Source organism: Tachyglossus aculeatus, chromosome 12 (assembly GCF_015852505.1).
Source record: "Tachyglossus aculeatus isolate mTacAcu1 chromosome 12, mTacAcu1.pri, whole genome shotgun sequence".
NCBI lineage: Eukaryota > Metazoa > Chordata > Mammalia > Monotremata > Tachyglossidae > Tachyglossus > Tachyglossus aculeatus.
In genome coordinates this window covers 39,188,082-39,260,170 of record NC_052077.1, presented here as the reverse complement: position 1 = coordinate 39,260,170, position 72,089 = coordinate 39,188,082, and the positions used below count along the sequence as shown (strand labels likewise).

Here is a 72,089-nt window from a genome sequence, read left to right as displayed (position 1 = left end):
CCTGTTGTCAGAATAATCAATGGGAATATACTGAGAGAGAGGAGAGAACAATTAGAGAGGAGTAACAGAGTCCCTGAGAGTTCAGCTCTGCCCTTAAAAGTATGCTGGTGTTCATATTTGGGCATCTGGGAAAATCAGTTCACGCATCATGGCTATATGTGCAGTAGTTGACAAGACAAAGACAAAGAGACCTGTGAGTAAAGAAATTAGAGTTTAGCAATCACAGACCGTTAGAAATGGGGAGGGACACTCCCACGAATATGGATAATAAAATAAAATCATAACAATGAATGTGACATTTGGTAAGCACTTACTATGTGCGTCCATCACTTTTCTAAGCACTGGAGAAGATACAAGATCATTTGGGTCCACAAGGGACTCACATAAGTAGGAGGAAGGATGGGTATTGAATTCCCATTTTGCAGATGAAGGAACGGAGGCACGGAGAAGCCAGGTGACTCACCTAAATCACACAGTAGGTACATGGTGGAGTCAGGAGTAGAACCCAGGTCCTCTCACTCCCAAGCCTGGGCTCTATCCACTAGGCCTCACTGGTTCCCATGCATTCATTCATTCAATCATATTTATTGAGCACTTACTGTGTGTAGAGCACTGTACTAAGCACTTGGGAAGTACAAGTTGGCAACATATAGAGATGGTCCCTACCAAACAACGGGCTCACAGTCTAGAAGGGGGAGACAGACAATAAAACAAAACACGTGGACAGGTGTCATTAGAACAGATAGAATTAAAGCTGGATGCACATCATTAATAAAATAAATAGAATAGTAAATATGTACAAATAAGATAAATAGAGTAGTAAATCTGCACAAACATATATAAAGGTGCTGTGGGGAGGGAAAGGAAGTAGGGCAGGGAGGATGGGGAGTAGGAGAGGAAAAAGGGGGCTCAGTGTGGGAAGGCCTCTTGGAGGAGGTGAGCTCTCAGTAGGGCTTTGAAAAGAGGAAGAGAGCTAACTTGGTGGATGTGCAGAGGGAGGGCGTTCCGGGCCAGGGGGAGGACATGGGCCGGGGGTTGATGGCGGGACAGGCGAGAATGAGGTACGGTGAGGAGGTGAGCGGCAGAGGAGTGGATGGTACCGGCTGGGCTGGAGAAGGAGAGAAGGGAGATGAGGTAGGAGAGGGTGAGGTGGTGGACAGCCTATTGAGAAGCAGCATGGCTCAGTGGAAAGAGCCTGGGCTTTGGAGTCAGAGGTCAGGGGTTCAAATCCCGGCTCAGCCAATTGTCAGCTGTGTGACTTTGGGCAAGTCACTTCACTTCCCTGGGCCTCAGTTACCTCATCTGTAAAATGGGGATTAAGACTGTGAGCCCCCTGTGGGAAAACCTGATCACCTCGTAACCTCCCCAGCGCTTAGAACAGTGCTTTGTACTTAGTAAGCGCTTAAAAAATGCCATTATTATTATTATTATTGAAGCTGAGAGTGAGGAGTTTTTGTTTTGTTTTTACTTAGTTTTACCAGTGCCTAAGGGAGGGACACATGCACCCACTCACTCACGTCACCACCCAAGGGTCTGATACCGGTCTGTGGTCCCAGACTCCATGCCCTTAGGGGACTATAGAGAAAAATCTTCCGAGAGGTCCTCATCGTAATCAGAGAGGAGGGAAGGGAAAGAGAAAGGTAGGCCTTTCTGAAAGACAGAAGAGAAAAACTAATCCAAGGAGTCGGACCGAAAGTAAGTTTGTCCGGCTCTTGAAGTCACCCGGAATGTACCAGGTGGTCCTTTGGAAGGTGGGAGCCCAGCCAAGCACCTCAAACACGAGAGAGGATGAAAGAAGCCACCATTAGGGCCTGCCACGTGCAGAGAGGTTCGCTCCTCTGGAAGGCCGAGGCCCGTCCCCTTACCTGAGATCGGACCTGGGTCACTTCTCCCCCGATTCGTCACGAGCCGAGGTCAAAGGCCGAGAGAGCTCACTTTCGTGTCTGTCTCCCGCTGCCACTCGGACTGCCAGAGCCAGCGGGAGGCCCCAAATGAAAGACGCCACCTTAAAGAAGCGCTGTGCCACGGTGTCATTTGAAAACGGACAGCTTTGTTGCAGTCCCCGTTTCTGAGGGAAAAGGGAGCTTTCTTCTCTGCCTCCCACTGGCGCTTTGACGGAGAAAGATCCATGTTCCTTGGCAGCAGGGTGAGAAGAGGGATGGTCAGAGGGAGTATTTGTGTGGTCGGGGTTGGGGGACTTCCCCGTTAAGGGAGATGAGTGCTGAGGGGTGAAGGAACTATTGAGAGCTCACCTCCTCCAAGAGGCCTTCCCAGACTGAACCCCCTTTTTCCTCTCCTCCTCCCCATCCCCCCCGCCCTACCTCCTTCCCCTCCCCACAGCACCTGTATATATGTTTGTACAGATTTATTACTCTATTTATTTTACTTGTACATATTTACTATTCTATTTATTTTGCTAATGATGTGCATTTAGCTTTAATTCTATTTGTTCTGATGACTTGACACCAGTCCACATGTTTTGTTCTGTTGTCTGTCTCCCCCTTCTAGACTGTGAGCCCGTTGTTGGGTAGTGACCATCTCTATATGTTGCCAACTTGTACTTTCCAAGCGCTAGTGCAGTGCTCTGCACACAGTAAGCGCTAAATAAATACGATTGAATGAATGAATGAATTTAGCTTTAATTCTATGTGTTCTGATGACTTGACACCTGTCCACGTATTTTGTTCTGTTGTCTGTCTCCCCCTTCTAGACTGTGAGCCTGTTGTTGGGTAGGGACCGTCTCTATATGTTGCCAACTTGTACTTCCCAAGCGCTTAGTACAGTGCTCTGCACACCGTAAGTGCTCAATAAATACGATTGAATGAATGAATGAATGAATAAATGGAAGAAACCCCATCCCGGAGGAAAGAAAAATAATATGTTTGTGTCTGATTTTTCTCTAACAAAGAGAGGGTCTGCTTTGGGAGAGAAGATGGCAAGAAGCAGATTAAACGATAAAGTGAAGATTGGATTTTAGTTAATAGGAAAGGAAAAGGGTGTGAAGGGGAAGGTATTCAGCCTGCATTTGCGGACAATGGAGGCAATTAAGAAAGTAGAAGCAGGAGAAAGCCAGGATTTTGAAAGGGCTAGGAGGGATCAAGACCTTCTGTGGTAGAGATAAACATTAAAAAAAAAAGACTCCTAAGGCTTTAGAATTAAGACAGAAGAAAAGGAGACTGCATCACTACTTTCCTCAGGGAGAATTTAGACAAAAATGTTGGGAAAGCAGAATGCTCATGATAATGAGCCTTCCCAAACTGAGCCCCCTCCTTCCTCTCCCCCTCCTCACCCCATCTCCCCCACCTTACCTCCTTCCCCTCCCCACAGCACCTGTATATATGTATATGTGTTTGTACGCATTTATTACTCTACTTATTTATTTGTACATATTTATTCTATTTATTTTATTTTGTTAATATGTTTGGTTTTGTTCCCTGTCTCCCCCTTCTAGACTGTGAGCCCACTGTTGGGTAGGGACCATCTCTATATATTGCCAACTTGCACTTCCCAAGCGCTTAGTACAGTGCTCTGCACCCAGTAAGCGCTCAATAAATACGATTGAATGAATGAACGAAGAATGAAGAAGCTTAGGGAAAAATAAGTTCTGGGAGCATAGTAATTTAGGGAAGAGAAAAAGAAAATGCTCAGTTCTTTCATTCGGGGCTCGATGATTTGCTCCGCTTTCTTCCGGGATGCGTGTTTCAACTCTGGTTTGGGGAAAGAACACCAAGGGTGAAATAGGGAATAATGTTCTTCCAATAACGCTCATCTTCCTGGTTACGGCGTGGTGCGGGGGGAGAGAAATAGTAACTCGAGTGTACATGACATCAGATATCAGTCAGTGGCATGCAAGGCGTTCTTACTGTACGCAAAGCCCTGTATCAATCAATCAATCAATCGCATTTATTGAGCGCTTACTATGTGCAGAGCACTGTACTAAGCCCTTGCGAGAGTACTACAGAGTTAGTAGACTGGAGCCCCGTTATCAGTGGACTTAAACTCTAGACAGGAATATTATCTATTACAAAGAGAAGTAGCATGGCCTAACGGATAAAACACCTGCCCGGGAGTCGGAGGACCCGCCTCCTAATCCCAGCTCTGCCGCTTCCGTGCTGTGGGACCTTGGGAAAGTGATTTAACTTCTCTGTGCCTTGGTTCCCTCGACTGCAAAATAGAGGTGCATTACCTGTTCTCAGATTACTAGGACTCTTCTCCATTGTTCTATTCCAGTTGGAAGTTATGCAGAAAACCGTGAGGAGAGACGGTTAGCAACAGGAAGAAAATCCATAAATCTTTCTCACAGTTGCCCGACCTTCTACAAAGTATCCTCAAAGAACTTTAATGAAAGATATATGAGGAAAAAAAAGATCATTTTCTCTAATGTTGCCTTTTGCTAGAGGAAGGATCCGGCAGACTTCAAGTTGGTCCAGGTTCAGTTGTACCAGCTTTTCATTATTCTATTGTTTTATAGAGTGACAGCGTGAATCCTTGGTAGGAAACTACAGTAAATTCCAGAGCTTTGTTCTGCGGATGCTTGACCGCTGAAATCCTCGTTGATTATTTCAAGTCTTCTGAGGTTTCTGTTACTGGGTCTTCAAGGTGTCATCTCCCCAGTTTCCTTGAGGTTTTCAAGAGCAAAGCCAATCTCTTCTTGGGTTGTTTTTTTTGTTTGTTTTATGTGTTGATTTATATTTTTGATTTCTGACTGATCATCCCTTGACAGCTCTTTTGGCACTTGGATATTGCTATTTTTTTTTTAAATAGGCAAGGCTAAGGGTTTCTATTCAGGAACTAATTCATGGGAGAAGCAGCGTGGCTCAGTGGAAAGAGCTCGGGCTTTGGAGTCAGAGGTCATGGGTTCGAATCCCAGCTCCACCCCATGTTTGCTGTGTGACCTTGGGCAAGTCACTTAACTTCTCTGAGCCTCAGTTACCTCATCTGTAAAATGGGGATTAAGAATGTGAGCCCCACATGGGACAACCTGATCACCTTGTATCCCCCCCAGCGCTTAGAACAGTGCTTTGCACATAGTAAGCGCTTAATAAATGCCATCATTATTATTATTATTATTATTGCTTTGTGAGTCAAATAAGGTAAGAAATGTATTGTCAGTCAGTAAATCATATTTATTAATCATAATAATAATAATAATAGTGGTATTTGTTAATCACTTACTATGTGCCAGGCATTGTTCTAAGCACTGAGGCAGATATGAGCTAATCAGGTTGGACACTCTCCATGTCCCACATGAGGTTCACAGTCTTCACCTCCATTTTACAGGAAAGATCACTGAGGCACAGAGAAGTTGAGTGACTTGCCCAAAGTCACAGAGCAGACAAGTGGTGGAGCTGGGACTAGAACCCAGGACTGTCTGATTCCCAGCCCCGTGTTCTAGCCACGCTGCTTCTCTACATGTTTTGTTTTGTTGTCTGTCTCCCCCTTCTAGACTGTGAGCCCGTTGTTGGGTAGGAACCGTCTCTATATGCTGCTGACTTGTACTTCCCAAGCGCTTAGTACAGTGCTCTGCACACAGTAAGCACTCAATAAATATGATTAAATGAATGAATGAATGAATACTGAGTGCTTACTCTGTGCAGAGCACTGTACTAAGCACTTGGAAAAGCACAATATAACAGACATTCATTCATTCATTCAAACGTATTTATTGAGCGCTTACTGTGTGCAGGGCACTGTACTAAGCGCTTGGGAAGTACAAGTTGGCAATATAGAGAGACGGTCCCTACCCAGCAGCGGGCTCACAGTCTAGAAGGGCAGACAACAAAATAAAACATATTAACAAAATAAAATAAATAGAATAAATATGTACAAATAAATAAATAAATAGAGTAATAAATCCGTACAAACATATATACATATATACAGGTGCTGTGGGGAGGGAAAGGAGGTAAGGTGGGGGGATGCAGAGGGGGAAGAGAGGGAGAGGAAGGAGGGGGCTCAGTGTTACAGTCTAGAGTTTACTGTATTATGGAAAAGAAGATTTTTAATCCTTAGAGATGCTTCTCAAATCAACATTAACCCCAACATCCTCATGATCAACCTATTAGTCAAGGTTATTTATTGAGTGCTTAAGAACAATGTATTGAGCACTTGGAAGATCATAGTCACATCAAGTTGGTAGACAGGATCCCTGCCCTCTAGGAGTTTACAAACTACTCAGGAAGACGGACACTAAAATAAACTCATTCAATCGTATTTATTGAGCGCTTACTGTGTGCAGAGCACTGGACTAAGCACTTGGGAAGTACAAGTCGGCAACATATACCACCAAACCCTTTCCTGCTCGACATCACCTTCTAAATTCAAGTTGCTTCATTTGGTTTTACCCTTGCAGACATTTCCAAAACACAGATGAATTTGCTAATCCATTGTGGGCAGGGAATGTGTCTCTTAACTCTGTTATACCACACATCCAAGCACTTAGTACAGTGTTCCATGCACAGTAAGTGCTCAATAGATATGATCGGTTGACTCACTGATTAAATGATTGACAGGCTACTTGGTATGCAGCTAAAACAATTGTGGTGCGGGTAAATCACTTAATCAATCAACATTATTTATTGAGCACCCTCAATAAATAGCTCTCTTCCTCCCTTCAAAGCCCTACTGAGAACTCACCTCTTCCAGGAGGCCTTCCCAGACTGAACACTCTCCTTTCTCTCCCCCTCCCCATCCCCCCACCTTACCTCCTTCTCCTCCCCACAGCACCTGTATATATGTATATATGTTTGTACGTCTTTATTACCCTATTTATTTATTTAATTTGTACATATTAATTCTATTTATTTTATTTTGTTAATATGTTTTGTTGTCTGTTTCCCCCTTCTAGACTGTGAGCCCGCTGTTGGGTAGGGACCATCTCTATATGTTGCCAACTTGTACTTCCCAAGTGCTTAGTACAGTGCTCTGCACACAGTAAGCGCTCAATAAATACGATTGAATGAATGAATGAATGAATGAGCACCCAAGGTGTGAGGGACCATCTCTATATGTTGCCAACTTGTACTTCCCAAGAGCTTAGTACAGTGCTCTGCACACAGTAAGCGCTCAATAAATATGATTGAATGAATGAACGCTGAGCTCCATACTAAGTGATTGGGAGACTGGAGTCGAGGGAGAAAACATGATCTCTGCTCTCCAAGAGCGGATAATCTAGTGGGGGAGACAGACACTTAAATAAATGGCAGATAAGAACTACCACTCGGAATTTCTCTTAGATACATACAATAGTCTCTTTTATTTCTTCATGGCTTGACAACAGTACTCTTCAATCAATCAGTCAAACTGGACATTTCCATTAGTAAATCCAGAAATTCCACAGTGGAAATGTGTGATGAATTGGAAGAAAAAGAATAAGATTCAGGGGGGTCAGAAGAGACCAGAAACTCGGCAAGAATTAATCATGCCCTGAAGGCAAATTGAAGTTGGGAGAAACGTGAACGGAGCAGTTTCTAAGTACAAGATAAATTCTACGAGGGCACAATCTAACCCGCAAACAGAAGGGAGAGATGGTGATTTGGCATAACTCAGAATGCCGGCCTCCTCCTTTAGACTTCAGGCTTGTTGTGGGCAGGGAATGTGTCTAGCATCTCTGTTATACTGTACTAACCCAAGCACTTAATAAGGTGCTTGGCAGATAGTAAGTGCCAAAAGAAGCAGCATGGCTTAGTTGCAAGAACACAGTCTTGGGAGTCAGAGGATGTGGGTTCTAATCCTGGCTCTGCCACTTGTCTGTTGTGTGACCCTGGGCAAGTCACTTCACTTCTCAGTTCCCTCACCTGTAAAATGGGGATTAAGACTGTAAGCCCCACGTGGGACAACCTGATCACCTTGTATTCCCCCAGCACTTAGAACAGTGCTTTGCACATAGTAAGCGCTAAATAAATACCATTATTTAAGAGAACAGGCTTGGGAGTCAGAGAACGTGGGTTCTAATTCCAGCTCTGCCACTTGTCTGCTGTGTGACGCTGGGCAAGTCACTTCACTTCTCTGTGCCTCAGTTCCCTCATCTGTAAAATGGGGATTAAGACTGTGAGCCCCACGTGGGACAACCTGATCACCTTGTATCCCGCCAGCACTTAGAACAGTGCTTTGCACACAGTAAGTGCTAAACAAATACCATTATTTAAGAGCACAGGCTTCGGAGTCAGAGAATGTGGGTTCTAATCCCGCTCCGCCACTTGTCTGCTGTGTGACCCTGGGCAAGTCACTTCACTTCTCTGTGCCTCAGTTCCCTCATCTGTAAAATGGGGATTAAAATTGTGAGCTCCAAGTGGGACAACCTGATAGCCTTGTATCCCGCCAGCACTTAGAACAGTGCTTTGTACATAGTAAGTGCTAAACAAATACCATTATTTAAGAGCACAGGCTTGGGAGTCAGAGAATGTGGGTTCTAATCTCGCTCCGCCACTTGTCTGCTGTGTGACCCTGGGCAAGTCACTTCACTTCTCTGTGCCTCAGTTCCCTCATCTGTAAAATGGGGATTAAGACTGTGAGCCCCACATGGAACAACCTGATCACCTTGTATCTACCTCAGTGCTGAGAACGGTGCTTGGCACATAGCAAGCGCTTAACAAATACCATCATTATTTATAGTAAGTGCTCAATAAACACCACTGATGTTGATGATGATTAAGGGCAACTAGATTCAATCTGTAGCCTGAAACCACACACCCCATGTTCTAGATGAAGGGGAAAAGGATCAAAAAGAAAACCAATGTGGAAACCTAGACTGTGCTCTGGTATCTGGAAAAAAAAATGAAGACTTTGGCTAAAATTGGGATAAGCTCTGTGTTCTCCAAACTAGCTGTCTCATGTAGGACAGGAACACTGTCTGAGCTGACTAATTCTATCTATCTCGGTGCTTAGCACAAAGTAGGTGCTTAATAAATATCATAACTACGACAAGGATTCTGGGGTGTAGAGCTGGATTTCTGCTGCTATGAGAAGCAGCGTGGCTCAGTGGAAAGAGCACGGCCTTTGGAGTCAGAGGTCATGGGTTCAAATCCCAGCTCCACCAATTGTCAGCTGGGTGACTTTGGGCAAGTCACATCACATCTCTGTGCCTCAGTTCCCTCATCTGCAAAACGGGGATTAAGACTGTGAGCCCCCGTGGGACAACCTGATCACCTTGTAACCTCCCCAGTGCTTAGAACAGTGCTATGCACATAGTAAGTGCTTAATAAATGCCTTCATTATTATTATTACTGCTGAAATAGAGGCCCATTTATACCCACAGATAAGATACTCTTTCTCTAAGTAGCCCAGGACCTTTCTAGCAGGTAACTTTGAAAATAGAAAATATATGTATCTCACACTGGTCCCATGGATGTGCTTTTCCTTAGGCTAATAGATTTAAAAAAAAAACACCAAGGGGGTATAAAAGTAAGTTGATGCATAGTTCATCTGCTATCTTTCAGTGGCTGAAAGCTAGAGAGAAACAAAGGTAACATTGTCAATGTTTTATGATTTTAACTCAGCTGGGGACCCTCTCTGGTAGAGTTCCAACCGCTGGGCTGCATTTGATGAAAATCTTAAAAGCAATTGAGTGGTATAAACTGTTGACTTTTATCCAGCCCTATCAGGAGTGGCTTATTCTTTGAAGGATCTTTACCTGAGAAGCTTTGAACTTCCATTGTCATGCTAAAACTCCGGCATCAGAGATAAAACATGGAACTTTTCAAGGACACGCGGTGGTCTGGAAAGCAGGAAAGTTATTTAACGGCTTTAGTTCCGAGAATTCATCAGGCCTCTTCCAACATACCGTATTATGGATTTTTTTGTCTTTTCATGATATCCTGCCTATATGGGTGACTCCATATGTAAATTTTCTGCACCTTAGATTATCTGAGCTGCTTCTTTGCGGGATTATTTTGTTTTCATTGTCAATCCAGAAACTTGATGGGTCTTTCCTGAGGTTGTGGCTTTGGATTTGGTGTGTCTCCACCTGAACGGAAGCTGCTTGCTTTCTGTCACTTTCTGGGTGCTGTGGACAGATACCGTCCTCCTGTGTGTCTGCCGGTGACCTGCATTTTAGTTACTCACCGAGACCCGCTGGATGGATATGATCTGGGAGAGCTGAACCTCCCTGATCCTGTGGATCCCAAAAGTTTATTAGTATTTATCAAGCCACTGCAGTGTGCGGAGCACTGGACTGAGTGCTGGGGAGAGTACAATAAGGATCACAAGAATACAAGAGAAATTGGAGGCCTTTCAGAAGTGGACCCACATTCTATTACCAAAGCTCCCTGTGGGCGGGGAATGTGTCTACTTATTGTGGTGTATTGTAATCAATCAATCAATCAATCGTATTTATTGAGTGCTTACTGTGTGCAGAGCACTGTACTAAGCGCTTGGGAAGTACAAGTTGGCAACATATAAAGACAGTCCCTACTCAACAGTGGGCTCACAGTCTAAGAGGGGGAGACAGAGAACAAAACCAAACATACTAACAAAATAAAATAAATAGAATAGATATGTACAAGGAAAATAAATAAATAAATAAATAGAGTAATAAATATGTACAAACATATATACATATATACAGGTGCTGTGGGGAAGGGAAGGAGGTAAGATGGAGGGGATGGAGAGGGGGACGAGAGGGAGAGGAAGGAAGGGGCTCCTAAGCTTTTAGTACAGTGCTCTCCTCACAGTAAGTGCTCATGAATTACCGCTGATTGACTGAACAACTGAAGGGGAGGTCAGAGTTCTTCGACTGAGTTCTGAAGTCTAAAACAAGCTCCTCTTCACTCCAGATTATTGTTGTCTTATGCTGTCGAGTTGTGTCCAACACATAATGACGCAATGGACAAATCTTTCCAACAGTGCCCCACCTCCATCTGTAATCATTCTGGTAGTGGCTCCAGAGAGTTTTCTTTGTAAAAATATGGAAGTGGTTTACCACTGCTTCCTTCCCTGCAGTAAACCTGAGTTTCCCCTCTCAACTCTCTCCCAAGCCACTGCTGCCCAGCACGGGTGAGTTTTGACTTGTAGCAGATGGCCTTCCACTCACTAGCCACTTGCCAAGCTAGGAATGGAGTGGGTAGGCCTCTGCTGAACTCTCCCTGCCATAGTCGAGGCTGGTAGTGGACTGGAAACTCTCCAGGTGCAACCCTGAGAGGGCTTTCTCCAGATACCTTATGAGAGTTTTATTAGTATCCAGCTCTTCTCCTTCACTAGATACTCCTGAGGCCTTTTGGAAGGTGATAGAGAGGCCAGTGAAATCAGCTCTGTTCACATAATACATCAGTGTCTCTATTGCTGTTCTGATATTTGTTAAGTGCTTACTTTGTGCCAGGCACTGTTCTACATGGTGAGGTAAATACAAGCTAATCAGGTTGGACACCATACCTGTCCCGAATGGGGCTCACAGTCTTGATCCCCATTTTACCCAGGTAATCAAGGCCTGGAAAAATGAATCAATCAATCAATCAATCAATCGTATTTATTGAGCGCTTACTGTGTGCAGAGCACTGTACTAAGCACCTGGGAAGTACAAGTTGGCAACATATAGAGACGGTTCCTACCCAACAGTGGGCTCACAGTCTAAAAGGGGAAGTAAGTGTCCAATAATAATAATAATAATAATAATAATAATAATAATAATGGTATTTGTTAAGCGCTTACTGTGTGCAAAGCACTGTTCTAAGCGCTGGGGAGGTTGCGAGGTGATCAGGTTGTCCCATGGGGGCTCACAGTTTTAATCCCCATTTTACAGATGACATAACTGAGGCCCAGAAAAGTTAGGTGACTTGCCCCAAGTCACACAGCTGACAGTTGGCAGAGCCGGGATTTGAACCCATGACCTCTGACTCCAAAGCCCGGGCTCTTTCCACTGAGCCACGCTGATAGTCAGAAGGTAATAGAGGCCCAGAGAAGTGAAGTGACCTGCCCAAGATCGCACAGCAGACACATGACAGAGCTGGGATTAGAACCCACGTCTTGGTCCTCCCAGGCCTGGCCACACTGCTTCTCAAAGATCCTTCAGCATCTTTGTTTCGACGCCATTTCCAAATGTCAGAGATACGATCTCTGTTCCTTAGACATTCGCCTCCTCTGCGGAAACTGTATTAACCTCTCTTGCCTTTATCTCATCCCATCACTCAACATGTTTCCTTAATGACACCGAAAAAGAGAAGCTAACGACATGTGGAAGTAGTGTATAAGGGCAGTTAGTGGAGAGCTATTAAGCTCCCTTCAGCAAAAGTAGAAAGCTGTCTCATTTGGAAATGCCGGACCCAACCGTCGCCCATCTCCCTGGTTGTATCCTGACCCCGGAGATCATGAGAATTCATTCGTTCGATTCTATGTATTAAGCACTTATTGTTTGCAGAGCAATGTGCTAAGCCCTTGGGAGAGTACAATACAACAATAAGTAGACACATTCCCTGCCCACAATGAGCTAACAGTCTAGGGAGGGGAAACAGACATAAAAACAAATCAATAAGTTTCAGATTTGAACCCAAAATATCCGGGGATGAAGAAACTGGGCGGCAAATGTCTGTCACCGTTAGAAGACCCCTTCAGTGAAAAGGGCATAAGAGATAATAGTACAGTGCTTGCATATGGTAAGGGCTTAACAGATACCACAGTTATTATTACTATTATCAATAATAATGATAATAATAATAATAATGGCATTTGTTAAGCACTTACTATGTGCAAAGCACTGTTCTAAGCACTGGGGAGGCTACAACATGATCAGATTGTCCCACGGGGGCTCACAGTCAATATCCATTTTACAGATGAGGTCACTGAGGCACAGAGAAGTGAAGTGACTTGCCCAAAGTCACACAGCTGACAATTGGCGGAGCTGGGATTTGAACCCATGACCACTGATTCCAAAGCCCGTGCTGTTTCCGCTGAGCCACGCTGCTTCTCTATTTTGTCTATTTACTTCTCTGTGCCTCAATTACCTCATCTGTAAATAGTATTATTTAATAGCATTGGAAACGTCTCCCTTGAAACAGGAGTGGATAATCGTTTGTTCAATCATATTTATTGAGCCATTACTGTGTGCACTAAGCACTTGGGAGAGTACAGTGCTCTGCCCACAGTAAACGCTCAATAAATACGATTGAATGAATGAATTCAAAATAACAATAGATACATTCCCTACCCACAACGAGCTTACAGTCTGGAGGACAAGCTTATAGAGTAGATGGTGAAGTTGATAGATCACATATCTCCACTTAACTGGAATATTAATTCCAAATAGACAAAACTCTTTTTGTTTTTCTGATGGTAATTTTAAGGGCTTACTGTGTGCCAGGCACAGTATAAAGCACAGGGTTAAGATCAGCTCACTGTGAGAAGGGAATGTATCTGATAACTCTGTTGTATTATACTCTCCCAGGTGCTTTGTATAGTATTCTGTACATACAAAGCATTCAAATACCATTGATTAATGCAAAATTCACTCATTCATTCATTCATTCAATTGTATTTATTGAGCGCTTACTGTGTGCAGAGCACTGTACTAAGCGCTTAGTTCAAAATAATCAGATTGGACACAGTCCCTGTCCCACAGGAGGCTCACTATCTTAATCCCCATTTGATAGGGGATTGTACTTGTACTTCCCAAGCGCTTAGTACAGTGCTCTGTACACAGTAAGCACTCAATAAATATGATTGAATGAATGAATGAATGAATGATAGAGGAGGTAACAGGCACAGAGAAATGAAGTGACTTGCCCAGTGTCACACAGCAGATAAGTGGCAGTACTGGGATTAGAACCCAGGTCCTTCTGACTCCCAGCCACTCAGCCATGTTGCTTCCCTCAGGAATAATAATAATAATAATAATAATAATGACGGCATTTGTTAAGCACTTACTATGTGCAAAGCACTGTTCTAAGCCCTGGGGAGGATACACGGTGATCAGGTTGTCCCATGTGGGACTCACAGTCTTAATCCCCATTTTCCAGATGAGGTCACTGAGGCACAGAGAAGTTAAGTGACTTGCCCAAAGTCACACAGCTGACAAGTGGCAGAGCCGGGATTCGAACCCATGAACTCTGACTCCCAAGCCCGGGCTCCTGCCACTAAGCCATTCTGCTTCTCAGCATGGCTATATTCTTCTCAGGAAGAATATAGGATGTCAGGATGCTACCTCTCCTCCCTCTGGTCCCACTGTTGGGTAGGGACTGTCTCTATATGTTGCCAACTTGTACTTCCCAAGCGTTTAGTACAGTGCTCTGTACACAGTAAGGGCTCAATAAATATGATTGATTGATTGATTGGTCATTACCATGAGGCAACCGCGATCACGCCAACCATTGGACTTACCTGACTAAGCCCTCCTTTCCTCTTCTCCCCCTCCCTTCTGCATTGCCCTGACTTGCTCCCTTTATCCATTCCCCCCTCCCAGCATCACACCACTTTTGGACATACCTGTAATTTTATTTATTTAGATTAACGTCTATCACCCCCTCTAAACCGTAAACTCATTGTGGGCAGGGAATGTGTCTGTTATATTGTTATATTGTACTCTCCCAAGAATTTAGTACAGTGCTCTGCACACAGTAAGTGCCCAATAAATGCAACTGAATGAACGATGGATGAACTGGGAAAAACTCTCAACTGAAAAAAAAATATGCATAATGGCATTTATTACCTCTGTGCCAAGCCTGTGCTAAGCACTGTGGGTCATGTGAGCTTAGAACAGTGCTTTGCACATAGTAAGCACTTAGCACTTCTAGACTGTAAGCCCACTGTTGGGTAGGGACCATCTCTATATGTTGCCAACTTGTACTTCCCAAGCGCTTAGTACAGTGCTCTGCACACAGTAAGCGCTCAATAAATACGATTGAAAGAACAAATGTCATCATTATTATTATCATAATTATCATATGAGAAAATCAATTAGGACAAGGTCCCTGTCCCACAGGAGTTCACTAAGTCTCAGTCTAAGGGAGAGTGGGTATTCTATTCCCATTTTACAGATGAGAAACCTGAGGCACAAAGGAGAGTACAGTGAGTTTCCCAAGGTCACTATGTACACATTGCAAGAGGCATGTTGAACAAACACATCTAACCACTTTTCCTTAGCTTTGGGAGAATATTTAACTTGCAAATATTTAACTTGCAAATAGGCCTCTCAACACCAAACATATTGTTTAAACCAGCTAAAAACTCTTGGCTGCTTGAATGAAAACCCATCCTTTCTGAAAATAAAAAGTCTCACCCTTGAAAATGTGCTCCTTCTCCCTGTTCCTCGGAGAGAAAAAAAAAATCTAATCCAATAATAATAGTTGTATTTGTTAAGTGCTTACTATGTGCCAAGAATAACTGTGATAGACTATGAGCCCACTACTGGGTAGGGACTGCCTCTATATGTTGCCAACTTGTACTTCCCAAGCGCTTAGTACAGTGCTCTGCACACAGTAAGCGCTCAATAAATACAATTGAATGAATGAATTTGTTAAGTGCTTACTATGTGCACTGTAATATAGTCTATCCTCACTCAATCAGTGGTACCTATTGAATGCCCCCTACGCTGCAGGCTATGAAGGTGGCGAGACTGGTGCTCTGGAATACACGGAGGGAGACAGAGTTCCATTCATTTATCCATTCACTCATTCATTCAATTGTATTTATTGAGCACTTACTGTGTGCAGAGCACTGTACTAAGCACTTGGGAAGTACAAGTTGGCAATATATAGAGACAGTCCCTACCCAACAACGGGCTCACAGTCTAGAGGGGGGAGACAGACAATGAAACAAAACATGTGGACAGCTGTCAAGTCATCAGAATAAATAGAAGTAAAGCTAGATGCACATCATTAACAAAATAAATAGAATAGTAAATAGGTACAAGTAAAAAAAAATAGAGTAATAAATCTGTACAAACATATACAGGTGCTGTGGGGAGGGGAAGGAGGTAAGGCGGGGAGGATGGGGAGGGGGAGAGGAAAGAGGGGGCTCAGGGTGGGAAGGCCTCCTGGAGGAGGTGAGCTCTCAGTAGGGCTTTGAAGGGAGGATGAGGATGTGGGAAAGGGTTGGGTTGTGAGATAGACAAGATTGAGGCCCGGTGAGTAAACTGGCATTCGTTAATAATACTGATGGTATTTGGTAAGCGCTTACACTTACCAAAGTGTACTGTTCTAAGCCATGACTAAGGTCAAGGCCAAAGTGGCTGTTGTATCCTTTTTTTTTTTTAATATTTGTTAAGCTCTTACTATGTGTCAGGCACTTTTCTAAGCACTGGGGTTGATACAAGGTAATCAGGTTGTCCCACACGGGGCTCACAGTCTTAATGTTAATGTACCCCAGCGCTTAGAACAGTGCCTGACACATAGTAAGAGCTTAACAAATATTAAAAAAATAAAAGGAGACAACAGCCACTTTGGCCTTGACAGTAGTCACGGGGGGAGAGGCAGCCTGTGCCAGGAATGTCTTCTTTAGTAGCTTCTTCCCCAGCTGCGAGCCAAACGGCAGGACCCCGAGATTCACACAGCTCTTTTGGAACCAATGGAAACTCGATGCTCTTATCGGGGAACAAATTGGAGCCGGGCAATGGGGAACCGAAAACTCATTTGGATCCACGCGGTGTTTAAAAGCACATCATCGGGGTATTTGACAAAAATCAATCCGGCCCCTAACTGGCAGCCGGCCCCGAAACCCCCCCGGAGAAGGGAAACTATGGCTAGCCTCCCGCTACTTCCCAGACGGGGGCTCTGAGCGAGAACTTCAAACAGGGAATTATAGTAATCCCAAATGGATGTCACAAAAGTGTGAATTAAAGTTTCAACCTCTGCCTGTGACATTGCTTTCAAACTCTCTCTCTTTCTAAGCTGATTATAGGTGAGTTTTCTGCCCCAAACTGCACGTAATCCATAAAGAACAGCTCTCAATTAAAGTTTACACCCAGGTGGATGTTCTTCGTCTGGTCACACAGAACCCCTAGGTCTCCGGACCCGGGAATAGATGAAAATCTTCCGTCTCTCTGCCTTACAAGATTTATGAAGCGTCTTTTCTTGTATTATCTGGACTCTGTCCTGGGACTTTAGGGGCAGGCAAAGCAAATCACCGTGAGGGGTAGTTGACCCCCTGAACCTGGAGGGAGACGAACTCAGTATCGTACCAAAGTCAACCACCACAATTCTTCTGCCCTTATTCTATTCCAAGACCTTATTATCTGGCTCTTCCTATTTAATGCTCCACTGTAGACCTGGCCATTTACACTGCAAAGAGGTTAAAAAAAATTAAAAAAAAAAACCCCTTTCTCCTCTTTCCAAGTTCAGTTTGTAAAGAGATTAAAAGGAGCTAAATTGGATGAGGGGCTCCAAGCAACAATCCCAGCTGGAAAATGAGGGTGATTTCCTCCTCCCCTTCCCCATACTCCTGACCTTAGACAGCTTAATATTGTGCAGGGACTTCCAAGCCCTGCTGTCTGGTCCAAAGAGGTGTCAGAGTTGTTTGGCTGGATTCTGAGATCCAGAGCAGAGCTTCTGATTTCACCCCTCGTAACTGATGAGAATTCAATAGTTGGCGATTTGTCCCCTTCATTAAAAGACTCACACCTCATTCTGGAATAATAATAATAATAACAATGACATTTATTAAGCACTTACTATGGGCAAAGCACTGTTCTAAGCGCTGGGGAGGGTACATGGTGATCAGGTTGTCCCACATGGGGCTCATAGTGTTAATCTCCATTTTACAGATGAGGGAACTGAAGCAAAGAGAAGTGAAGTGACTTGCCCAAAGTCACACAGCTGACAAGTGGCGGAGGTGGGATTAGAACCCATGACCTCTGACTCCTAAGCCCGGGGTCTTTCCACTGAGCCACGCTGCTTCCCTAATATGGCAGAGGAGAAATCACCGAGTCTCTAAATATGAAGTTGGATGAGGGGAGATTTATGAATTTATCGCACAGAGTTCTTTGCTCTCCCTCGGTCAATAAATCAGTGGCATTTATTGAGTGCTTACTGTGCGCAGAACATTGTGCTAAGTGATTGCACAGAATCGGTGGTGCCTGTAGGCTGTAGTTGGTATCTACTGATCTGGCACATGGGACTCACAGTCCAAGTAGGAGGGAGAACAGGTATTGAGTCTCCAATTCCGCAGATGAGGGAGCTTGCTAAAATCACATCTCCTCCAGGAGGTCTTCTCTGATTAAATCTTTTTTTCTCTTTCCTCCTTTCCCTCCTGAATCACCTGTGGACTTGGATCTGTTGCCTTTAAACCCTTGATATTCACCCCACCCTCCCAACACAACAGCACTTACGTCCACATCTGCAATTTACTTGTTTGTATTGATGTCTGTCTCCCGCTCTAGCCTCATTGTGAGCTCATTGTGGACAAGGAAGGTGTCTTCCTACTCCGCTGTATTGGACTCTCCCAAGAGCATAGTACAGTGCTCTGCATGTCGTAAGCACCACGCCCGGTGTGGGCAGGGAATGTCTCTCTTTATTGCTGAATTGTCATAATAATAATCATAATGATGGTATTTGTTAAGCATATACTATGTGCGAAGCACTGTTCTAAGCGCTGGGGGGATACAAGGTGATCAGGTTGTCCCATGTGGGGCTCACAGTCTTAATCCCCAGTTTACAGATGAGGTCACTGAGGCACAGAGAAGTGAAGTGACTTGCCCAAAGTCACAGAGCTGACAAGTGGCGGAGCCGGGATTCGAACCCATGACCCCTGACTCCCAAGCCCGGGCTCTTTCCACTGAGGCACGCTGGTTCTACACATGCACAGAGAATCACAGGAACATATACGCAGAGATGGAGAGCGCTTAGTACAGCACAATGCATACAGTAAGCGCTCACTAAATACAATTAAATGAATGATGGATTGATTCATGAAGCCTCCAGATTATAATAGGAGTATCTGATCGACATGAGCGTGTCTAAGACACGACCTTCATCGATCGATGGTATTTATTGGGTGTAGAGCACCGTACTAAGTTCTGCACACAGGGGAGTTGTTAAGACCAATCACGCAATGGAAAAATCACATTTTACCTTCTCATGGTGGCCTATTCTCAGTTCCCTAGGGGGTGTGGATGCCTGGCAAGAGGAATTACCTTTTGGAAAAGTTTAAGTCTTCAGCCTAATTTCCTCTCATTAGACCTTCTTTTCAACCAGCCGGACTCACTAGCATATGTTGCTTTAACGGTCTATTCTTCCCCAGATTAATTCATAACTACATCGCACTGATTACCTGGCAGGAACTCTACGGTGCTGCTCCAGTGAAATATAAAAATGCAAATTAATGCACGTTAAGGTCAGGGAAATACTGTTTTACGACTGGTTATGGTTATTTTATCCTTCCAGGCTCATCTCTGGGTCGCTGAAAGCTCATAGTCAAATATCATGGAAATTTCCAGTGGAAAAATGGGTGTCCAACACTCTAAATATAAGCTAGGGAAAGACCAATTTGTATCGATAGCTACTGCTTTGCTCAGGCCGTTTTGACACTAAAGATAAGGTTAGCATTTAAATCAGGATATTTTCCCCAGCTAGAAAAGTATCACTGTAAGTCTTTTAAATAGCCCAACTTCAAACTCCTGAAATCTTGCTGATTTCCTTTAGGGATCACCTTCATTATTTTAGGTGGATTTTGCTTCTTGTTTTTTTCCTAGGCCAGAAACACTCACCTGCTGGCACAGAATCTTTCCGTTTTATGCAAAATATGATTTAGCAGCTGTTACCAACAGTCTTTTGTAGGAGAAAAAAAAAATGAGACCCATGTGGCCTGGGAAATGAGCCCAATCGGATTATCTGGCATCTACCCCAAGGCTTAGCATACAATAAGTGCTTAACAGATATCAAGATTACCATTGTTGTTATTATTATAATTACTAATACCACTTGACAGGGGAAAAGTCTGCTTCTGAGGTAGAATTATTCAGCTAATATAATTGCACCTGAACTAAAAACCAGGCTGAAGTTAAACCATAATTTAAACACAAAATGTAATTACATCTGAAACGAGATTCTGATCTCTGTTGAACCTGAACTATAACCCAACAGAGTAAAAAGAAGAAGAAAAACAAGTAATTCTAACACTGCATAAAGCTGAGCTGAACTGAAAAATGTACTGGCACGGCTTTCTCTATGCCTGACAGTAACTTGAACATTTTTTGTTTAAGTAACCTTAGAAAATCTCCGGGACATATATCCAGGTTAATTTCCACTCCCCCTAGTCATTTCTTGTAAGCTCCTTGAGGGCAGGGATCATGGACTAGCCCCCCATGGGACAACCTGATCACCTTGTAACCTCCCCAGTGCTTAGAACAATGCTTTTCCCAACAGAGTAAAAAGAAGAAGAAAAAAAAAGTAATTCTAACACTGCATAAAAGCTGAACTGAACTGAAAAATGTACTGGCACGGCTTTCTCTATGCCTGACAGTAACTTGAGCATTTTTTGTTTAAGAGCATTTTTTGTTTTTGTTTGGTTAATTTCCACTCCCCCTAGTCATTTCTTGTAAGCTCCTTGAGGGCAGGGATCATGGACTAGCCCCCCATGGGACAACCTGATCACCTTGTAACCTCTCCAGTGCTTAGAACAGTGCTTTGCACATAGTAAGCACTTAATAAATGCCATTATTATTATTATTATTATTATTATGGACTGTAATAATAATAATAATAATAATAATAATGGTATGTTCTAAGCGTTGAGGACAGAGAAGTCAAGTGACTTGCCCTAAGTCACACAGCAGACTAGTGATAGAGCCGGGATTAGAACCCAGGACCTCCGACTCTCAAGCCCAGGCTCTTTCCACTAAGCCATGCTGCTTCAAGTACTCTACCAAGTTCTCAGTACAGTGCTCCGCACATAGTACTTCCCAAGTGCTTAGTACAGTGCTCTGCACACAGTAAGTGCTCAATAAATACGATTGAATGAATGAATGAATGAATGAATGAATAGTAGACACCCAGGAATACCATTGATTGATTTCATTCCATCAGCGAGCCTTACCTCATCAATTTGCATGCTTCTCTCATTCTCACTCCTTTCTGAACTACCTATGCATGTCTACCTAAAGAAGCAGCGTGGCTCAATGGAAAGAGCTCAGGCTTTGGAGTCAGAGGTCATGGGTTCAAACCCCGGCTCCTCCAATTGTCAGCTGGGTGACTTTGGGCAAGTCACTTCACTTCTCTGGGCCTCAGTTCCCTCATCTGTAAAATGGGGATTAAGACTGTGAGCTCCCCGTGGGACAACCTGATCACCTTGTCACCTCCCCAGCGCTTAGAACAGTGTTTGCACATAGTAAGCGCTTAATAAATGCCATCACCATTATTATTACCTAAGAATGTCTCCATCACTCTACTATATTTTTCTCTCTCAGCTCACATACATTGATTTATTTTGTTTTAATTATAAGTGCTAAGCACTTACTATGTGTCAGGCACTGTCCTAAGCCCCCGGGTCATTCAAACTAATCAGGTTGGACACAGTCCCTGTCTCACATTAAGCTTACAGTCTTAATTCCCATGTTACAGATAACTGAGGCTCAGAGAAGCTAAGTGACTTTCCCAAGATTCACAAAACAGACAAATGTCAGAACCAGTAATAATAATAATAATAATAATAATAATAATAATAATAATAATAATAATAATGGCATGTATTAAGTGCTTACACTGTGAGCCCACTTTTAGACAGCCCTTTTAGACTGTGAGCCCACTGTTGGGTAGGGACTCTCTCAATATGTTGCCAACTTGTACTTCCCAAGCGCTTAGTACAGTGCTCTGCACACAGTAAGAGCTCAATAAATATGATTGATTAATTGATTGATTACACAGTGCAAAGCACTGTTCTAAGCGCTGGGGAGGTTACAAAGTGATCAGGTTGTCCCACGGGGGGCTCACAATCTTAATCCCCACTTTACAGATGAGGTAACTGAGGCCCAGAGAAGTTAAGTGACTTGCCCGAAGTCACACAGCTGACAAGTGGGGAGTTGGGATTTGAACCCATGACCTCTGACTCCAAAGCCCGTGCTCTTTCAACCCAGGTCATTCTGAGGCCCAAGTTCATACTGTATCCTGTTAGCCACTCTGCCCCTAGTTGAATGATTGATTCATGCTTTCCCAGATGCTTCAAGTATTTGTAAATCATTTGATTTCCGCCTGCCCCTCCCTTTAGATTGTAAATTCCTCGAGAGTAGTAACTGGTCATTTACTCTGGTGACCCTCTCCCAAGCACTTAGGACAGCAATCTGTACGTAGTAGGTGCCCAATAAATATAACTGATTGATTTCCCTGTCTCAAGTATAGCTACCTATCTGTAGCTACCTATATACATTGATAGATTTCTTAAATCTTATTTAAAATGCAGAGACAGAGTGAGGGATCTGAGCTAGATTTGTGGCAGGGGACGGGGAGAGGGATGGGTGTGGTGGTGTGTGTGTGTGTGTCTTAATTCCAGATTAAACCTCCTATTGTCCAAGCTAGCTCTCTTCCTCCCTTCAAGGCCTTACTGAGAGCTCATCTCCTCCAGGAGGCCTTCCCAGACTGAGCCCCTTCCTTCCTCTCCCCCTCGTCCCCCTCTCCATCCCCCCCATCTTACCTCCTTCCCTTCCCCACAGCACCTGTATATATGTTTGTACATATTTATTACTCTATTTATTTATTTATTTTTCTTGTACATATCTATTCTATTTTATTTTGTTAGTATGGTTGGTTTTGTTCTCTGTCTCCCCCTTTTAGACTGTGAGCCCACTGTTGGGTAGGGACTGTCTCTATATGTTGCCAGCTTGTACTTCCCAAGCGCTTAGTACAGTGCTCTGCACACAGTAAGCGCTCAATAAATATGATTGATTGATTGATTGATTGATTGATTGATTGATTAATTCAAGCCAGGTCAACTTTATGCACTGTTTCTTCCTTCCCTCTCTCCCTTCTTTCCTTCCTTCCTCGTCCTTCCTTTCTTTCCCTCCCTTCTTTCCTCCTTCTCTTCATCCCTCACTTGATGATGATGATGATGATGATGGCATTTATTAAGCGCTTACTATGTGCAAAGCAATGTTTTAAGCGCTGGGGAGGTTACAAGGCGATCAGGTTGTCCCACGGGGGGCTCATGGTCTTCTTTTCTTCCTTCTTTCCTCTCTTTTCCTCCTTCCCTCTTTTCTTTCCTCTCCCCCCCTTCCTTTCATTCTGTCTTCATTCCTTTCTCTCTCTCTCTCTTCTCCTTCTTCCTCTCTCCCTTTCTCCCTCCCTCTTTCTCACGTGTCAAAATCATCAGAACAAATAGAATTATAGCTATAAGCGCAGCATTAACAAAATAAATAGAGGGGTAAAATGAATAGCGTAGTAAATCTGTACAAATATATACAAGTGCTGTGGGGAGGGGAAGGAGGTAGGGCAGAGGCAGATGGGGAGGAAATGCTTGGTATAAATTTCTTGCTGTTTTAATAATTATAGTGGTATTTGTTCATTCATTAATTCATTTAATTTTATTTATTGAATGCTTACTGTATGCACAGCACTGTACTAAGTGCTTGGGAGAATACAATACAATCAATCAATCGCATTTATTGAGCGCTTACTGTGTGCAGAGCACTGTACTAAGCGCTTGGGAAGTACAAGTTGGCAACATATAGAGACAGTCCCTGCCCAACAGTGGACACTTATTATGTATCAAGCACTATACAAAGTTCTGAGGTGGATACAAGTTATTAATAATAATGATAATTATGGTACTTGTTAAATGCTTACTGTGTGCCAGGCACCGTACTAAGCGCTGGAGTGGTTACAAGCCAATAAGGTTGGACACAGTCCGTGTCCCACGTGGGGCTCACAGTCTCAACCCTCATTTTACAGATGAGGGAACTGAGGCCCAGAGAAGTGAAATGACTTGTCCAAGGTCACACAGCAGACAAGTGGTGGAACCAGGATTAGACTGTATGACTTTTTGATTCCCAGGCCAGTGCTCTAGCCACTATGCCATGTTGCATCCCCTGCTGCAACCTGAGTTCAGCTTGGACAAAGTCCCTGTCCTACTTGGGGTTCACAGACTAAGTAGAGCGAGTAAGATTTAATGCCCACTCTACTGATGAGGAAACTGAGGAATGGATAAGTTAGGTAATAACAACAATAATAATGGCATTTATTAAGCACTTACTATGTGCAAAGCTGTTCTAAGTGCTGGTGGGGAGACAAGGTGATCAGGTTGTCCTCTGAGGGGCTCACAGTCTTCAATTCCATTTTCCAGATGAGGGAACTGAGGCTCAGAGAAGTTAAGTGACTTGCCCAAGGTCACACAGCAGACTTGTGGCGGATTCAGGATTAGAACCCATGACCTCTGACTCCCAAGCCCGGGCTCTTTCCGCTGAGCCATGCTGCTTCCCTGTTTGAAGGTAACTTCAAACAGTCAACAAGTGGTATTGCTGAGCATTTACTGCGCACAGAAAGCAGTACTAAGCGCTTGGAAGAGTATAATGCAACAGAGTTGGTAGACACGTTCCCTGCCCTCAATGGGCTTACAGTCTACAGGTCTAGAGACCGAGAGACTTGCCCAAGGTCACACAGCAGACAGGTGGAGGAGCAGGGATTCGAACCCAGGTCCTCTGATTTCCAGGCTCGTGCTCTGTCTATTACACCATGCTGCTTTCCAGCCTCACGTTCCATTCTCGATCCCACCTGGACTTTCTGACATTTTATCTAATAATAACAAGAATAACGATTGTATCTGTTAAGCGCTTACTGTGTGCCAGGCACTGTCCTAAGCGCCGGGGCAGATACAAGCAAATCAAGTTGGACACAGTCCCTGTCCCATGTGATCACAGACTCAATCCCTATTTTACATGTAGATAACTGGGGCCCAGAGAAGTGAAGTGACTTGGCCAAGGTCACACAGCAGAGAAGTGGCAGAGCCGGGATTAGAACCCATGATCTTCTGATTCCCAGGTCTATGCTGTAGCCACTAGGCCATGCTGCTCCTTCTCTTCTCCCCTTCCTCAGATCATCGATCCCCTCACATCTTCTTGGGCAGCATCTTAAAAGTCTGGCTTTTCTGTGCTCTTTCTTCTCCCACCTCCTCTTTCTCATATTCTATCATTGATCATCTCCTCCAAGAAGCCTTCCCCACTGACAAATGTTCATCCTCCTCCTCCTCATTGTATTTATTGAACAGTTGCTATGCACAGAACACCGTACTAAGCAGTCAGTCACATTTACTGAGCGTTGATTGTGTGCAGAGCACTGTATACAGAGCAGCAGCGTTAGAAGCATTGAGAAGCATCATCTGCTGTGTGACCTTGGGCAAGTCACTTCACTTCTCTGTGCCTCAGTTATCTCATCTGTAAAATGAGGTTTGAGACTGTGAGCCCCATGTGGGACGGGGACTGTGTCCAATCTAATTTGCTTGTATCCACCCCAGCACTTAGAACAGTGCCTGGCACATAATAAAAAACGTTAAACAAATACCACAGTTATCATTATTATTATTATTATTATTATTATTATTATTACATCATTATTATCACTAAGCACTTGGAAGACTACAATGTAACACTAAACAGACACACTCATTATTATCACTAAGCACTTGGAAGACTACAATATAACAATAAGCAGACACATTCCCTGCCCACAACGAGCTTACATTCTGCTCTCCCAAGCATTTAATTCAATGCTCTGCATACAGTAAGTTCTCAGTAAACATGATTGACTGACTCTTTTTTATGGTATTTGTTAAGCACTTGGACTGTGTCCAATCTAATTTGCTTGTATCCACCCCAGCACTTAGAACAGTGCCTGGCACATAGTAAAAAACGTTAAACAAATACCACAGTTATCATTATTATTATTATTATTATTACATCATTATTATCACTAAGCACTTGGAAGACTACAATATAACAATAAACAGACACATTCATTTGTCTCACTAAGCACTTGGAAGACTACAATATAACAATAAACAGACACAGTCATTATTCTCACTAAGCACTTGGAAGACTACAATATAACAATAAACAGACACATTCCCTGCCCACCACAAGCTTACATTCTGCTCTCCCAAGCATTTAATTCAATGCTCTGCATACAGTAAGTTCTCAGTAAACATGATTGACTGACTGACTCTTTTTTTATGGTATTTGTTAAGCGCTTATCACATGTCAAACACTGCTCCAAGCACCAAGGTAGGTACAAGTTAGTGTGGTTGAATTCTGTCTGTCCCTGTCCTATTTAGAGCCTACAGTCTAGGTACGAGGATGATCAGGCATCCCCACTTTCCAGATGAGGTAACTGAGGCCCAGAGAAGTGAAACGACTTGCCCAAGGTCACACAGCAGAGAAGCGGCGGAACCGGAATTAGAACCCGTGACCTTCTGATTCCCAGGCTTGGGCTCTGCCCACTAAGCCAAGATGCTTCTAAGAAACTGGATCTCTGACCCTTCCCCACCCTCTGCCTGGATTGGTTTCGGTGCCGTTTCGGAGGGGGAATGTTGGAGAATGAAATAGCGTAAGCCCCCCAAAACCCAGACAATCCTGACAGTCAGGGGATCCGTCTCCCGGCCTATCGGAGCCCTCGGAGACGGCTCCCCGCACGCCGGTCCTCAGGAAGTTTTATCTGTGGGCAGGAAGATGAAACGGAGCCAGAGAACAAAGAGCCAACCAAAGGAATTCTACTGCCCAGGCCCAGATGCCTGGAATTAGAAGATGAGAGAAATGACAAGGAGCAGGAAAAAGCCTGACGGTGGATTTAAAACAAAGGCCTTGTGCAAAACATGTTTCAAGTAACATTTTCCTTTCTTCTCCTATTCCTTCCCCACCCTCTCCAGGCTGGATACCCACGGAGGACTTTGAGTTCCTTCTAAAAATGAGCTTATCGCCTACTCCTTTTAGTCCTGAGAAATCTTTTGGGATAAATCCTTCACTTAAGCCCCGACCTTGACTTCACAAGAGGTTTCTGAGCAGGTATCTGCATTGAAAATCCGGAAGAGAATATGAACCACTAAACGTTATGTTAGCATCTTAGGCAACAGAAGCAGCGTGGCTCAGCGGAAAGAGCCCGGGCTTTGGAGTCAGAGGTCATGGGTTCAAATCCCGGCTCCGCCACCTGTCAGCTGTGTGACTTTGGGCAAATCACTTCACTTCTCTGTGCCTCAGTTACCTCATCTGTAAAATGGGGATTGAGACTGTGAGCCCCCCGTGGGACAACCTGATCACACTGTAAACTCCCCAGCGCTTAGAACAGTGCTTTGCACATAGTAAGTGCTTAATAAATGTCATTAAAAAAAACAGAAACAGAGTTGCTCTTCAAGCACTTACTACAGTGCTCTGCATACAGCAGGTTCTCAGGAAAGACCATTGATTGATTGATTGATTGATCAACCGATTCTTCGGGATCGAGACTGCGGTTCGCCTCAAATATAAATCGCAGTGACATCTTAGATCATACCGTGAATGGGAATTGAGGCCTCCATCAGATCTAGCTGCTTTCTAATAATTCAAGCAATAATAATAATGATAATAATAATGGCATTTGTTAAGTGCTTACTATGTGCCACGCACTGTACTAAGTGCTGGGCACTGTACTAAGCACTGGGCACTGTACTAAGCACTGGATAAGGTTACTGGCAGAAGCGTGGCTCAGTGAAAAGAGCCCGGAGGTCATGGGTTCAAATCCCGGCTCCGCCAATTGTCAGCTGGGTGACTTTGGGCAAGTCATTTAACTTCTCTGTGCCTCAGTGACCTCATCTGTAAAACAGGGATTAAAACTGTGAGCCCCCCGTGGGACAACCTGATCACCCTGTATCCTCCCCAGCGCTTAGAACAGTGCTTTGCACATAGTAAGCGCTTACCAAATGCCGTTATTATTATCATTACCGGAAGATAAACACTTTCCCCAAAAAGACATCCTGCATATTCCAACAGTTGATTCACCTTCGAAGTAATCTCAAACTACCATGTCTTTGTGTCCAAAACCCAGACGTGACTGTGGCTCAGTGGAAAGATCCCGGGCTTTGGAGTCAGAGGTCAATCAATCAATCAATCAATCAATCAATCAATCGTATTTATTGAGCGCTTACTGTGTGCAGAGCACTGTACTTAGCGCTTGGGAAGTACAAGTCAGCAACACATAGATACAGTCCCTACCCAACAGCGGGCTCACAGTCTAGAAGGGGGAGACAGAGAACAAAACCAAAGATACTAACAAAATAAAATAAATAGAATAGATATGTACAAGATAAATAAATAAATAAATAAATAAATAAATAGAGTAATAAATATGTACAAACATATATACATATATACAGGACATGAGTTCAAACCCCAGCTCCGCCAATGGCCAGCTATGTGTGACTTTGAGCCAGTCACTTAACTTCTCTGTGCCTCAGTTACCTCATCTGTAAAATGGAGATTAAGACTGTGAGCCCCCCCGTGGGACAACCTGATCACCTTGTAACCTCTTCAGCGCTTAGAACAGTGCTTTGCACATGGTAAGTGCTTAATAAATGCCACCATTATTATTACTATTATTGGGAAATGGAGTCACAACTCCTACGTCAATCATGATCATCATCATCATCAATCGTATTTATTGAGCGCTTACTGTGTGCAGAGCACTGTACTAAGCGCTTGGGAAGCTTCACTTCTCTGGGCCTCAGTTCCCTCCTCTGTCCAAGGGGATGAAGACTGTGAGCTCCCAGTGGGACAGCCTGATCACCTTGTAACCTCCCCAGTGCTTAGAACAGTGCTTGGCACATAGTAAATGCTTAACAAATACCATCATTATTATTATATTATTATTCTCTGTGCCTCAGTTCCTTCCTCTGTCCAAGGGGATGGAGACTGTGAGCCCATCCGGGGGACAACCTTATCACCTTGTAACCTCCCCAGCACTTAGAACAGTGCTTGGCACATAGTAAGTGCTTAACAAATACCATCATCATCAAGTCACTTCACTTCTCTAGGCCTCAGATCCCTCCTCTGTCCAAGGGGATGAAGACTGTGAGCCCCATGTGGGACAACCTGATCACCTTGTAACCTCCCCAGCGCTTAGAACAGTGCTTGGCACATAGTAAGCGCTTAACAAATACCATCATCATCATCATGTGCCGTGCACTGTACTAAAAGCTGGAGTAGATATGATAGGACTATGTTGCCAATTTGTACTTCCCAAGTGCTTAGTCCAGTGCTCTGCACACAGTAAGCGCTCAATAAATACGATTGAATGAATGAATGAATGAATGAAAATCAGACACAATCTCTATCCTACCCAGGGTTCACTGTCCAAGGGATATAAGGAGTCTATAGGTTTATTGTATATTTATTTCACCGGAAACCAATAGATCTTAAGACATCTGGGAAGTTTGATTCTCTCTCACTTCCTATTTCATTAAAGTCACGAAATGACTAGAGAATGGGAAACAGCATGGCCTGGTGGAGAGAGCACTGGCTTGGGAGTCAAAAGGATCTGGGTTCTAATCCCAGCTCAGCCAATTGTGAGCTGTGTGACTTTGGGCAAGTCACTTCACTTCTCTGGGCCTCAGTTACCTCATCTCTAAAACGGGGATTAAGACTGTGAGCCCCACGTGGGACCCGGACTGTGTCCAACCTGATTGGCTTGTATCTACCCCAGCGCTTAGAACAGGCACATGGTAAGTGCTTAACAAATACCATCATTATTATTATTATTGTTATTATTAAGGACCTGGGCTCTAATCCCAGCTCTGTCACTTCTCTGCTCTGTGTCCTTGGGTAAGTCACTTCACTACTCCATGCCTCAGTACCTCATCTGTAAAATGGAGATTAAGGCTGTGAGCCCCTTGTTGCATGGACTGTGTCCAACCTGATTAGCTTGAATTTAGTCCAGTGCATGGCACATAATAATAATAATAATAATAATAATAATAATAATAGCATTTATTAAGCACTTGCTATGTGCAAAGCACTGTTCTAAGCACTGGGGAGGTTACAAGGTGATCAGGTTGTCCCACAGGGGCATTTATTAAGCACTTACTACGTGCAAAGCACTGTTCTAAGCACTGGGGTGGTTACAAAGTGATCAGGTTGTCCCACGGGGGGCTCACAGTCTTAATCCCCATTTTACAGATGAGGCAACTGAGGCCCAGAGAAGTGAAGTGACTTGCCCAAAGTCACACAGCTGACAATTGGCAGAGCGGGGATTTGAACCCTTGACCCCTGACTCCAAAGCCTGGGCTTTTTCCATTGAGCCACGCTGCTTCTCACATAGTAAGCACTTCACAAATACCTTAAAAAAAAATTTTCCGTCCAGGCGGGGTAGATGCTAGGCTGCCCGCTAGACTCTAGATTCAGTCTACAGCCATTCATCGTTATTATTATTACCGCCATTATTAAATATAATAATAATAGTATTGTTAAGCACTTACTATGTGCCAAGCACTGTCCTAATGTGCTGGGGTAGGGACAAAGTCAACAGGTCCCACGTGGGACACACAGTCTAAGTAGGAGGGAGAACAGGGATTGAATCCCCATTTATGATGATAACACAAATTTGAAAACAGTTGTAATAAAAAAAATTGACAGGACCAATGATGTAAAGTGGTCTACTGCATGCTCTGCCTGACAACTTTATTACTGCAGTGGACCAATATTACAATTACAAATGGGAAATAAATGTATCTCCCAGAACTTGTTTCTAGACAGGAGTGTCCCATGTACCGGCACATTACTGCATAACCTTATTCTTTCTAACCACAATTATTACTTTTAAGAGTAAGAAAATCAAGTAAGTGAGCTATCATCCTCTACTATCTCATGTGACACTTTTCTCCACATTAAATACACAGGAATAATCATTACAGGAAGGAAGGAAATAGCCTCTCTTTCCATTTGGGTTGTATTAGTAATATGATGACTTGTAGGTCTACAAAATTACTCTAATTATAGCAGAAAATAGAATAAGGTGGTAAAAATAAAATGTTTCCCAATTCACATCAGAACTGATTGCAATGAGACGTGATTAAGGCACCACAATTCTCTAAATCCAGTGAGACCAAGGCTCAGGAACATCGATCGCACCTGCTTTCAGGTAACTGAAAGGGAAGATCTTTTCTTTTTCCAAAAGGAAATGATCATTTCAACGCCAAGTCACGCTTCCAGCTCCGAAGAAGAAGAAAAACAGGAGCCCGGTTCTCAGATGGATTTCACAGCATCAGTGCAAATGCCAGAGGGGATTTTAAACCTCCGCTACAAAACGCCTCAACTCCTAGGAACCTGTAGCTTCAAATCCTCGGAGGGATTTCGGTTTCGAATACTCTCAATTCTTCATCCTCCTGGGATGGAGGAATGGAACGCGAGGGAGTTTGAGCGTTTCATCCATTCATTCAATTGTATTTATTGAGCGCTTACCGTGTGCAGAGCACTGGACTAAGCGCTTAGGAAATTGGCAACGTATAGAGACGGTCCCTACCCAACAACGGGCTCACAGTCTAGAAGGGGGAGACGGACAAAAGAACAAAATAAATAGACAGGTGTGGGAAATGCCCCAGAAGAGACCGTAGAAGCGGTGTGGTTTGGTGGCTAGAGCTGGGGCCTTGGAGTTAGAAGGACATCATCATCATCATCAATCATATTTATTGAGCGCTTACTGTGTGCAGAGCACTGTACTAAGTGCTTGGGAAGTACAAGTTGGCAACACATAGAGACAGCCCCAACCCAACGGTGGGCTCACAGTCTAAAAGGGGGAGACAGAGAACAAAACCAAACATATTAACAAAATAATAAATAGAATAGATATGTACAAGTAAAATAAATAAATAAATAAATAAATAGAGTAATAAATATGTACAAACATATATACATATATACAGGTGCTGTGGGGAAGGGAAGGAGGTAAGATGGGGGGGATGGAGAGGGGAACGAGGGGGAGAGGAAGGAAGGGGCTCAGTGTGGGAAGGCCTCCTGGAGGAGGTGAGCTCTCAGTAGGGCCTTGAAGGGAGGAAGAGAGCTAGCTTGGCGGATGGGCAGAGGGAGGACATTCCAGGCCCGGGGGAGGACGTGGGCCGGGGGTCGATGGCGGGACAGGCGAGAACGAGGCCAAACGGTGAGGAGATTGGCGGCGGAGGAGCGGAGGGTGCGGGCTGGGCTGGAGAAGGAGAGAAGGGAGGTGAGGTAGGAGGAGGCGAGGGGATGGACAGCCTTGAAGCCAAGAGTGAGGAGTCTTTGCCTGATGCGTAGGTTGATTGGTAGCCACTGGAGATTTTTGAGGAGGGGAGTAACATGCCCAGAGCGTTTCTGGACAAAGACAATCCGTGCAGCAGCATGAAGTATGGATTGAAGTGGGGAGAGACAGGAGGATGGGAGATCAGAGAGAAGGCTGATGCAGTAGTCCAGACGGGATAGGATGAGAGCTTGAACGAGCAGGGTAGCGGTTTGGATGGAGAGGAAAGGGCGGAGCTTGGCGATGTTGCGGAGCTGAGACCAGCAGGTTTTGGTGACGGCTTGGATGTGAGGGGGGAATGAGAGAGCGGAGTCGAGGATGACACCAAGGTTGCGGGCCTGTGAGACGGGAGGGATGGTAGTGCCGTCAACAGAGATGGGAAAGTCAGGGAGAGGGCAGGGTTTGGGAAGGAAGACGAGGAGTTCCGTCTTGGACATGTTGAGTTTTAGGTGGCGGGCAGACATCCAGATGGAGATGTCCTGAAGGCAGGAGGAGATGCGAGCCTGGAGAGAGGGGGAGAGAGCAGGGGCAGAGATGGAGATCTGGGTGTCATCAGCGTAGAGAGGATAGTTGAAGCCGCGGGAGCGAATGAGGTCACCAAGGGAGTGCGTGTAGATCGAGAACAGAAGGGGACCAAGCACTGACCCTTGGGGAACCCCCACAGTAAGGGGATGGGAGGGGGAGGAGGAGCCTGCAAAAGAGACTGAGAATGAACGACCGGAGGGATAAGAGGGCTCCAAAGCCTGGGCTCTTTCCACTGAGCCATGCTGGTTCTCAATTGTCATCTGTGTGACTTTGGGTAAGTCACTTCACTTCTCTGTGCCTCAGTTCCCTCATCTGTCAAATGGGGATGAAGACTGTGAGCCCCCCGTGGGACAACCTGATCACCCTGAAACCTCCCCAGCGCTTAGAACAGTGCCTGGCACATAGTAAGCGCTTAATAAATGCCATCATCGTTATTATTATTATTTGTTAAGCAGTTACTATGTTCCAAGCACTGCTCTAAGAGCTGGGATAGATACAAGGTCATCGTGCTGTCCTACTTGGGGGGGTCACAGTCTTAATCCCCATTTGCCAGCTGAGGGAACTGAGGCCCAGAGAAGTTAAATGACTGGCCCACAGTCACACGGCTGACGAGTGGAAGAGGCGGGATTAGAACCCGCGTGGCTCCGTGGAAAGAGCACGAACTTTGGAGTCAGAGGTCATGGGTTCAAATCCCAGCTCCACCAATTACCAGCTGTGTGACTTTGGGCAAGTCACTTCACTTCTCTGGGCCTCAGTTCCCTCATCTGTACAATGGGAATGAAGACTGTGAGCCCCCCATGGGACAACCTGATCACCTTGTAACCTCTCCAGTGCTTTGCACATGGTAAGCGCTTAATAAATTATATTATTATTATTATTATTATTATTATTATTATTATTATTATTATTATTATTATTACCCACGACCTTTGACTCCCAAGCCTGGGGTCTGGCCCCTAAACCCCAGTGGTAAGAGCCGGGGCTTTGGAGTCAGAGGTCGTGGGTTCAAATCCCAGCTCCGCCAACTGGCTGCTGTGTGACTTTGGGCAAGTCACTTCACTTCTCTTGGCCTCAGTTCCCTAAACTGTAAAATGGGGATTAAAAGTGTGAGCCCCCCGTGGGACAACATGATCATCTTGTAACCTCCCCAGAGCTTAGAACAGTGCTTTGCACATGGTAAAAACTTAATAATTGCTATTATTATTATTATTATTATTACCCACGACCATTGATTCCCAAGCCCAGGGTCCAGCCCCTAAACCCCAGTGGACAGAGCATGGGCTTTGGAGTCAGAGGTCGTGGGTTCAAATCCCGGCTCCGCCAACTGTCAGCTGTGTGACTTTGGGCAAGTCACTTCACTTCTCTGGGCCTCAGTTCCCTCATCTGTAAAATGGGGATTAAAACTGTGAGCCCCCCGTGGTACAACCTGATCACCTTGTAACTTCCCCAGCACTTAGAACAGTACTTTGCACAGAGTAAGCCTTTAGTAAATGCCATTATTATTACTATTGTAACCTCCCTAGCGCTTAGAACAGTGCTTTGCACATAGTAAGTGCTTAATAAATGCCATTATCATTATTATTATTTCCTGGATCTTGGATCTTGTTTCCTGGATCCACAGTTATTATTATTAAGACAGCTGGGATACTATTGATGCCTGTTTACTTGTTTTGATGTCTGTCTACCCCACCTCTAGTCTGTAGACTGTAGACTGTGGGCAGGGATCGTCTCTATTGGTAGAGAGAATCTAGAGAAGCAGCGTGGCTCAGTGGAAAGAGCCTGGGCTCTGGAGCCAGAGGTCATGGGTTCAAATCCCGGCTCTGCCACTTGTCAGCTGTGTGACTTTGGACAAGTCCCTTAACTTCTCTGGGCCTCAGTTCCCTCATCTGGAAAATGGAGATTAAAACTGTGAGACCCCCGTGGGACAACCTGATCACCTTATAACCTCCCCAGAGCATAGAACAGTGCTTTGCACATAGTAAGCGCTTAACAATTGCCATTATTATTATTATAACCCAAGACCTTTGACTCCCAAGCCCGGAGTCCGGCCCCTAAACCCCAGTGGAAAGAGCCTGGGCTTTGGAGTCAGAGGTCGTGGGTTCAAATCCCAGCTCTGCCACTTGTCGGCTGTGTGACTTTGGGCAAGTCACTTCACTTCTCTGTGCCTCAGTTCCCTCATCTGTAAAATGGGGATGAAAACTGTGAGTCCCCCGTGGGACAACCTGATCATCATCATCATCCGTATTTATTGGGCGCTTACTGTGTGCAGAGCACTGTACTAAGCGCTTGGGAAGTACAAGTTGGTAACATATAGAGACAGTCCCTACCCAGCAGTGGGCTCACAGTCTAAAAGGGGGAGACAGAGAACAAAACCAAACATACCAACAAAATAAAATGAACAGAATAGATATGTACAAGTAAAATAAATAAATAAATAAATAGAGTAATAAATATGTACAAACATATATACATATATACAGGTGCTGTGGGGAAAAACCCTGATCACCTTGTAACCTCCCCAACGCTTAGAACAGTGCTTTGCACATAGTAAGCGCTTACCAAATAGCATCATTATTATTATTAAACCCAATGCTCCCCTGACCTTTGACCCCTGGGGCGGGCACGGCCCGACCAAAGGCGCCCCCGCGCAGGCGCAGAAGCCTCCCTGGGGCGCGTTCGCGTCGCGCGCCGGAGTCACGAGCCCGCGGCGCCTGAAGGGGGAGGGGACGGTGACGTCATCCCCCGCCCTCTGGGGGCCGCGCGCCGGCCGAGGCGGAGGGAGGGCCGGGGGGCGGGGCTTGGGACCGAGCGCGGCCGTGCGATTGGTTAGAGCAGGGGGCGGGGACTGTGACTGGCAGGGGAGGCCGAAGGGCCTGGCCAATCAGGGAGCGCGGCCTGACCGGGGGGGCGCGGCCTGCAGGGGGCGGGGCCTGTCCGCGGCGCGGCCAACCAGGGAGCGCTGCCTGTCCGGGGGGCGTGGCCCGTCCGGGGCGCGGCCAATCAGAGGGCGTGTACGGCCTGCCTGTAGGGGCGTGTCCTGCCGGCAGGGGGCGTATCCGGCCTGGCTGCAGGGGCGTGTCCGGCCTGCAGGGGGCGTGTCGCGCGTGTGCCCGTAGCGGCGGGGGCCCATGGCGCCGTTGCGGGCCCTGCAGCTGCTGCAGCTGCTGCATCAGCTGCTGCATGTGCTGCAGGCGGTGCAGCGGGGGCAGGGCCAGCCCGCTGCGGCCCCGCCGCTGCCGCTGGTCATCAACACGTGGCCCTTCGGCAATGCCACCCGAGCAGGTGACGGGCAACCTGGGGGTCAGCATTCACTCAATCGTATCTATGGAGCGCTTACTGTGTGCAGAGCACTGTAGTAAGCGCTTGGGAAGTCCAAGTTGGCAACATAGAGAGAGAGACGGTCCCTAGCCACCAGCGGGCTCACGGGCTAGAAGGGGGAGGGGGTCAGTCTGGGGGAGGGGCAGCCAGGAGCAGGGACTGCCAGGGGGGCAGCAGGTTGGTCAGTAGGAGGGGCAGCAGGAGGGGTAGCCGGAGGGGCAGCAGGAGGGAGGGGCAGCCAGGAGGAGGAACTGCCAGGGACAGGGGCAGCAGGAGGGAGGGGCAGCCAGAGGGGCAGCAGGAGGAGCAGCCAGGGTTTCAGCAGGAGGGAGGGAGGGAGGAAGGGGCAGGAGGAGAGAGGGGCAGACAGGGGAAGGGGCAGCAGGAGGGAGGGGCAGCCAGGGGGAGGAACTGCCAGGGACAGGGGCAGCAGGAGGGAGGGGCAGCCAGAGGGGCAGCAGGAGGAGCAGCCAGGGTTTCAGCAGGAGGGAGGGAGGGGCAGGAGGAGAGAGGGGCAGACAGGGGAAGGGGCAGCAAGAGGGGCAGCCAGGGGGAGAAACTGCCAGGGACAGGGGCAGCAGGAGAGAGGGGCAGCCAGGAGGAGGAACTGCCAGGGACAGGGGCAGCCAGAGGGGCAGCAGGAGGAGCAGCCAGGGTTTCAGCAGGAGGGAGGGAGGGAGGAAGGGGCAGGAGGAGAGAGGGGCAGACAGGGGAAGGGGCAGCAGGAGGGAGGGGCAGCCAGGGGGAGGAACTGCCAGGGACAGGGGCAGCAGGAGGGAGGGGCAGCCAGAGGGGCAGCAGGAGGAGCAGCCAGGGTTTCAGCAGGAGGGAGGGAGGGAGGGGCAGGAGGAGAGAGGGGCAGCCAGGGGAAGGGGCAGCAAGAGGGGCAGCCAGGGGGAGAAACTGCCAGGGACAGGGGCAGCAGGAGAGAGGGGCAGCCAGGAGGAGGAACTGCCAGCGGGGCAGCAGGAGGGGCAGCCAGGGGGGCAGCAGGAGGGAGGGAGGGGCAGCAGGAGGGGCAGCCAGGGGAAGGGGCAGCAAGAGGGGCAGCCAGGGGGAGAAACTGCCAGGGACAGGGGCAGCAGGAGAGAGGGGCAGCCAGGAGGAGGAACTGCCAGGGACAGGGGCAGCAGGAGGAGCAGCCAGGGTTTCAGCAGGAGGGAGGGAGGGGCAGACAGGGGAAGGGGCAGCAGGAGGGAGGGGCAGCCGGAGGGGGGGCACCCAGGGACATGGCCAGCCGGGGGGGTCAGCGGCAGGGGACAATCTGGGGGGCAGCAGGAGGGGCAGTCATGGGGAGGGACAACCAGGGACAGGGGCAGCAGGAGGGGCAGCCAGGGGCAGGGGCAACCGGGGGGTCAGCAGGAGGGGCAGCCAGAGGGGCAGCTGGGGGGGCAGCCAGAAGTTCAGCCAAGGGGAGGGGCATCATCATCATCATCAATCGTATTTATTGAGCGCGTACTGGGTGCAGAGCACTGTGCTAAGCGCTTGGGAAGTCCAGGTTGGCAACAGATAGAGACGGTCCCTACCCAACAGTGGACTCACAGTCTAAAAGGGGGAGACAAAGAACAAAACCAAACATACTAACAAAATAAAATAAATAGAATAGATATGGACAAGTAAAATAAATATGTACAGACATATATACAGGTGCTGTGGGGAAGGGAAGGAGGTAAGATGGGGGGATGGAGAGGGGGACGAGGGGGAGAGGAAGGAAGGGGCTGAGTGTGGGAAGGCCTCCTGGAGGAGGTGAGCTCTCAGTAGGGCCTTGAAGGGAGGAAGAGAGCTAGCTGGGCGGAGGGGCAGAGGGAGGGCATTCCAGGCCCGGGGGAGGACGTGGGCCATCCCTGGGGGCAGCTGGAGCCGGGCAGCCAGAGCCTCGCCCAAGCACCACCCTGCCCACCCTCTTCCCCCTAATGATTACAATAGCAGTGATCGTGGGGCACTTATTGTGCACCAAGCACTGGGCCCGATGGCCTAGTGGCCAGAGCACGGGCTGGAGAGTCAGAGGACGGACGGGGGCTCTAATCTCAGCTCTGCCACTGCTCCACCTGGGCCCAGTCACTTTACTTCTCTGAGCCTCAGTTACCTCATCTGGAAAATGGGGATTGAGTCTGTGAGCCCTCTGTGGGGCAACTTGATCACCTTGTAGCTACCCCAGCACTTAGAAAAGTGCTTGGCTCATAGTAAGTGCCTAACAAATACCATTATCATTATTATTATTATTATTATTATTATTATTATTGTTATTATTCATACTTCCACCCTGGAGCAACCAGGATTCAGGAGAGTCCAAGGGCTTGGGTTCTAATCCCGGCCCCACCACTTGTTTGTTGTGTGAACTTAGGCCAATCATTTCACTTCTCTAGGCCTCAGTTATCCCCTCTGTAATAGGGGGGTTAAGACCGTGATCCCCCTGGGGGACAGGGACTGTGACCTATAATAATAATAATAATAATAATAATAATAATAATAATAATAATAATGATGATGGCATTTATTCTGTTCTAAAGTGCTGGGGAGGTTACAAGGTGATCAGGTTGTCCCAAGGTGGGCTCACAGTTCCCATTTTATAGATGAGGTAACTGAGGCCGAGAGAAGTGACTTGCCCAAAGTCACACAGTTGACAAGGGGCGGAGCCAGGATTTGAACCCATGACCTCTGACTCCCAAGCCCGGGCTCTTTCCACTGGGCCACACTGCTTCTCTGGTCATCTTGTGGGTGCCAGTGCTTCGTACAGTACTTGGCACATACTAAGCTCTTAAGTACTATTATTATTGTCATTTCATTCATTCAGTCATATTTATTGAGCACTTACTGTGCACAGAGCACGTACTAAGCACTTGGGAAGTACAAGTTGGCAACATATAGAGAGGGTCCCTACCCTACAACAGGCTCACAGGCTAGAACGGGGAGACAGACAACAAAACAAAACATGTAGACGGGTGTCAAGTCGTCAGAACAAATAGAATTAAAGCTAAATGCACAGCATTAACAAAATAAATAGAATAATATCATTGCCGCCACCTCCCCGAGGATCGGCAGGAGAGAGAAGCTCCCATGTGGTTCTGAGGAGGAACAGAAGTGGGTATTAGGAGTTATCTTCCCTTAAGAAGATGTACCAAATAATAATAATAATAATATAATACCATTTGTTAAGCACTTTTTATATGCAAAGCCCCGCCATAATTATTCTAGAAAACCCGTTTCTCTTACCTCCCCCGAGTTGAGCCGAGGCACTAATTTCTCCCAAGACGGTGCAGGGAACTTAGCTCGGCAAAGCCCAACCGGGGTCCAGGTCCTTGTGGCCCATTCATTCATTCATTCAATCGTATTTATTGAGCGCTTGCTGTGTGCAGAGCACTGTACTAAGCGCTTGGGAAGTTCAAGTTGGCCCAGGAGCCGGACTTGGGCCCAGCGAGATTCCCTGCCCCGTCTTGAGCGAGGTTCCCCCGAGGACGGGTGCGGGTGACCCGTGGTGTGATTCCCAGCGTGGAGTAAGCTGCAGGCCGGGGGCTCTGAACTGGACGCCGTGGAGAGCGGCTGTTCTCTGTGCGAGGCCCAACAGTGCGACGGCAGCGTCGGCTTCGGGGGGCATCCCGATGAACTTGGAGAGACCACTTTGGATGCCATGATTATGGATGGGTAAGAACGGGATTCGTGGGGAGGTGGGGGGTCGCACGTATTCATTTATTCGTACAATCCTATTTATTGAGCGCTTACTGTGTGTGCAGCGCTTGGAAGTACGATTCATCAATAATAATAATGATGGCATTTGTTAAGTGCTTACTCTGTGCGAAGCACTGTTCTAAGCGCTGGGGGATACAAGGTGATCAGGTTGTCCCACGTGGGGCTCACAGTCTTCAATCCCGATTTTACAGATGAGGTAACTGAGGCACAGAGAAGGGAAGTGACTTGCCCAAAGTCACACAGCTGACAAATGGCAGAGCCAGGATAATAATAATAATAATAATAATAATAATGATGGCATTTATTAAGCGCTTACTATGTGCAAAGCACTGTTCTAAGCGCCGGGGAGGTTACAAGGTGATCCGTTTGTGCCACGGAGGGCTCACAGTCTTCATCCCCACTTTCCAGTTGAGGTAACTGAGGCCCAGAGAAGTGAAGTGACTTGCCCAAAGTCACACAGCTGACAAGTGGCGGAGTCCGGATTTGAACCCATGACCTCTGACTCCAAAGCCCAGGCTCTTTCCACTGAGCCACGCTGCTTCTCTAGAATCTCTCTACCAACAGAGACGATCCCTGCCCACAGTGGGCTTACAGACTAGAGGTGGGGTAGACAGACATCAAAACAAGTGAACAGGCATCAGTAATATCCCAGCTGTCTTAATAATAATAACTGTGGTGTTTGCTAGGTGCCTACTCCATTCCAGACACTGTACTAAGTCCTGGGGTGGAGACAATCCCTGTCCCACATGGGGCTCACAGTCTTAATCCCCATTTTGCAGATGAGGGAACTGAGGTGCTTACTCCATTCCAGACGCTGTACTACGTGCTGGGGTGGAGACAATCCCTGTCCCACATGGGGCTCACAGTCTTAATCCCCATTTTGCAGATGAGGAAACTGAGGCCCAGAGAAGTGAAGTGACCCGCCCAGGATGACCTTACTGCATCCTCTGCTTTGCCCTCGGTAGCCAACTGACCAAGGAGACTAGGCCGACCTGCTCCTGGTTCACTTCTCAGACTCCCTCATGCCTGGATGTTCCAGTGTGGTCATAAGAGGAACACTTTTTACAAAGAGATTTTAGATTATTTTCCCAATACTAATGATGGCATTTATTAAAGGCTTACTATGTGCAAAGCACTATTCTAAGCGCTGGGGAGGTTACCAGGTGATCAGGTTGTCCCGCGGGGGGCTCACAGTCTTCATCCCCATTTTGCAGATGAGGGAACTGAGGCGCAGAGAAGTTAAGTGACGTGCCCAAAGTCACACAGATGACAGTTTGCGGAGCCGGGATTTGAACCCATGACCTCTAATCTAAATTGGGAAACAGGATATGAAGCAGCACGGCCTCGTGGTTAGGGCCCAGGTCTGGGACTCAGAAAGACCTAGATTCTAATCCTGGCTCCGCCACTTGTCTGCTTTGTGAGCTTGGGCAAGCCACTTCACTTCTTCACTTCACTTAGATGCCGTTATTATTATTCTCCAGGCCTCTGTTACCTCATCTGGAAATTGGGGATTAAGGTTGTGAGCCCCATGTGAGACAGGGACTGTGTCCAACCTGATTAGCTTGTATCTACCCCAGTGCTTAGTACAGTGCCTGACACATAGTAAGCACTTAATAAATACCATCAAAAAAAAAGACGGTAATCTGTCAGCCCCATGTGGGACAAGGACTATGTCCAATCTGATCATCTTGTGTCTGCCCACTGCTTATTGCATAGAAAGGCGTAACAAGTACCATACGATTGATAACTTCTAGACTGTGAGCCCGTTGTTGGGTAGACACCGTCTCTACCTGTTGCCGAATTGTACTTTCCAAGCGCTTAGTACAGTGCTGTGCACACAGTAAACGGTCAATAAATACGATTGTATGAATGAATAGCTTCCCAGTGAACCCGACAAACTCACTGAACTGCCGGGGGTATTATAAATGTGGGGCTGAATCTGGAAACTGACGGGCTTGTAATGTCCTTGGATTTAGCACGACCATGGAAGTTGGCGCAGTAGCGGGTCTCAGACGCATAAAAAACGCCATCGGCGTCGCCCGGAAAGTCATGGAGCACACGAGACACACGCTTTTAGTGGGAGAATCAGGTAATTGTAGCGGTAACTCCTGTAGATTCGGCTTGGCCCTAATTGTTCCTCCACGCGGTCATATTCATTGCAATACAATCAATCAATCAATCAATCGTATTTATTGAGCGCTTACTGTGTGCAGAGCACTGTACTAAGCACTTGGGAAGTACAGGTCGGCAACACATAGAGACAGTCCCTACCCAACAGTGGGCTCACAGTGTAGAAGGGGGAGACAGAGAACAAAACCAAACATACTAACAAAATAAAATAAATAAAATAGATTTGTACAAGTAAGATAAATAAATAGAGTAATAAATATGTACAAACATATATACAGGTGCTGTGGGGAAGGGAAGGAAGTAAGATGGGGGGTTTGGAGGGGGAAGATCATATCGATCAGTGGTATTTATTGAGCACTTATGCGGTGCAGAGCGCTGTACTAAATGGTTGGAAGAGTAAATACTTGGTAGACACGATCCCGGACTTCAAGAAGCTTACAGTCTGCGGTTTCACCCATGGGCCAACTGTACTGGACAAGGGATTTCGCTGCCACAGTAGAGAAAACTAGGAGTGCCTTCTGGCCTCTCCCAAACGGGTGTGAAATTTAAATCAAAACCACCATTGTGATTCATTCATTCAATCGTATTTATTGAGCGCTTACTGTGTGCAAAGCACTGTCCTAAGCTCTTGGGAAGTACAAGTTGGCAACATATAGAGACGGTCCCTACCCAACAGTGGGATCACAGTCTAGATTTTGATCTTGAACGGGGCAGCCTGCAACTTTTCTGGACTTGTTGGATTATGTCTGCAATAGGAGGGCCACCTTGATTACTTTCATTCATTCATTCATTCATTCAATCATATTTATTGAGCGCTTACTGTGTGCAGAGCACTGTACTAAGCGCTTGAGAGGTACAAGTTGGCAACATAGAGAGACGGTCCCTACCCAACAATGGGCTCACAGTCTAGAAGGGGGAGACAGACAACAAAACAAAACATGTGGACAGGTGTCAAGTCATCGGAATAAGCAGAAAATAATTTCCTGAGGACTCATGACCAGGACTGGAAAAACATTCATTCACTCATTCAGTCATATTTATTGAGCGCTTACTGTGTGCAGAGCACTGTACTAAGCGCTTGGGAGGTACAACTTTGGAACACATCGAACTGTGCTGTATATTGGCTTAGTTGATAGAGCACGGTCATGGGTTCCAATCCCAGCTCCGCCCGCCAATTAATAATAATAATAATAATAATGGCATTTATTAAGCACTTACTATGTGCCAAGCACTGTTTCAAGCTCTGGGGAGGTTACAAGGTGATCAGGTTGTCCCACGGGGGGCTCACAGTCCTCATCCCCATTTTCCAGATTACTTGCCGAAATGCTCTCCCCCGGTGCTAGATCGTGGCTAGGAGCTCTTTGATTTCCATCCCCACCAGTAGAGCTTGCTTTTTTCCATCCTACCTCCAAGGTTGCTGGTTCAGCGCTTAGAACAGTGCTTTGCACATAGTAAGCGCTTAACAAATGCCATCATTATTATTATCAGAGCCACCCCACGGTGTATTTCCAGCCGGATGTATAGCCCCTTACAGGACATTTCTGAACCCATTTACAAGATGGAGGTACCTCAGCGTCGTCCCACGGTTCCTCCCGGAGCCCTGCTAGTTATAGACCCCCGTGTGGGATGAGAGTTTCCAACCTTGGCCTTGAAGTCTTCTAGACTGTGAGCCCATTTTTGGGTAGGGACCGTTGCCAGTGTGGACTTCCCAAGCGCTTAGTACAGTGCTCTGCACACAGTAAGCGCTCAATAAATAGGATTGAAGGAATGAATGAAAGTCGGCCCAGCCCGATTTTCCAGGTCACGAGGGCGCCCGAGTTAATTGTTGGCTTCCAGAGGTGACACTTTGAAGCGGGAAACGAAAGGCCGAAACGGAAGCAGCATGGCCTAGTGGCTAGACCGAGGGCCTGGGAGCCAGAAAGTCACGGGTTCCAATCCCGCCTCCGCCACTTGTCTGCTGGGTGGCCTTGGGCAAGTCGTTGCACTTCTCTGGGCCTCAGTTATCTCATCTGTAAATTGGGGACTGAGACTGTGAGCCCCACGTGGGACAGGGACTGTGTCCAACCCATTCATTCATTCAGTTGTATTTATTGAGCGCTTACTGTGCGCAGTGCACTGTACTAAGCGCTTGGAAAGCTCATTTTGGCAACAGATACAGTCCCTACTCAATAACGGGCTCACGGTGTAGAAGGGGGAGACAGACAACAAAACCAAACAAGTAGACAGGTGGTCTACTTGCCACCCAATTTGCTTGTATCCTCCCCAAAGCTTAGCAAAGTACGTGGCACATAGTAAGTGCTTAACAAATATGATTATTATCAAATATAATATTCTTAAATTATTTACTGAGTGCTTCATGTGTGCAGAGCTGCGAGAGTCCAATACAACAGAGTTGGTAGCTGTGTTCCCTGCCCATAGGGAGCCTCCATCCTAGAATCTTTTAGTTCCAAGGTAAAGGGTTTGCTAACTGAATCGTATATTCTCCCTTTGTCCCGTCCCCTTCCGCTTCTAGCCACCCAGTTTGCTGAAGCCATGGGATTCCCCAACGAAGACTTATCCACCAACCACTCACTCTCCGTGTATTCGGAGTGGCTGAGGCAAAACTGTCAGCCAAATTTCTGGAAGGTACGTTTGGCCGCTTTTATCGGGAGCCATGCTTTTCTTCCCTTTCAAGGCATCCTCCTTAGGAGAACTCATCGGTTTTTGCCCAAATCAGGGAATGCTTTGCAGTGGAAGTGTTAGATTCTCTGTGTGTTTCCCAGAAGTCAGGCCACTGTTATTATCGTTTTTCTTTAACAGCAGAACATTGTGGTCTAGATCGGTTTATGGTCTGTCCATCAGCTTGGTTGTTTTTTTTTTTTTGGTTTGTTTTTGTTTTTTTGGGTTTATTTTTGCTATTGCCACACACAGCTTCTTAATGCCCTTCTCATGTGCCCTGATCTCGCCGTCTTATGCTCCTTCAGGGGCCGGGAAGCTCACCCTAAAACAGACTCCCCTTCAGTTCTCAAATACCGGCAGAAATGAGGACTCTGGGTCAAAATGAGAACTACCTGGAATTTTTATGGTAACTGCTTTCGTTTGGACTAAATTCCCCGGCCCCTAAGCTTTGTGTGTGGTGACGCTGCAATTGATTATTACATTGCTGCTTCTGAAACAAATATAAAAGGGTGTCAAACTATGGACTATAATTCCAGCCAGTGTTTTTTGCATATGGCTGTAGACTTTTCAGACTAGATCCCGGCAAGCGATAAAACCCAGAGGGTAGAAAGAAAGTAACGGTGGCCGTCCTGTGAGCCCACAGAGAGTCGGCATTTAAATAATAGTAAGAACGGTATTTGTTAGGCACTTACTATGTGCCTGGCACTGTACTAAGCGCCGGGTGGATGCAGGCATGTGCGATGTAGCCCTGAGATTTTTCCACCATTTTTAAAAGAAAATATTTTGGGTCGGTCTGAGCGTCGTACCGATGCGCATCTGTTCAGATCTGTATTTGGGAGAGCTCCACTCATCCCCTCAGATGTGTGTCAGAATAGCCGCCGACCACACTGGAAACCTCTTAACGGTTTGCTGCGGTTCTCGAGATACTTGTCGGTTTTCAGCGGCTGTTCCTGTAAACCCATTTTGCGTGAAATGACAAGATGTTATTTTCAGAATGTCATACCAGATGCTTCCAAATCCTGCGGCCCCTACAAGCCCGCCAGAGGCCTTGTTCAGCGGAAAGGGCCTGCCACGGGGAAAATAAATATTCACAGTCATGACACGATTGGTAAAGTATCTCTTAACTTTCGTACTGCAGATTTCAGCCTTTGCCACGTGCCTTTAGGTTGCTCCTAACTTTTCCCTGTCTTTGCTCCATTAGCCTGGCCTGTTATATAAGTGAAGGTAACTAGGTAGGAAGTTCTGGTAAAAGGCACTGATTAAAATAGTTGTGGTATTAAGTACTGACTCTGCAAAGTATTGTGCTAAACGGTGGGAGAGATACAAGACAGATCAGACACAGTCTACAGTTTACTCTATTACTCTATTTTATTTGTACATATTTCTTCTATTTATTTCATTTTGTCAGTATGTTTTGTTTTGTTGTCTGTCTCCCCCTTCTAGACTGCGAGCCCTCTATTGGGTAGGGACCGTCTCTATATGTTGCCAACTTGTACTTCCCAAGCGCTTAGTACACTGCTCTGCACACAGTAAACGCTCAATAAATACGATTGAATTGAATTGAATTAAAGGGAGAGGGACAACAGGTATGTAATTCCCATTTTACAGATGAGGAATCTGAAGCACAGAGAAGTGAAGTCACATGCCCAGGCCAAGCCAATCAATCAATCAATTGTATTTATTTTATTTTTTTTAAATGGCATATATTAAGTGCTTACTATGTGCAAAGCACTGTTCTAAGCACTGGGGAGGTTACAAGGTAATCAGGTTGTCCCACGGGGGGCTCACAGTCTTAATCCCCATTTTACAGATGAGGGAACTGAGGCAGAGAGAAGTTAAGTGGCTTGCCCAAAGTCACACACAAAGTCACAAGTGGCGGAGCACTTACTGTGTGCAGAGCACTGTACTAAGCACTTGGGAAGTGCAAGTTGGCAACATATAGAGACGGTCCCTACACAACAGTGGGCTCAAAGTCTAGAAGGGGGAGACAGAGAACAAAACAAAACATATTAACAAAATGAAATAAATAGAATAGATATGTAGGATTAGAACCCTGGTCCCCTGACACCCGAGAGAACAAAGTCCTCTCAGAAAAGAAGAGGCGTTTTTTTGTTTTCCGTTACAGTCACGTCTGTCCACTTCGGCCAGCACGGCATTATGGATGGGCTGACACATCATCGGAGGAGGAGATTTAGGTGTAGAGCAGAGTAGCCACGAGACATTGTTGCCGAATTGTACTTTCCAAGCGCTTAGTACAGTGCTCTGCACACAGTAAGCGCTCAATAACTACGATTGAATGAATGAACTGGGCATCATGCCGTGTCATGATTATCCCATGGGGACCGTGCCTAAACCTGATCAACTTTTATCTGCCCCAGGGCTCAGAAAGTGATTGACACAGAGTTAGCCCTTTAATAAATACCATCATAATAATAACCGAGCAAATCCAGGTGAGGCCCTTTGAAGGCTCAGGGTAATTTAGACTTTGAGCTTCAAATGTAGGTGTGCATTTCTTGTTGTTATTATTATTAGCAGTAGTACTTGTAAAAGCACCATGGCCTAGTGGAAAGAACCCAGGCTTGGGAGTCAGATGCCCTGGGTTCTAATCCGAGCTCCACCACATGTCAATCAATCAATCAATCAATCAATCAATCGTATTTATTGAGCGCTTACTGTGTGCAAGGCAGTGTACTAAGCGCTTGAGAAGTCCAAGTTGGCAACATAGAGAGACAGTCCCTACTCAACAGTGGGCTCAGAGTCTAAAAGGGGGAGACAGAACCAAACCAAACATACTAACAAAATAAAATAAATAGAATAGATATGTGCAAGTAAAATAAATAAATAGAGTAATCAATCAATCAATCAATAGTATTTATTGAGCGCTTACTGTGTGCAGAGCACTGTACTAAGCACTTGGGAAGTCCAAGTTGACAACATATAGAGACAGTCCCTACCCAACAGTGGGCTCACAGTCTAAAAGGGGGAGACAGAGAACAAAACCAAACATACTAAAAAAATAAAATAAATAGAATAAATATGTACAAGTAAAATAAATAAATAGAGTAATCAATCAGTCAATCGTATTTATTGAGCACTTACTGTGTGCAGAGCACTGTACTAAGCGCTTGGGAAGTCCAAGTTGGCAACATATATGTCTGCTCTGTGACCTTGGGCAAGTTACTTAACTCCACAGTGCCTCAGTTCCCTCATCTGTAAAATGGGGATAAAGACTGTGAGCCCCCTGTGGGACAGGGACCAACCTGATTAGATTGTATCTGCCCCAGCGCTTAGAACAGTACTTGGCACATAGTAAGTGCTTAAAAAGTACCATAATCATTATTAGCACAATCAGTAGTAGTAGGAGTGAGAAGCAGCGTGGCTTAGGGGCAACAGTATGGGCTTGGGAGTAAGAGGTTGTGGGTTCTAATCCTGGCTCCGCCAGCTGTCAACTGTGTGACTTTGGGCAAGTCACTTCACTTCTCTGTGCCTCAGTTACCTTATCTGGAAAATGGGGATGAAGACTGTGAGCCCCACGTGGGACAACCAAACCACCTTGAATCTCCCCGAGTGCTTAGACCAGTATAGTAAGCGCTTAACAAGTACCCTCATTATTATTAGTAGTAGTAGTTCCACCACCAATATGAAGTAGTAAGATAAGTCTACTGCTTTCTCATTATTTGCTGATGTTTCACAACTCTTTCAGATATTGTCCTGTTTGTCATCTTTCTGGGTTTTTTTTTTAATTATTTCTAAATTTCTAGGGATGGTTGTGATTGGCAAGAGTGGACACACGGCTTCGGGCACCACGTCGAATGGAGCCAATCACAAAATACACGGGTCAGTGCTTTCTTTGGGGCCGTGGGGTTGGACACTCTCCTCCTCTTTGATTCTCCAATCCAGTGGCTTAGCCTTCAGGGGAGCTTAAGTATCTTGTTAGCGGATGCTTCTCCATCCGTGCCTTTTCCGAGATATACGTATTTTTTTTCGCTGAAATAGTCGTCATCATGTTGAGCGCCCATTGGGTGTTGCATGCTTTTCTAGGAAGTCTAGAATCAAGCACACGAAATAGACAAGAACAGAAGAAAGAAGAACCCCCAGGGAGGAATCCATTTAGAGAGAGAAAAAGGCAGTCACACAAAGGTATTGATTTGGGTACGAGGCCAAGGATGTCAGTGAACACCCCCGTTCGGGCTTGTTTGATCCATTGCCGCCTGCTTCACTCGAAGTTCCTGAATTTTAACACGTGCAGGAATTCAAGTTGAGAGCATCCCTCCTCCTTTTCTTTTCCTTCTCTTCCTCCTCCTCCTTCACCTTCTCCTCCGTGTCCTTTGCTCCTCCTCCTCCACTCCCTGCTCCTCCCAGTCCTCATCTTCAACCTCGTTCTTGTCCTCCTTTCCTTCTCCTCTACCTCCTGCTTTTCCTTTCCCTCTCCTCTTCCTCAACCTCATCCTTGTCCTCCTCCTCTTCCTCCTCTTTTCCTTCTCCTCCGTCTCCTTCTCCTCCTTTCCTTCCCCTCCTCTTTGGGTGTTGCCATGCATCATCTCTCTCTTGGGGCTTTTGGGAAAAGAAAAACTTCTGCTGAATCCAGTTGAGCCACTGTCTGTGCCCTGTGGGTGAGGGAGCACGTGTTTTTGTTGCCAGTGTGTAGCTTAGGAAGGATGACACTGATGTTCTTTATTTTTTAATCGCTTGTTTGTATTCATGGTCCTCGTTAAGCACTTACTGTGTGCCAGGCACTGTACTATGTGCTGGGGTGGATGCATGATGAGCAGGACCGAGCCTCTGTTCCACGTGGAGCTCACGGTCTATGGAAGACACAGTACGATTGAATCTCCATTTTACAGATGAAAAGTGAAGTGACTTGCCCATAGTCCCACAGCAGACAAGTGGCTTGAAAATAAATAGAACACAGGCCCGGGAGTCAGGGGGACCTGAGTTCTCATCCCCACTCCGCCAATCTTCTGCTGTCGTCATCGTCAATCGTATTTATTGAGCGCTTACTGTGTGCAGAGCACTGTACTAAGCGCTTGGGAGGTACAAGTTGGCAACATATAGAGACAGTCCCTACCAGACAGTGGGCTCACAGTCTGCTGTGTGACCTTAGTCAAGCCACTTAACTTCTCTGTGCCTCAGTGACCTCCTCTGTAAAACGGAGATGAAGACTGTGAGCCCTGTGTGGGACAGGGCCTGTGTCCAACGTGATTATCTCCTATCTACACCGGTGCTTAGTGCAGTGCCTGGCACAAATAGCTTTAAAGTTAAAAAAAAAAAACTGGCAGAGGCGGGATTAGCACCCAGACCCAGGCTCTTTTCAGTAAGCCGTGACGCTTCTCTGGTTCCTAGGAATTGAGTGCAGTGGAGGTTGTAGGAGCCATCCCTTCCACCAATCCCTTCCTGAGGTGACCCTCCTTCCTGCCCTCCCTCCGAAGGAGGGCTCCCCGAAATTCATTCCTTCATTCAGTCGTATTTACCGAGGGCTCACTGTGTGCGACGCACTGTATGCTAAGCGTTTGGGAGAGTACACCACAACAACAGCGTGCCTCAGTGGCAAGAGCACGGGCTTCGGAGTCAGAGGTCATGGGTTCAAATCCTGGCTCCGCCAATTGACAGCTGTGTGACTTTGGGCAAGTCACTTCACTTCCCTGGGCCTCAGTTCCCTCATCTGTAAAGTGGGGTTGAAGACTGTGAGCCCCCCGTGGGACAGCCTGATCACCTTGCAACCTCCCCAGTGCTTAGAACAGTGCTTTGCACATAGTAAGCGCTTAATAAATGCCATTAAGAGAAGGAGCGTGGCTCAGTGGAAGGAGCATGGGCTTTGGAGTCAGAGGTCATGGGTTCAAATCCCGGCTCCGCCAATTGTCAGCTGTGTGACTTTGGGCAAGTCACTTCACTTCTCTGGGCCTCAGTTCCCTCATCTGTAAAATGGGGATGAAGACTGTGAGCCCCCCGTGAGACAACCTGATCACCTTGTATTCCCCCAACGCTTGGAACAGTGCTTTACATGTAGTAAGCGCTTAACAAATACCATCATTATTATCATTATTATTATTATTATTATTATTATTATTAACAATGAACAGACGCATTTCCTGCCCACAACGAGCCAGCGGTCTAGCGGGGGAGAGATACTGAGCGTTTCTTCTCCCGCAGGCGCGTGGGCGACTCACCCGTGGCCGGCGCCGGTTCCTATGCGGACAGCACCGTGGGAGGAGCCGCCGCCACCGGAGACGGCGATACCATGATGCGCTTCTTACCCAGGTCTCTGCCAGAGCTGGGAGGGAGCGAGGGCGGGCAGCCGGGGAGAGAGGCTCAACTCAATATGTCCAAGACTGAACTCCTTACCTTCCCTCCCAAACCCTGCCCTCTCCCTGACTTTCCCGTCACTGTGGACGGCACTACCATCCTTCCTGTCTCCCAAGCCCGCAACCTTGGTGTCATCCTCGACTCCGCTCTGTCATTCACCCCTCACATCCAATCCGTCACCAAAACCTGCCGGTCTCACCTCCGCAACATCGCCAAGTTCCGCCCGTCCCTCTCCATCCAAACCGCTACCTTGCCGGTTCAATCTCTCATCCTATCCCGACTATCTCATCTCATCCTATCTCTCATCTTACCTCCTTCCCTTCCCCACAGCACCTGTACATATGTTTGTACATATTGATTACTCTACTTATTTATTTATTTATTTATTTTACTTGTACATATCTATTCTATTTATTTTATTTTGTTAGTATGTTTGGTTTTGTTCTCTGTCTCCCCCTTCTAGACTGTGAGCCCACTGTTGGGTAGGGACTTTCTCTAATGTTGCCAGCTTGTACTTCCCAAGCGCTTAATACAGTGCTCTGCACATAGTAAGCGCTCAATAAATACGATTGATAGATTCCTCCCTTCAAGGCCCTACTGAGAGCTCACCTCCTCCAGGAGGCCTTCCCAGACTCAGACCCTTCCTTCCTCTCCCCCTCGTCCCCTTCTCCATCCCCCCCCCCGTCTTACCTCCTTCCCTTCCCCACAGCACCTATATGTATGTATATATGTTTGTACATATTTATTACTCTATTTTACTTGTACATGTCTATTCTATTTGTTTTATTTTGTTAGTATGTTTGGTTTTGTTCTCTGTCTCCCCCTTCTAGACTGTGAGCCCACTGTTGGGTAGGGACTGTCTCTATATGTTGCCAGCTTGTACTTCCCAAGCGCTTAGTACAGTGCTCTGCACACAGTAAGCGCTCAATAAATACGATTGATTTATTGATTGATTGACTGGATTACTGGATCAGCCTCCTCTCTGCTCTCCCATCCTCCTGTCTCTCCCCACTTCAGTCTATACTTCACGCCGCTGCCCGGATCATCTTTGATTTCACTGGCCAGAAATGAAGTCGGTCATTTCGGGACACCTGGGAGAGCCCTTGTTCTAGGGAGGTTATTCTCCCTGGTACGCAAGGCTGTTCCCTAATCATCATCAATCGTATTTCTTGAGCGCTTACTATGTGCAGAGCACTGTACTAAGCGCTTGGGAAGTACAAATTGGCAACATATAGAGACAGTCCCTACCCAACAGTGGGCTCACAGTCTCTAATGACTTTATCCTCTCTTCCATATAAAGCAGGTCCACTCAACGGAATACACGCTGTACGTTAGAGAAGCAGCGTGGCTTAGTGGAAAGAACCCGGGCTTGAAAGTCAGAGGTCGTGGGTTCCAATCCCGGCTCCGCCGCTTGTCAGCTGTGTGACTTTGGGCAAGTCTCTTAGAGAACTCTTAGAGAACTTCTCTTAACTTGGAGAAGCAGCGTGGCTCAGTGGAAAGGGCACGGGCTTTGGAGTCAGAGGTCATGGGTTCAAATCCCGACTCCGCCAGTTGACAGCTGTGTGACTTTGGGCAAGTCACTTTACATCTCTGGGCCTCAGTTGCCTCATCTGTAAAATGGGGATTAAGACTGTGAGCCCCCCGTGGGACAACCTGATCACCTTGTAACCGCCCCAGCGCTTAGAACAGTGCTTTGCACGTAGTAAGTGCTTAATAAATGCCATTATTATTATTATTATTATTATCATTATCATTATTATCATTATTATTATTGTTATTCTCTGTGCCTCATCTGTTAAATGGGGATTAGAACTGTGAGCCCCATGTGGGACAACCTGATTACCTTGTCTCTCCCCCAGCGCTTAGAACAGTGCTTGGCACACAGTAAGCGCTTAACAAATACCATCATTATTATTATTACTACATTTGTAGAGCAAGTCAGGGGTCATGGGTTCGAATGCCGACTCCGCCGCTCATCAGCTGTGCGACTTTGGGCAAGTCACTTAACTTCCTTCAGCCTCAGTTCCCTCATCTGTAAAATGGGGATGAAGACTGTGAGCCCCACGTGGGACAATCTGATTACCTTGTATCTACCCCAGCGCTTAGAACAGTGCTTTGCACATAGTAAGCGCTTAACAAATACCAACATTATTATTATTATATCGAGTACAGTGCTCTGCACACAGTAAGCGCTCAATAAATACGATTGAATGAATGAATGAATATCTGTAATTTCATATATTCCTGTTAAAGTCTGTCTCCCTCTCTAGACTGTAAGCTCAAGTTAGGCAGGGGAATGTGTCCGTTAAATTGTTTTATTGTGCTCTCCTAAACGGTGCTCTGCTCACAGTTTGTGCTCACTAAATTCTGACTGACTGACAAAAAGTGATTCATGGCCACTTCAGCCTTCAGGTGAATGGACTGTCGCTGGCTGCGGGCCCAACCCGATCTCCTCCTTAAGTAGTCGGGTAAACTTCTCTGTTTTAACCAGCTACCAAGCCGTGGAATATATGAGGGCAGGAGACGACCCAGCCTCAGCGTGCAAGAAAGTTATTTCAAGAATTCAGAAGCACGTTCCGCACTTCTTCGGGGCGGTGATATGTGCCAATATCACCGGTGGCTACGGTATGTTCGGTTGGGTTGGGGGGGGCGGGGGGGGCACTAGATGTGTGTGTCTGTGAGAATAATAATAATAATAATAATGATGATGGTATTTGTTAAGCACTTACTATGTGCCAAGCACTGTTCTAAGCGCTGGGGTAGATAATAATAATAACAATAATAATAATAATAATAATAATAATAATAATAATGGCATTTGTTAAACGCTTACTATGTGGGAAGCACTGTTCTAAGTGCTGGGGGGATACAAGGTGATCAGGTTGCTCCACGTGGGGCTCACAGTCTTCATCCCCATTTTACAGATGAGGGAACTGAGGCCCAGAGAAGTGAAGTGACTTGCCCAAGGTCACACAGCTAAGTGGCGGAGTCGGGATTCAAACCCATGACCTTTGACTCCCAAGCCCCGGCTCTTGCCGCTGAGCCGCGCTGCGTCTCTTCAGAAAGAAAGTAAAAAGAGCCCAGGCCTGGGAATCAGAAGATCTGGGTTCTAATCCCGGCTCCGCCACTGGTCCGCTGTGTGGTGAAAAAAGAGGGCAGGTGGCTATGGGCGAGAAGGAGGTGGGACTGTGGAAAAAAGGGGGGCAGGTGGATGTGGGAGAGAGGGAATGGGGCTAAGGACACAGAGGGGGCTTGGGTACCCTCTGTTGTAGCTCAGGAGAGGAATCCTGCAGGAGGTGGCTACGGAGGTTGGAGAGGGGCGAGGGAGGGGAGTAATTATAATAATCATTTATTCATTCAATCGTATTTATTGAACGCTTACTGTGTGCAGAGCACTGTAAGAAGCGCTTTGGAAGTACAAGTCAGCAACATCTAGAGACGGCCCCCACCCAACAACGGGCTCACAGTCTAGAAGGGGGTGACAGACAACAAAGCAAACCATGTGGACGGGTGTCAAGTCGTCAGAACAAATAGAATTAAAGCTAAATGCACATCATTAACAAAATAAATAGAATAGTAAATATGTACAAGTAAAATAGAGTAATAAATCTGTACAAACATATACAGGGGCTGTGGGGAGGGGAAGGAGGTAGGGCGGGGGGGATGGGGAGGAGGAGAGGAAAAAAGGAGTTCAGTCTCAGTTCTCAGTAGGGCTTTAATCAATCAATCAATTGTATTGAGTGCTTACTGTGTGCAGAGCACTGTACTAAGCGTTTGGGAAGTACGAGTTGGCAACACATAGAGACGGTCCCTACCCAACAGTGGGCTCACAGTCTAGAAGGGGGAGACAGAGAACAAAACAAAACATATTAACAAAATAAAATAAATAGAATAGATATGTACAAGTAAAATAAATAAATAGAGTAATAAATATGTACAAACATATTTACATATATACAGGTGCTGTGGGGAAGGGAAGGAGGTAAGGCGGGGGGGATGGAGGGGGAGAGGAAGGAGGGGGCTCAGTCTGGGAAGGCCTCCTTTAATAACTCCAGGCCTCCCAAAGGAGCATCAGGGAAAGGAGGAAGGGGCTATAGCAGCCGGGTGAGAGAGAGAGAGAGAGAGAGAGAGAGAGCAGAAGTTTAGCCAACGGCATCCAAATTCTGGCAGAATTACTGAATTCTCTGGGCTCATCCCCTGTCAGTGGCTCAAGTAAGTATTCACGTGTCTGAGCCCTCAGCACGCTTTGCAATCAGTCAGTGGGATTCATTGAGCGCATATTAGATGCAGAGCACACGGTCCATAGACATGTTCCTGGCCCACGAGAGTGTAATCTTACTTTCATTCATTCATTCAACCATATTTATTGAGCACTTACTGTGTGCAGAGCACCGTACCAACCGCTTGGGAAGTACAAGTTGGCAACATAAAGAGACAGTCCCTACCCAACAACGGGCTCACAATCTAGAAGTGGGAGACAGACAACAAAACAAAACATATTAATAAAATAAATAGAATAGTAAAGTCTCACGCTTTTACAGAAGTTTCGGTGAGGCCGACGTCGGGAAAACCCAGAAGATGTAGAGTGTTAAGTTTTCCCACGACTGAGGCTCGGGTATTCATGGTGTAGGTTAATCTCTTATTGAACAAATTTGGCCAAACCAAATGCATTTTTTCCCCCCTTTTCCCTCCAGGTGCCGCTTGCAATAAACTCCCGGAGTTTTCTCAGTTCCATTTCATGGTTTATCATTCCCTGCAAAGCCAACCATCTGAGGAAAAAGTCGACTGCATTTAAGTCTCCTTCCTTGTCGGCGTCCGGAGTGGAAGATGAAAGCGGAAATAAAGGCCGAGAGGATTCTCTCTAACTGCCATTTTAGAGACCGTAGTTCTCCCTGCACACACAAGAGCGAAAGTAAATTCATGTGGAAATTACACTTTCCCATTTTCAGCGTCTTCGAATATTACCATTTGCGCTTGTTTGCTGGGCCAGATTTGGAACGGATGCTGGGTTCTCCGGGTTTTTTGAAATTTTTTAAATCTTTTTAGGTTTTCAACATCAGGTAGCAACAGAATTGCATAGCTAGTGAAGAGAGGGGAGACAGACAACAAAACATATTAACAAGATAAAATAAATAGAATAAATATGTACAAGTAAAATAGAGTAATAAATATGTACAAACATATATACATATATACAGGTGCTGTGGGGAGGGGAAGGAGGTAAGGCCGGGGGGATGGCTGGAGGAGGTGAGCTCTCAATAGGGCTTTGAAGGGAGGAAGAGAGCTAGCTTGGGGATGTTGGGAGGGAGGGCATTCCGGGCCAGGGGGAGGACGTGGGCTGGGGGTCGACGGCGGGACAGGAGAGAACGAGGCACGGTGAGGAGGTTAGCGGCAAAGTTACCGCTAACAGCCTCAGTTACCTCATCTGTAAAATGAGAATAAAGATCGTGAGTACCATGTGGGACAGGGACTTTGTCCAAGCCAATTTGCTTGTATTCACCCCAGCGCTTAGTGTAGTACCTGGCACATAGTAAGTCCTTAACAAATACCATAAAAAATACTAAAAAATTCAAGAGAACAGTTGCTCATTGTGCTTAGGGAAGGGGTTTCCGTGCTGACAGGCAATTACTTCTAAGGTTTATTGAAGGCACATTTCCTCCAAGAGGCTTTCCCTGAATAAGCCCTCATTTCCTCTTCTGTTACCCCCATCTAATAATAATAATAATCATGGTATTTGGTAAATGCTTACTATGTGCCCAGCACTGATCGAAGCACTGGGATATTTACAAGGTAATCAGGTTGTGCCACGTGGGGATCACAGTCTTAATCCCCATTTTACAGATGAGGTGACTGAGGCCCAGAGAAGTTAAGTGACTTACCCAAAGTCACACAGCTGATAAGTGACGGAGCTGGGATTAGAACCCACGACCTCTCCCTCTCAAGCCCGGGCTCTTTCCACTAAGCCATGCTTCATCACCTCTGCACTTAGAACTGCTCCCTTTATTCACCTTCACCCTCAGCCCCACAACACTTATGTACATGTCTGTAATTTGTTCGTTTGCTTTTATGTCAGTCTCAACTTCTAGACTGTAAGCTCCATGTGGGCCGGGAACGTGTCTGCCAACTCTTATATTCTATTTTTCCAAGCACTTAGTATTGTGCTCTGCAAACTGTAAGTGCTCAATAAATACAATTGAACAAATGAATGAATGAATGAAATGATTGATTGGCCTCCTGATTATTTCAGGGAAGCCCCTGAAATGGAACAATCTACCATGTGTGTGCAGGTACACGTACGCACAAGCAATCTAAGTAAAAAAAAAAAAAAAAAATGTTTGGCTTTATGGAAGGCCAAATATTTGCATTTCTGCGACTGATAAAATGGATCTCATTTGATTTCAAATGACAGAAAAAGACATCGGGAAAATGCTCAGCACACAAAAGGCGTCCATTCATAAATTCATTCATCCATTCATTCAGTCGTATTTATTGAGCACTGTGTGCAGAAAGCACTGTACTAAGAGCTTGGGAGAGTCCAATATAGCAGTAAACAGATACATTCCCTTCCCATAATGAGCATAGAGTCTGGGGAGATGGAAATCGATATAAATAGATAAATATATTAAAAGGAGCACTGAGTGAAGTATCTGCTCTATATCTGATTCCACTTTATGCTCACCTGTGCTTTCGGACATCTGCGGACTGGTTCATTCATTCAGTCAATCGTATTTATTGAGTGCTTGCTGTGTGCAGAGCACTGTACTAAGCGCTTAACTGGTTGGTTCGGAACCTGTGAACTTCCCTCAAATGTGACACTGAACCTGGTCCTCGTCAGAAATGGAACTGGGAATTCAACTGGGTTCCTCCACTATCAAGTACTTTAATTAACTTGGTTTACAGGAACAAAATTACTCCTGGGTGATGTAAACATATGTCTTAATCGAACTCTATAATTAGTTGCTGATGACCTTTGAATGTTGTGCACTCTCCTGGAATTTAAATTTGCTTTTTTTCTTTACTTGTATTCTTGGGAGCTAAAGCGGCACCTAGGAAGAAAAGGCTTTTTCTCTTGGTTAGTTTAAGTTACTAGCCGTTTGGCTTCTCAGGTATTATTTTTCCTGCTTTTCTACCTCTACGTTTGCTAAGAAAGGATGGACTAATGAAGTCTACAAACAAGGGGGGAAAAAGGATAAATTGCTTTGTTGAGGGTGATTTGCTTTCACCCCCAACCCTGTGTAGATTGATTTAGAAAACCATTTTTCTCCCATCTTCCATGATGAACGGCGAGGTGTCGCGATGCAAGAGGGTCAGAGTTCAGGGGTCATGGGTTCCCTCTAGAAGGTTGAAAATCAGCCCAACTGAATAGCATTCTGCACACGGTACGTGCTCAATAAATACCACAGATTAATTGATGATTGATCCAAAGAGGGTATAACAAAATAAAACAGTGCTACGATTAATTATCTACTTCCACAGAAGGGGAAGAAAGTAGTTTAATTTCTGTCATGACCATGGGGCCCTCCCCAATTGATCAAACCATCAGACTTCGGGATCTCAGGGCATTAATGCCTAGTGATTATTTCCCTTGGTACCCGTAATTAAAATCTGATTTGGATCACATGCAATCAGGGGTGGCAATGTCTGTAAGAAAATCAGATTTATTCATTCATTCAATCATATTTATTGAGCGCTTACTGTGTGCAGAGCACTGTACTAAGCACTTGGGAAGTCCAAGTTGGCAACATATAGAGACGGTCCCTACCCAACAGTGGGCTCACAGTCTAGAAGAGGGAGACAGACTTCAAAACAAAACATATGGACAGGTGTCAAGTCATCAGAATAAATAGAGATAAGGCTAGATGCACATCATTAACAAAATAAATAGAATAGTAAATATGTACAAGTAAAACAGAGTAATAAATATGTACAAGCATATATACATGTGCTGTGGGGAGGGGAAGGAGGTAGGGCGAGGGGGATGGGGAGGAGGAGAGGAAAAAGGGGGCTCAGTCTGGAAATTGAGTTGAGTTGAGTATCACTGACCCAGAAACTCCAGCAAGGGAAGATGATAATCTTATTATATTGTGGGTAGGATGATGGTAATTGCTTTGAATGATTAGTATGTTCTGGGAATTAGTGTCACATAGTTCTGATGTTGACGTGAATCTAGCAATGATAAAATCATTTCATATCGCATCGGCCGGTCTTTTTCGTTCATTCGGGTAAAATTCTCATGCACCACAAACATCCATTCAATCGTTTTTATTGAGCACTTACTGTGTGCAGAGCACTGTACTAAGCACTTGGAAAGTACAATCAAATGGCAGAGAAGTAGGATGGAGCACAGGCCTGGAGTCTAGGACCTGGGTTCTAATCCCAGCACCACCACTTGTCTGCCGTGTGACCTTGAGCAAGTCGCTTCCCTTCTCTGGGTCTCAGTTCCCTCATCTGTAAAATGGGAATTCAATGCTTGTCCTCCCTCCTACATAGGCTATGAGCCCCACATTATACCCAATTATTTTATATCTACTCCAGCACTTGGTACGGTGCTCGGCATGTCGAAAATACTTATCAAGTACCACCATTAAAATTGCTTTCTTTCTCTCCCCATTCCAGACCAAGAATGGTTTTCTTCTTTAGTGTTTTCCAATTAAATGTCAAACTAAAAATCAGGAACAAGCACAAAATTGGAGAAAGTATTCCCAACTCAAAAATCCATTAGCTTAACCAGCTCCGTGCTGCAATAACTAAGATGAATAGGAGCCGTGTCTTCCTTTGCGTTTCGTGTTTTGAAATCCAAACCCACAAGATGTTTATTTCTGGTCCACTCCATCGAGAACAGGGATGAAGCATGGCCTAGGGGAAAAAGCCCAAGCCTGAGAGTCGAGGATTCTAATCCCAGGCCTGTCACTTGTCCGCTGTGCGATCCTGTGCTAGCCACTTAACCTCCCTGTGCCTCGGTTTCCTCCTCTGTAGAATGGGGATGAAATACTTGTTCTCTGTCCTCCTTAGTCCGTGATCCCCTTGTGAAACAGGCACCGTGCCCGACCTGACTTTCTTGTATCCAACCCAATGCCCATAGTAGGCATATAACAAATGCAAACACGTAGTAAGTGCTTAACAAATACCACAATTATTATTGTTATAATCATCATCATTATCATGATTCAAATCTGGTGACCAGCTCTGGGTGGCCATTATCCTTCCTACGGGACGTTTACCCCCAGGTCAGTCAGACTCCCAGGTGGTATTTGTTAGCAGTGTGGCTTAGTGGAAAGTGCACGAGCTTGGGAGTCAGAAGATGTGGGTTCTAATCCTGGCTCCGCCACTTGTCTGCTGTGTGGCCTTGGGCAAGTCATTTAACTTCTCTGTGCCTCAGTTACCTCATCCGTAAAATGGGGATTTGACTGTGAGCCCCACGTGGGACAACCTCATTACCTTGTATTTACCCCAGTGTTTAGAAGAGTGTTTGGTGCATAATAAGCACTTACATACAATAATTATTATTATTATTATTATGTGCAGGGACTGTACTAATCACTGAGGTAGATTCAAGCAAATAGGGCAGGACACAGTCCCTGTCCCACATGGGGCTCACAGTCTTAATCCCCATTTTACAGATGAGGTAACTGAGGCACAGAAAAGTGCTTAGAACAGTGCTTTGCACATAGTAAGAGCTTAATAAATTCCATTATTATTATTATTAAAGCGACTTACCCAAGGTCATACAGCAGAAGTGGAAGAGCCGTGATTAGAACCCAGGTCCTTCTGACTCCCAAGCCTATGCTCTGTCCATTAGGCCACACTGCTTCTTTAGGGTGTTTGGATCCGGGTGCATTTATTTAGGGAACGTGGATTCTGGGGTCCTTGGCAATAATTAGTATTATTAACAATGATAATAAGTGTGGTATTTGTTAAGCACTTAGCATATGCCAAGTACTGTGCTGAACACTGCAGCAGATGCAGGATCATCAGGTCCCACGTGGGGCTCACAGAGTAAGTAGGAAGGAGAGCAGGGATTGAATCACCAGCTGCCTATGGGGGAACTGTGCTTAGTACAGTGCTCTGCACAAAGTAAGCGCTCAGTAAATACCATTGAATTGAATGAATGAACTGAGGCCTTGAAAAGGGAAGTGACTCCCCCAAGATCACACAGCAGGTAAGTGGTGGAGCCTCCATTAGAAACCAGGTCCGCTGATACTCAGTGAGAGCTTAATAAGTTCGTTAAAAAAATATAAAAAAAACCACCAAACGTGTCATTGCTGCAGGAATATGCTGAGGTGGCTGGAGAAAACTGTGACATGAGGAGAAGAAACATTTCTTTCCTGGAGCAGCTCTATTGTCATGTGCTTGGAAAGAGAATCAAATTGGAAATTATTGATTTGCAGACATTCTCGTTCCACCGCTTTTGGGGTTTAGCTGCAAAAGAAGGTCCAAACTGAAAAGAGTCTTCAAAGGGGATTCATTAGGAGATCTGGAGATTGATTTCCCAGCCTGAAAAGTGGTTAACCAGTCCTTTCGGCTGATTTTCTGTCCCGGGGCTAATCCATCTCCCTGGCATCGAGAAGAACCTAGGGCTGTCTCGGGTGGGGGGCAGGGGGACACATTTTAACACCACTGTTTAAATTCCTTTTCTTCATCATCTTGCTTCTTTAAAACCTTGCCTATTCCTCTTCGGGACCTGTTCCCATGCACGTTGCCTAGTGGATACAGTATGGGCTTGGGAGCTAAAAGGACCTGAGTTCTAATCCTAGCTCTGCCCCTTGTCTGCTGTGTGACCTTGGGCAAGTCACTTGGCTTCTCTGGGCCTCTGTTCCCTCATCTATAAAATGGGGATCAAGACTGTGAGCCCTATTATGGGACAGGTAGACTGTATCTACCCCAGTGCTTACTGGCACGTGATGATGATGATGATGGCATTTATTAAGCGCTTACTACATGCAAAGCACTGATCTGAATGCTGGGGAGGCTGCAAAGTGATCAGGTTGTCCCACAACGGGCTTACAGTCAATCCCCATTTTACAGATGAGGTAACTGTGGCATAGAGAAGTTAAGTGACTTGCCCAAAGTCACACAGCTGACAATTGGCGGAGATGGGATTTGAACCCATGACCCCTGACTCCAAAGCCCGTGCTCTTTCCACTGAGCCGTGCTGCTTCCCATAGCAAGCACTTAACAAATATCACAATTATTATTATTATTATTATTATTATTATTATTATTATTATTATGTCTCTTTAAAGAATTGTAAAGTGTCAAAATTCCAATGAAGGCATGACAAGTTATAAGTCCGCACTTGCAACAACTAACCTAAGAAAACCAAGTGTGTGGGATTATACGGACATGCAGACCTACATCATGGAGAAGAGGGGAAAGGGTGAAAAGAATATGTTTTTCCACAAATAATAAAAATAATGAAAATTGGATTTGCTCAGCATTTACTACATGCCAGACATTGTGCTAAACCCTATGTACTGCTCCCTATTTTCCCTGGCTCTCTTCCTGATGGCTGTGGTCAGAATCCCAGTTCTGCCACTTATCTGCTGTGTGACAGCTTCTCTGTGCCTCAGTTACCTCATCTGTAAAATGGGGATGAAAATTGTGAGCCACATGTAAGGCCTTAGTACAGTGCATAGCACATAGTAATCATTTAACAATTATAATAATAGCAATTTTCATCATTATTATTATTATTAAGTGTTGTGGAGTCGTTTTTAATTCATAGCGACTTCATGGATATACTTTCTCCAGAACATCCTATCCTCTGCCATAATCTGCAACCTTTTAAAAGAGAAGCAGTGTGGCACAGTGGAAAGAGCTCGGGCTTTGGAGTCAGAGGTCATGGGTTCAAATCTCGGCTCCACCAATTGTCAGCTGTGTGACTTTGGGCAAGTCACTTCACTTCTCTGGGCCTCAGTTACCTCATCTGTAAAATGGGGATTAAGACTGTGAGCCCTCCCATGGGACAACCTGATCACCTTGTAACCTCCCCAGCGCTTAGTACAGTGCTTTGCACATAGTAAGCACTTAATAGATGCCATTATTATTATTATTATTATTCCATTCTCGTTGTTATGGTCTCTATCCATCTAGCTGCTGGTCTGCCTCTTCCACGTTTTACCTGGATTTTTCCTAGCATTAGTATTTTCTCCGAAGAATCAGTCCTCCTGATTACGTGTCCAAAATATGCTAATCTAAGTCGAATCATTTGAGCTTCCAAAGACCACTTCAGTTTAATTTGCTGTAAAATCCACCTGTTTGTCTTTCGGGCCATCCATGGTATTCACAAAAGCCTTCTCCAACACCACATTTCAAAAGAATCGATGTCCTTTCTAACCTGTTTCTTCACTGTCCAGCTTTCAAATCCATACATTGTCACTGGAAACACCATAGAGTTGACAATTTGTATTTTTGTGGCCATTGTTACATCAACATCATTCATTCATTCAATCGTATTTATTGAGCGCTTACTGTGTGCAGAGCACTGTACCAAGCACTTGAGAAGTTCAAGTCGGCAACATATAGAGGCAGTCCCTACCCAACAACAGGCTCATGACTTTTTTCCAGGCTTTTCATAGCAAGTCTTCCTAGCATTAATCTTTGGCATATTTCTTGGCTATGAGTTTCTTTATTATTGATTATCGATCCCAGGGGAGAAAAATTGTCAGCTTTTTCAGTCTTCTCTCCGTCCACCACAAATGTGTTAAAACTTCCAGTTGTCAAGATCTTTGTTTTCTTTCCATTCAAATATAGGTCCGTCTTGAGTGGTTCTAATTCAAAAGGAGCTTCCTCAAATATATCTTGTGCATTGCTACCTTCTGGTATAGTTCCTGTGTGTATTCTTTCCATCTCTGATTCCACTGGTATCATTTATTGAGTGTCCAAATAATAGCAATATTGATATTTTAATAATAGACTATTTTGCCAATTATCTACATGTTTTGTTTTGTTGTCTGTCTCCCCCTTCTAGACTGTGAGCCCGTTGTTGGGTAGGGACTGTCTCTATATGTTGTCGACTTGTACTTCCCAAGCACTTAGTACAGTGCTCTGCACATAGGAAGCACTGAATAAATGCGATTGAATGAATGAATGAATAATAATGATAATAATAATAACAATAGCAATAGTAGCTTGACGTGCTGATAGTTTTCTTTGCATTCTCCATCATCCTTTTGGGCAGGAAACATGCCTTGTGCTATTGTTGTCCTTCCCATTCTGTGCTAAAGGCTGGGGTAGAAACAGAACGAGTTTTGTTCCATCATAACCATGAGGAAATGGTGAGGTTTGGGTCTTCAATCAATCAATCAATCAATGGTATTTGTTGAGTGCTTCCTATGTGCAGAGCACTGCACTAAGCGCTTCGGAGAGGATGATACAATAGAATTAAAAGGAATGACCCCATCCCATAATGAGTTTACAGTCTAGAGGATTAATTTTTCTTTTGTGGGGCTGGGGTGGAGGGAGTCACTATCTAGAGCAGAGTCAAACTTACAACGCCTCGTGAGGGGGAAGGGGGAGCAGGGGAGGATGACGGAAGGCCAAATTCCTGCTTTTCTTCCCCACAACATCCACTAAAATGATCCCAAAAAGAGCATTATTTCCACGAACAGCAAATGTGACCCGGGTCAGACATTTGTGCCATTTTTGTTTAAGGTGCTGAGTCAGGAAATCGACACGTTTCCTCTTGTTCTTATAAGCAGAATGGCTGTGTCTCCATTTTTCCTCTGTCAGTTGAAGCAGAAGGTGTATTTAGCTTTCTTGATTCCAATTATCTTTCCTATAGTGTCCCGCGGATATGCTGCCCTGTCAGGTGCTAGTCTGCGAAGTAAAAGAAAATGTCACCTGGTAAATGTGACAGTTGTTAAGGGGGGGCGGGGGGGCGGTTCTGGAGATGTTTCTTGTCACGGATGATTCCTTAAGTGTGTTTCTGAATAAGATGGGGAGATTTCTTTGAGAGGTTATTTTTTTCCCCCAGCAGAATTTGCTGAAATATTATTACGTAAATGTCAACTTTTGTAAATGTCAACTTTTGTTTTTAGAAAAGATCTCAATTGAGCTAGTGGGTTTTAGGGTTCTGCATGGCTTGATTTTCCATTTGAGGCTGGTATTGGCAGCTTTTTTCTTCTTCTTCTTACGGGAACTCGAACTGTTTATTTTATTTTTTTTAGCTTTTATTCTGTTTAATAGCCGATCATGCTCTACAGGGGCAATGTAACCCCAAGTTGCATGTCTGACCTCGGATGTCATTATTTGGGTGGCCATTACTGAGATTCTTTCCCCCTCCTAAAATGCCTGAATGATTGGCATAATAATAAGAAGAACAATAATAATAATGCGGCATTTGTTAAGATCTTACTATCTTACCGGTAACAATAATTATGGTACTTGTTAAGCACTAACTATGGTACATAGTAAGCGCTTAACAAATACCATTGAAAAATGAAAGTCCTTGGAGCGAAGAGGATTATTTGTGAAGAGTTGAAAGGGACTAAGGCAGGGATGTTACAATGGAATTTTTTTTAAAGTATGCTAACACCGGTCCTTTTTGAGGAATCAGGGAACATCCAGAGACCAATAAAAATAGACTGTGCCATTTCAGCGGTTTAAGGAGATCACCTCCTCTTTTTCCTTGCAAAGTGGATGGGAATTTTCCTGAGGTGATTTTTCTAGATGGGGCCCTCCTTACTCCAGTTGGATCAGGTCCCGATTTGATTTATTTGACACTTCAGTGAGCTATGAAGGAAAACCCTTCAGTGGCCTGCAGACCTTGATTAAATATAGATGATCCTATACTGAGGGAGGCATTTGAATGGGTCAGAAAATCCTGGGTACCTTTTTTAAACTGAGCATCTTATTGAATTTACTGACGACATCTCAGATCCTGTCAGAGCTGTTCCCTTTGCTGTTTATTTTTTCCTCTGCTGGCTTTTTAAGACTGTGGAATGGTTTGATTTTATTTGGTGCCCCCTCCCTCTGGACAGGATAGCCTTCTCCAACTCAGAGCTTTCTCACTGCAAGAGAGAGGCAGAAAGGAAACAGAGATGGGAAAGAGATATGCAAAGAGATGCCTGTTGCCCAGAGGAGCAGTGTGACCTATTCATTCATTCCTTCAATCGTATTTATTGAGCGCTTACTGTGTGATTGCACTGTAATAATCGCTTGAGAGAGTACAGTATAACAATAGGCACATCCCCTGTCCACAACGAGCTTACAGTCTAAAAGGGAAGACACAGAGCGAAAATAGCAGGTGTCTGTGAGTCAAAGGGCCTGGGTTTTAATTCCCACTGTGCCACATGTCTGCTGTGAGACCTTGGGAAAGTCATTTGACTTCTCTCTGCCTACCCATTCCATTCCTAGCATGGCCAGTGGCTAGCTAGTGGAAAGCAATCTGCTACAAGTCAAAATTCACCCGTGCTGGGCAGCATCATGGGACAGAGTCGAGGGTGGGGACTCAAGTTGACTGCGTGGAAGAAGATAGTGGTAAACCGCTTCTGTATTTTTACCAAGAAAACTCTCTGGATCCACTACCAGAAGGATTGCAGATGGTGGTGGGGCGTTCTGGAGAGATGTGTCCATGGCGTCGCTACGGGTTGGAGACGACTCGACAGCGTAAGAATAGACGAGTGAGGGAGATAGGCAGGAGGACAGGGGAGGGACAGAGACAGAGAAATAAAAAAAGAGAGATAAATGAAAGAGGCAGAGGGAGAGCCAGAAAGAGAGGCAGAAGGAGGGGGAAGAAAGACACCAACTCAGAAACAGGAGGGATGAAAATAGAATTGTGATATTTATGAGGCACTTAACCATCTACAGAGAAATGTACTAAGTGCTGAGATATAATATACAAGATAGTCAGATCAGAAACAGTCTCTGTACTGCATGGGGGTTCACAGGGTCAGGGGGAAGGAGAACAGATATTTAATCATCATTTTTCAGATGAGGAAACTAAGGCCCAGAGATGTTATGCGCGTCTCCTTAAACTCTGCCATTTCACCTAAATGTAATTTATTTTAATGTGTCTCTCCCGCTAGACTGTAAGTTTCTCGAGGGCAGGATCGTGCCTACCAATTCTATTAAACTTAGTACAGAGCTCTGTATACAGTAAGAGCTCAGTGAAGACCACGGATTGAGACTGTACAGACCGACCCAGCTGAAGCCCACCTCTGGCCTTCTACTGCTTTTCCCAAATGTCCACCAGGTTGATTTTGATAGAACTATTAACTGCTTCTTGCTCAGTGAGGCTGAGCATCTGCTCACCCCTGCAGCTCTGAAAGACGGTTCGGGAAGACTCAATAAAACTTGGGATTTTTATGTCTAAGTCATTTCCTTTGCCCTGCTGAACTTATTTTCCATCTCATCAATCTCTTGCTAGAATCTTGAAAAATCATTACTCTCCTCTTATCACCTAGAGGAGGTCTGCTCTTCTCCATCAAGCCAGGGGCAGCATGAGATGCCAGCTGGGTGTCTCTGGGAACAATTTAGAGATAAAAGTTCCAAACCGCAATATGGATATGCATTCGTGGGGGGAGAGGAAAATGTAGTTTTCCCCTTTTCAGCTTTAAGCTCCCAGGTGAAATTCATTCACTGAGAGCACTTCTTAATCATCGTCTGGATTGCCTCTCTCCATTGCAGTGTCTGGACCTGTCGTGGTTGAGGGGAAGAGAACTGGATCTTTGCTACTGGCTCTCCAGCATGCTTTTTAATCTTAGATAAATCACTTCACCTCTCTTCGCTCTCAACCTGTTTAAAAATTGGCAATAATAAGACTTTGCTCCTGACCTCAAAGAGATAGGACAGAGATGAATGGGGTTGTATTTAAAAAGAGGTTTGAGTCCTTCAGGAGGAAATTGTGGTTTAGTAGCTTCATGCCTTGGACTTATAGAGGGTGTTTCCTTCCAGAGAGTTTAAAGCCAATTATCACATTTGTTTGCACCATGTCCAGTGGCAACTAAGCCCCATGAGACAGAGCCATTTGGGCTTTAAGAGGCTGGCTCTGAGTTTGGATGGTGGGCAAGTCAAATCCCAATAGGAATGCTCTGTTTCAAAGACAATCTCCATGCCTCAGTTCCCTCGAGTTCTCATTACGCTTCCAAATGTGGGGATTCACTGTCCTTAAACCAGTCACTCAATGGAATTTATGGAGTACTTTACTGGGTGCAAAGCACTCTACTAAGCACTTGGGAGAGAACAATAAATAATAATGATAATTGTGGTATTTGTTAAGCCCTTACTAGGTGCCAGGCAATGTACTAAGCACTAGGATGGCTACATGATAATCAAGTTGGACACAGTCTCTGTCCCACGTGGGGCTCACAGTCTCTACCTCCATTTTACAGATCAGGTAACTGAGCCCAGAGAAGTGAAGTCATAAAGCAGACAAGTGGAAGACCCGGGATTAGAACGCACAACCTTCTGATTCCCAGGCCCAGGCTCTATCCATTAGGCAATGGTACTCCTCCACTATGCATACTGCTCCTAAATAATAAAGTGAGTAGACACAATCCTTGTCCTCAGGGAGTGCATAATCCAGGGGAGGAATTTCTGGATCGGGTCTTCCTTGAGTCTCAAGGGAGGTGATGGAGAAATGACAGAAGGGTGAAGGGTGGAAAAGCTTTCCAGAAAGATGAACAGCCTTCAACTCGGCACCATTATATAGAGAGCATGGCTCCATCTTGTTTTGTCTTATGCTGTTGAGTCATCTCCGACCCATAGCGACGCCATAGACACATCTCTCCCAGAGCGCCTCACCTCCATCTGCTTTCATTCTGGTAGTGGATTCAGAGAGTTTTCTTGGTAAAAATACAACAGGAGAAATATTCTATCTTGCCCCTGCCCTCGAGGGGCTTTCTGAGAGGAAATGTGTCCGAGTGGAGGGAGCCCAGGACTGGGAGTCGGAGGATCTAGGTTCTAATCTCCACATAAAATGAATGAATGAGTTAGCTCTGCACCCTTGGTGGCTCTCTTGGGCACTGTGTGCTTCACATGTTTGCCTCATGTGTTCACCTCAAGCAATGTCATATTTTTGGAGCGCTTACTGTGTACAGGGCGCTTTACTGAGGGCTTGGGAAAGTAAGCTATAACAATACGCTAGAGTTGGTAGACATATTCCCTGACCACAGTGAGTTTACAGTCTAGAGGGGGAGGTAACTGAGGCCTAGAGAACAGAAGTAACTTGCCCAATGTCACACAGCAGGCAAGTTGGTAGAGCCGGGATTTGAACCCAGATCCTTCTGACTCACAGGCCTGAGCTCTATCCATTAGGCCACACTGTTTATCACATGTAGATATCACCCAATAATAGTGGAGTAAATTAGAGAAGCAGCATGGCATAGTGGATAGAGCCTGGGAGTGAGAAGGTCATGGTTTCTAATCCCTACTCTGCCAGATAATAATAATAATAATGAAGGCATTTATTAAGCGCTCACTATGTGCAAAGCACTGTTCTAAATGCTGGGGAGGTTACAAGGTAATCAGGTTGTCCCACGGGGGGCCCACAGTCTTAATCCCCATTTTACCGATGAGGTAACCGAGGCACAGAGAAGTTAAGTGACGTGCCCAAAGTCACTCAGCTTACAATTAGTGGAGCTGGGATGTGAACACATGACCTCTGACTCCAAAGCCTGGGCTCTTTTTACGGAGTCATGCTGCTTCTCATCTTCAGATGTCTGCAGTGTGATCTTGGGCAAGTCACTTCACTTCTTTAGTCCTCAGTTCCCTCATCTGTAAAATGGGGATTGAGACCATGAGTCCCACATGGGACAGGGACTGTGTCCAACCCAATCTGCTTGTGTCCACCCCAGTGCTTAGTACACTGCCTGGCACATAGTTAAGCACTTAACAAATACCAGAATTATTATTATTATAACCGGGGTCCATAGTAATTGAATTGTTACTGAGGAAAGTGCTATTTTATGTTCATCCAACTCTCCAGAAATGGTTCAATAAGCTATAGGTTTCCCATTTGCTCCCTTTGGCATTTCCTGGCCAGTAAATGAATAGCGTTTTAAATCACCGCAGGGCCAGTGACAGAGGGGTGGCATAAACTGGATGGTCATTTGCCGTTTCCCTTCAAAGATTATATTTTTTCAATCGAGACCTTTTCAATTACTGAGACTATTTGGCTCCGAGGAGTCCAAAAATGCTTCTCTTTGCCTTCAAAATTTCACTCGAGATAATGAACTTTTCAGGTGCGATTGAACGACTCAAGACTAATGCTGCAGTCATAAGTCACTGAAATTACACGGTTGTGTTTTACAGCTTCTGGGGATTGAACGTTTATTGTAAGGCACAGGGTGCAATCACTCCCATTAGGATAATTACTGAAACGAAAAGGACCGGAGGAACCTAAGAGGGTGAATGGGCAACGCTTCCTGTTTCATTCAGGGGTGAGCTTTGGAAAAGAACATCAACCCAACTTTTGCACATTTCCCTCACTCTTCTTTTCCTTTTCCACTTCTCTGAGCAAGCTTTAATTAGGGACAAGGAATAGCAAGTCACGGGTATATATGGCGATTGCATATGAATGTGTCGAAAGATTCCTTTTCCACTTCTCTGAGCAAACTTTAATTAGGGACAAGGAATAGCAAGTCACGGGTATATATGGCGAATGCATATGAATGCTGTGAAAGATTTTAGCTAAGCAGTGAGGCTCAATAGTTAGCGCATGAGTCTGGGAGTTAGAGGTCCTGGGTTTTCATCCCAGCTTCACCACTTGTCTTCTGGGCCTCAGCTCAACTGTAAAATGGGGATTAAGACTGTGAGCCCCATGGGACAGGGACTGTGTCCAACTTGATTATCTTGTCTCTACCCTGGTGCTTAGTACAGTGTCTGGCGCATAGTAAGCGCTTAACAAATACCAGGAAAAAAATGGTGTTTATTGAGCACATACTGTGAGCATAGTACTATACTAAGTGCTTGGGTCAGTCCAGTATGATAGAGTCGGTAGAAGGCAATCCTTGCCTCCCCAGTGAGTTTATACTCGACAGGGTGGGACAGAAATTAAAATTGATTACAAATAGGGGAAATAGTAGAGTTGAAGGTTAAGTTCTCATCACTGTGGCATTTGTAAAATGCTTATTTATTCATTCATTCAATCGTATTTATTGAGCGCTTACTGTATGCAGAACACTGTACTAAGCGCTTGGGAAGTACAAGTTGGCAACATATAGAGACGGTCCCTACTCAACAAGGGGCTCACAGTCTAGAAGGGGGAGATGCACCAAAACAAAACATGTGGACTGGTGTCAAGTTGTCAGAATAAACAGAATCAAAGCTAGATGCACATCATTAACAAAATAAATAGAATAGTAAATATGTACAAGTAAAATAAATAGAGTAATAAATCTGTACAAACATATATACAGGTGCAGTGGGGAGGGGAAGAAGGTAGGGTGGGGGGGATGAAGAAGGTAGGGTGGGGGGGATGGGGAGGAGGAGAGGAAAAAGGGGGCTCAGTCTGGGAAGGCCTCTTGGAGGAGGTGAGCTCTCAGTAGGGTTTTAAAGGGAGGAAGAGGGCTAGCTTAGTGGGTGTGTGGAGGGAGGGCATTCCAGGCCAGGGAGAGGACATGGGCTGTGGTCGATGGCTTGACAGGCGAGAATAAGATAAAGTGAGGAGGTTACTGGTGGCAGAGGAGTGGAGCGTGCGGGCTGGGCTGGAGAAGAAGAGAAGGGAAGTGAGGTAGGAGGAGGTGAGGTAATGGACAGCCTTGTAGCCAAGAGTGAGGAGTTTTTGCTTGATGCGTAGGTTGACAGTGCCAACTTATGACCTGCCAAACGCTGTACTAAGCACTGAGATAGGTACAGTTATTCAGGTTGGATGCAGTCCCTGTCCCACATGAAGTTCATGATCTAAGAAGGGGACACAAAGTCTCCATGGAACAGATTTGGAGTTTCTGGAGGCATGTCCATGGCACATAATAATAATGATAATGATTCTGCTATTCGTTAAGCACTTACTATGCACCAAGCACTGTACAAAGTGCTGGGGTGGATACAACCAAATCAGGTTGGACACAGTGTCTGTCCCTTTTGAGGCTCAGAGTCTTAATCCCACGTTTTACAGATGGCATAACTGAGGCCCATTTGTATTCCTTGTTCTCGACCTTTCCTCTTTTTTTTCCAACGTGGCTGCCGGCATTCTAAATTCTTTCCAATTTATCCTTCAGAGAATAAAGTCCTCCTCTTGGGTCTGTTGTCCTGCTGTCTTTCCAGATTTGTTTTTTTTTTTCCCTCTAGTCTTTCTCATTTAACTTTGCTCCCGAGGTCCAAAATATTGGATCCATCCTTGACTTTGAATTGATCATTTCCTCCCCCTTGCCCCTCTGTCCGCTCCACTTCTCTGTC

General features: G+C 45.5%; 1 protein-coding gene across 1 annotated transcript; it reads left to right on the top strand.

The window, feature by feature from the left end:
- The first annotated feature begins 35,782 nt into the window (after positions 1–35,782).
- AGA (aspartylglucosaminidase) lies at positions 35,783–55,684 on the top strand. Its single transcript, XM_038755336.1, has 9 exons — positions 35,783–35,936; positions 39,461–39,614; positions 41,636–41,748; positions 44,302–44,414; positions 45,441–45,555; positions 48,209–48,284; positions 50,598–50,705; positions 53,242–53,375; positions 55,445–55,684. The coding sequence occupies exons 1-9, from the start codon at positions 35,783–35,785 to the stop codon at positions 55,543–55,545; spliced, it is 1,068 nt and encodes a 355-aa protein (XP_038611264.1). The 3' UTR covers positions 55,546–55,684.
- Positions 55,685–72,089: the final 16,405 nt, after the last annotated feature.

What these genes read in the sequence shown, in the direction of transcription:
- AGA (XM_038755336.1), top strand. Translation starts at nt 35,783, where the DNA reads ATGGCGCCGTTGCGGGCCCTGCAGCTGCTGCAGCTGCTGCATCAGCTG. An exon ending in GCTTTTAGTGGGAGAATCAG is followed by an intron (nt 41,749 to 44,301) that starts GTAATTGTAGCG and finishes TTCCGCTTCTAG; the next exon opens with CCACCCAGTTTGCTGAAGCC. An exon ending in TCACAGTCATGACACGATTG is followed by an intron (nt 45,556 to 48,208) that starts GTAAAGTATCTC and finishes CTAAATTTCTAG; the next exon opens with GGATGGTTGTGATTGGCAAG.